General features: G+C 45.7%; 1 protein-coding gene across 1 annotated transcript; it reads left to right on the forward strand.

Annotated features, from left to right (window-relative positions):
* The first annotated feature begins 8,356 nt into the window (after window positions 1-8,356).
* LOC147727664 (nicotinamide N-methyltransferase-like) lies at window positions 8,357-33,407 on the forward strand. Its single transcript, XM_086963153.1, has 3 exons — window positions 8,357-8,547; window positions 13,130-13,337; window positions 31,591-33,407. Exons 1-3 carry the CDS (start codon window positions 8,394-8,396, stop codon window positions 32,027-32,029), a joined length of 801 nt encoding a protein of 266 aa, XP_086819279.1. The 5' UTR covers window positions 8,357-8,393; the 3' UTR covers window positions 32,030-33,407.
* Window positions 33,408-72,089: the final 38,682 nt, after the last annotated feature.

A 72,089-nucleotide genomic window follows, 5' to 3' on the forward strand; every position in this document is an offset into this window, starting at 1 on the left:
CTCGGTTGCAAGTGAGCCGCAAACGAATCAGCAGGGCTCGAGAGTTCTTAAGGTAGCGATGGAGCCGCGACAGCGTCAGCAGGGCTCGGTGATCTGCTCGGTTGCAAGGTACCGCGAACAAATCAGCAGGGCTCAAGAGTTCTTAAGGTAGTGATGGAGCCGCAACAGCGTCAGCAGGGCTCGGTGATCTTCTTGGTTGCAAGGGAGCCACGAACGAATCAGCAGGGCTCAAGAGTTCTTTAGGTAGTGATGGAGCCGCGACAGCGTCAGCAGGGCTCGGTGATCTTCTCGGTTGCAAGGGAGCCGCGAACAAATCAGCAGGGCTCAAGTAGTCCAGGATACAACTGCCTGATCAGTCCAGGGCCGCCCTTGATATAGGACTTCCTTCCTTTGTTGTCCGGACTCAGTCCTCGCAGGTGGAGGTCTTAGTACCTGGGACTGGTTGTTGGGGGTTCTGCCTCGGCGGCTCCTTTCATCCCTTCAAGTTGGGTCTGGAGGGATCCCAGACGCTCATCAGGCCTGGAGCCAGCCCTCAGGGAGGCCGGATGGGTGATCGAAACTCATCTCTCGAGGGGAGGTGGGAGGTGTGACCAGGCTACTCCTCCCTCTCTTGCTCACAGGGAGCACTTTACCCCTTGGCTGGGGATAGCGCCGTCGGCCGAGGTCGGGCTAGGGCCGGGGCAGCCATCTTAGGTGCAGGGACATGGGCCTCGGTCTCGGATGTCAGGGAAATGGGGGACGAGGACAGGAAGCACAGGGCCGGGGATGTATATCATGTCGGGAAGGGTCGGGTGGTTCAGGGTCTTGGGAAGCTATCTGGTTCAGAGGTGACCACGCCACGAGGCCGGGTCCAACACGCGTCCCCCCCAGCTGAAGGTCGGGGAGAACTACCCATTCTCTTGGGGATTCTCCTCGCTGAGGCGGAAGAACCTGGAGAGGCCGTCAGCGTTGGCGTGGTCGGTACCAGGGCGGTGTTCTACTGTGAAGTCCATCCCCTGGAGGGAGATCGACCATCGCAGCAGTTTGGGGTTCTCCCCTCATCTGCATGAGCCACCGTAAGGGGCGATGATCTGTCTGCACTCGGAAGTGGGTTCCGAATAGGTAGGGTCGGAGTTTCTTGAGGGCCCAGACTTCTGCGAACGCTTCTCGTTCGATGGTGCTCCATCTCTGTTCTCCGGGCAGTAACCTTCGGCTGATGAAAGATACGGGCTGATCTATACCTTCCTCATTGAACTGGGACAGTACGGCCCCGATGCCATGTTCGGAGGCGTCGGTCTGAACCACAAACTCTTTGGAGTGGTCCGGGGCTTGAAGTATGGGGGCAGTACACATTGCGGTCTTCAAGGCGTCGAACGCCTTTTGGCAGGAGGAGGTCCAGTGCACGCGCTTGGGCTGCCTCTTGGATGTCAATTCTGTGAGGGGACCCACTATGCTGCCGTAGTCCTTTATGAACCTCCGGTAGTAGCCGGTGAGGCCCAGGAAGGCTCGAACCTCAGTTTGGGTGGTGGGTGCTTCCCAGGACAAGATGGCGTCGATCTTCGGTTGGAGCGAGGCGACTTGCCCGCTTCCGACCTGGTGGCCTAGGTAGGTCACTGACCCCTGCCCAATCTGGCACTTGCTGGCTTTCACCTTCAAGCCTGCCTGGCGCAGGGCTAGCAACACCCTACGGAGGTGCCGAAGGTGGTCACTCCATTGGGAACTGAACACCGCAATATCGTCCAGATATGCGGCGCTGAACTCTTCCAGCCCGGCCAGGACTCGGTTCACTAGTCTTTGCAAGGTGGCCGGGGCGTTTTTCATCCTGAACAGCATCACTCGAAAGTGATAGTGCCCGTCCGGGGTGGAGAAGGCGGACCGCTCCTTGGCTCCCTCTGTGAGTGCAATTTGCCAGTAGCCGCAGGTCAGGTCAAAGGTACTCAGGTAGCGAGCAGACCCCAGGCGGTCAATGAGCTCGTCCGCACGGGGAATGGGGTGGGCGTCTGCTCGGGTGACTGCGTTGAGCCCCCGGTAGTCCATGCAGAACCGAAGTTTGGGGACAGCTCCAGGGGCCGCAGCTTTCGGGACCAGCACCACGGGACTAGCCCAGGGGCTGTCGGAGGGCTCGACCTCTCCTAGGGCGAGCATTTTTGAGACTTCGGCCTGGATGCAGGTCCGGACTCGGGCAGGCACTCGGTAGGCTCGGTGTCGCACCGGCGGGCTGTCTCCGGTGTCCACGTCGTGGACACACCAGTCGGTGATTCTGGGGACTAAGGAGAACAAATCTGAGAACTGCCCAAAGAGCTGGCGGCAGTCCTCACGCTTCTGGGGGGTGAGGGAGGAAGAGAGGTTCACTCCATCTATGGAGCCATCTTTCTCTTTGGCACACAGGAGGTCAGGGAGAGGCTCCGTTTCCTCTTCTGCTCCGTCGTCGGTGGCCAAGAGCAAGCTCAACTCCGTCCGCACGAAGTGAGGCTTGAGGCGATTTACGTGGAGGACCCGAAGGGGGTTCCGAGGGGACTGGACGTCCACCAAGTAGGTCACTTGGCTCTTCCTCTCCACAACCTTAAAGGGGCCTGTCCATTTGTCCTGGAGGGCGCAGGGTTTCACCGGGGACTTCACCTAGACCTGCTGGCCCGGTTGAAACTCGACCAGAGTGGCATTCTGGTCGTACCAGTGCTTCATTTCCTCCTGACTTGCTTCGAGGTTGGCTTCAGCCAGCGCTCGGAATTTCCGCGTCTGGTTTCGGAGGGTGAGAATGTAGCGGAACACATCGGGGGGAGGTTCCCGGGGGGCTGCTTCCCATCCCTCCTTGACTAGGCTAAGGGGCCCACGACGGGATGCCCGTACAGCAGTTCAAATGGGCTAAACCCCAGGGACTTCTGGGGGACCTCTCGGTACACGAACAGGAGGCAGGGAAGGAGGACATCCCATTTGCACCGGATGGGTTATTCTAGGCTCATGATCATCCCCTTCAAGGTCCGGTTAAACCGTTCCACTAGGCCATTGCCCTGGGGATGATACGGGGTGGTGAATTTGTAGGACACTCCACATTGTTGCCACAGGGACATCATGTACTTTGAGATGAAGTTTGTGCCGCGGTCACTCACGACCTTGCGGGGGAAGCCTACCCGGGAGAAAATCCCCATCAGCGCCCGGCCCACCACGGGGGCCGTCACGGTGCGGAGGGGAATGGCTTCGGGGTATCTGGTGGCGTGGTCGACTAGGATAAATCGTGACCTTGGGAGGTACTGGGGTCCAGGGGGTCCTACTATGTCGATCCTGAGCCGCTCAAAGGGGGTGCTGACGACCAGAAAGGGTTGGAGGGGAGCCTTGCGCGCACCTCCACTTTTTCCACTAGCCTGGCACGTGGGGCAGGACTTACAGTGGGTTTCCACATTCGTACGCATTTTGGGCCAATAGAAGTGAGTGACTAGGCGATCGTAGGTCTTATCCTGGCCCAAGTGTCCCGCCAGGGGTACATCGTGGGCCAGACCCAGGAGGAAGTCTCGGAAGCGTAGGGGGACCACGAGTACCCGACCCGATCCTAACTCCGCAGACTTTTGTTCACTATACAGGGGGCCATTTTCCCAGTACAGGGAATGAGTTCCAGTCTGGTCGCCTGCAGCTTGGGCCGCGGCTTGTCGTCGGAGTCCTACCAGGGACGGGCAAGTGGCTTGCTCCCGGCAAAACTCCTCTCGGGAGGGACCCCCCTCGTGACGCCACTGCGCCATCTCGGGCAGATCATCTATCTCCGGGAGCTGGGCGGCCCCTGGATGCAAGGCCTCGCTGTCGAGGACGGGCTCTCCTCCTGGGGAGAGGCCGGGGGGCTCAGCTCGATCTTCCCTATCTTCTTCTACAGGGAGGTGGTTGGGAGGCTCGGCGTCGACTGCCCCGATGGGGGGTATTCGGGCGGACATGGAGCGGGTGGTGGCACACACCCACTCGGGTAGGCCCATCATGCCCAGGTGTGTCTTACGTTCTACTTGTCTCCATGGAGAACTTTCGAGGTCGTTGCCCAGGAGACAGTCTACGGGTTGGGAGGCCCTGAGAGCGACTCGTAACTCTCCTGTCACTCCCCCCCATTCAAACGGTACTAGGGCCATCCTGCAAAGACTCTAAGTGTTGTCAGCGGACAATACGGGGCATAGGACATTCGGAATGATCTGGTCCTCCCTGACTAGGTGTGACTGAGGATACCTGTGATACTTGCCCCGGTGTCACGAAGAGCCTCCACTTGGTGGCCGTTCACCTTCACTAGTTGTCGGTACTTCTTGGTATTATCGGGTAAGGGGGCCCCAGGGATTATCTCTCGGTCTCCTAGGGAGACTAGGGCCATGGCGGCGGGTTCCCACTCTTCAGTGTCCTCCATCTCCTCCCCCAGAGCTACATTTGCTACCTGTCTGGCTGGGGGAGCTGTTGCAGAGGGTCGTGGGGCCATGGGACACAGGGGGTCACTGGCGTAATGCCCGGTTTGTTGGCATCGGTAACAGGAAATCGTGACCCGTTGCCCGGGGGAGCGGAAGTGGTCGGTGCGGTGGCTGGTATGGTCTGGGTTTGGCCTCTGGGGTGGACTACGCTGGGGTCCTGATTGGGAATCCCTCTGTCTACCTTGGTTCCCCCCACCCCTCTGGCGGGGAGATCCCAGACTGTTCTTGGGGAAGTCTACTACGGGACCCCGGGGGACCCGGGTATTCACCCAGCGATCGTCCTCCATGGCCAGCTTCCTTGGGTCGGCAAGCTTGCTGTCGAGCAGATGCTGGCGGAGTTCCACAAAACAGTTCACGGACAGATGTTGCCATAGCATGAGGTGAGTTAGCTCTTCTATGGTGGTCACTTTGCTGCCCTTGACCCACCCGTCGAATGCTCTGCTGAAAGATTTGACGTACTCCACCCAGGTAGTACCAGGAATCTTCTTGCAGTCCCGGAACCGCTGGCGGTACATTTCTGGCGTGAGGCCGTATCTCGTCATGAGGGCCTCCTTCATGTGGCTGTAGGAAGTCTGCATAGAGGATGGTAGGTCGAGCAAGGTGTCTCTCCCCTCGCTCAGGAATCGGCCCCACAGCCCGGCTCCCCAATATTTCTGCGGAACTCGGTGGGAGGTCATGGCAACTTCGTAGGCCTTAAACCATAGCTGGATATCATCGTTCTTATAATATTCTTTCACCACATCCTTGGGGATGTGGACTTTTGGCTCTATCGGGGGGGCCGCTTCTCGGCTCCCTAAGGTGCGATTCTCTTCACTTCAGGCCTTGAGCTCGATCTCCTTCAGGCCGCGCTCGTGCTCCAGCTGGAGTCTCTTGTCTTCATGTTCTCGTTGGAGCTTTTTTTCCTCCAACTCTCCTTGGACTCTTGGACTCGTAGTTGTTCCACCACTAGTCTTTTTTCTGCTAGCTTCAGTTCACACTCAATTTTGAGTTTGGCCAATTCAAGTTCATGATTGCGGGTCCTTTCTCGGTCCGCTAGTTCTCCGGGGGAGAGGCCCCCGTCCGGGATGCTGCTCCATACCGGAGTGCTGCTGCCTCCTCTTGGGTTGGGTTCGGGGTCGATTGGCTGTTCTGTTCCTCCTCCTGACGGGGGAAGGTTGTCTTCGGACTCAACCCAAGTTTGTAGAGCTTTTTGCATATCTTCTTTCGTATTCAGGCCTGTGGTAGCGATTCCTCGTTCTTTGCAAAATTCCTTCAATTCTCTGTGTGTGTAATCTTCCAATCGTTCCGGAAGGAACACAGTGCTTGCATCACTCTCAGTGGCACCCTTGGTATTCTTCTCTGCCATCTCTGTTTGGAAGTGCGTCAGCCGCTTACTGTACGATATCTAGATTTACGGACTCGGATACCGTCGCTTGCCACCAATGTTAGAGGGCTGATCTCAGGGGAGGACAGATTTCGTACCTGACCACCCTGGGACCCACCTCTCATAGGAATACAGCCGAGCACTGGCGGGAGACCCTTAGGTTAAGGATCTCGAATATAGAATCGTACGCGCTGCGCTAGCACCACTTCACAAGAGAGACACCACACTGGAGATTTTAAGAGAACGTATTCTTTATCTCTTTGAATAAAAATGGATCTTTATGATCCGCAACTTCTTAAGTACAGAGGAGCCGGGGCTCAAAGAGTCTTGGTAGGGATAGGGTAGCGGGACAGTCTCAAAGTTCAAGGTATCTGGCGCACAGCTCTCAATCCTTGAGCTGGGGGATACGGAGTGATCTTGGGTCCAGCCGGACCAGAGTAGTCTCTCAAGCCGGATTCGAATCAGCAGGGCTCACGATGGTCTTCTCGGTTGCAAGGGAGCCGCGAACGAATCAGCAGGGCTCAAGAGTTCTTAACGTAGTGATGGAGCCGCAACAGCGTCAGCAGGGCTCAGTGATCTTCTCGGTTGCAAGGGAGCCGCGAACGAATCAGCAGGGATCAAGAGTTCTTAAGGTAGTGATGGAGCCGCAACAGCGTCAGCAGGGCTCAGTGATCTTCTCGGTTGCAAGGGAGCCGCGAACGAATCAGCAGGGCTCAAGAGTTCTTAAGGTAGTGATGGAGCCGCAACAGCGTCAGCAGGGCTCGGTGATCTTCTCGGTTGCAAGGGAGCCGCGAACAAATCAGCAGGGCTCAAGTAGTCCAGGATACAACTGCCTGATCAGTCCAGGGCCACCCTTGATATAGGACTTCCTTCCTTTGATGTTCGGAGTCCTCGCCGGCGGAGGTCTTAGCACCTGGGGCTGGTTGTTGGGGGTTCCGCCTCAGCGGCTCCTTTCATCCCTTCAAGTTGGGTCTGGAGGGATCCCAGACGCTCATCAGGCCTGGAGCCAGCCCTCAGGGAGGCCGGATGGGGAAACTCATCTCTCGAGGGGAGGTGGGAGGTGTGACCAGGCTACTCCTCCCTCTCTTGCTCACAGGGAGCGCTTTACCCCCTGGCAGGGGATGGCGCTGTCGGCCGAGGTCGGGCTGGGGCAGCCATCTTAAGTGCAGGGATATGGACCTCGGTTTCGGATGTCAGGGAAATGGGGGACGAGGACAGGAAGCCCAGGGTCGGGGATGTATATCATGTCGGGAAGGGTCGGGTGATTCAGGGTCTTGGGAAGCTATCTGGTTCGGAGGGGACCACGCCACGAGGCCGGGTCCAACACCTGGTGGTTAGCGTTTGTAAGTATGTGTTAGCTCTAAAATTGTCATAGTTATCATTGTAACAGATGGAGCAATCAAAGGAACCATAACTGATTTAATAAGTTGTTCTCATTTTCACTGTTCTTAGTCCAGCATTGTTTAATCTTTGAAACAAGTAAATGCTACTGGCAGGATCAACCAGGTAGCGGACCTTGCTGTAGGAGGAGTTGTGCGCCTGTACCAGACAAAGCTTCACATTCCTTGGCAGCTTGTATGAATGTGGAGGCAATGTTACCTGCTAGAGCTGTGTTGACAGACTGATCCTGCGCGCAAAGGTGGCTCTGTCTGCTCTGTGATGATGGAATGGAGCAGCAAGTCCAAATCAAGGAGCAGCCTGGCTGAGATGGGGACACCATACGGAACAATCATTTCGAGCTGCTACAGAAATACATTGGATGGAGAAAGGGCAACGGTGTGGCACACTGGGCTTGGGCTGCTATGCATGCATTTAGCATGACAGTGGGTGACAATCAATCTCCTGAAGTCCGGACTGGGCTTCAAGCTGCTAATGAGCCCCTTGTGGGCATTAGGGCAGCTCAGCTTTCTGGTCACATCATTCCCTCCTATTCAGTGCAGCACCAGACGACTGGGCCCAGAAGATGGAGATCTGGTCTGACCATGCCTTCTGCACAGCAATCGTCGTGGCACTGAGGCCCGGCCAGGCGCAATCACCTCCCACAGAGTCCCTATCTGTACCCAACTCACAGCTTTTCACCGCACTGAAACAGGGAAATCCCCCTAGGTGTGTAAAATCCTATCCTGTTTTCTCTGACACATCGTAGTCTGATGCCTGTACTCCAGTTCCTTGGGCCTTCTCATGTTACCCGTCGAAGCTCTGACCCTGGGCCCAATCAGGGCTTTTCACCCGGCCTGTGGGACTCTGCCCTGGGTTCTTTGCGACACAGCAGGTTTGAGATTGGAAGCCTATGCCAGGGTCTTGCAGATTTGATGCGTTTTGTTTATTTGTTTCAAATACAAAACTTAAGCGGTTACATTGGTGTGGCAATAACTCCAAACACCCCTAATTATACTCTTGCATACCCCTAGGTTCCAGGCTGGATTGTTTACCATGTTTCTCATTGCACTGATTCGTACATTTGTTAGTTGTTTCAGTGCTGGTGGGTTGGGAGTGGAATGCTAATTAGCTGTTGCGTGACTTGTTTGACAGCCTAAACAAACAGTCCGCTACATGAGGCGTATATATTATAAATAAGGCGAGGCACAGGTCTCAGAGCTCAGCACACAACGAAAGGTAGTAGAATGGAATCTGCGGACAGAAGCACGAAAAACCTTCACGATGAGTTTGACCCCGAAGACTATTTGAAAGCCTACTACCCTTTTGATCCTAAGGCACCTTTGAAGGACGAAAGTTTTAAACAGATGCTAATAAAGCTGCACGATATATTCTCTTCAGGTAAGATGCTTTTACCAACTTTGAAATGTAAACCCATGTTCAACATACTGATACATTTTTGCTGTCATTTCCTGCCAGCATTAAAGGAAATAACAATGCAGTGGCGTATCATTAAGAGATACACTTCAAATATTACAGACAGCACAAGTCAAAAATAGTGAGCAGAGTCTGCCTGTCTCTGTTGCCGACTTGTGCTGTCTAAAGATCTAAATTATATGTATAAACTTCAGACATCTTAAATGCAGTAAAATATGCATGTACATATGCATGTTGTGAGCCAGCGCAGGACTTCATGATATGGCCCCATGATGGTTTTGTGTGAAATATTTCCAAATCGTCAGTCAAAGAAATACTTTAGCCCCATTCCAAAGGCTACACGTTTTATTATGTATGATCCTCCATACCATTGTCTCTAATGGAGGTCCAGCATGTCCAATGCCCTAGCATCAGTTTAAGATAATGTAGAAGTTGGACAGATTTATCAACAGTTTACATCGCTGTTATGTCACAAAAAGCTGCAGAAAGTGGTGCAAAGTCTTGATAAAGTATATACTTAATTTTGCCATTTATTTACTTTAAGGATAACTTTCCAGCAGCAAAAACTTTTGCACTAAGAAGTTGTCCTTTAGGTAAGACAAATATAAATGTGTGCCCCTTTGTGCTATTATGTGTCGAGGGGTTATTCAATGGGTTTTACTAGCCTGTTACAACGCTAATATCTATTTTGCTTCCTTGAAACGAGCTAAAAAGGAGACATTTTTAATTTCTGTAAATATTCACATTCAGTACGTGAAGTGTGAAAAAAAAGTCTAAGCACAGTATTTTATGAGGGAAGGGCATCCTTCCAGTACAAAACGTATGCTAGACATCACACAGACAGTCATGCAATATAATTCACAGATGTGTGTGTGGGGCTAAGCAGCCTTTAAGAGCATTAGTCCAGGGAAAGACAGCCACAGTAGGTCATATTTAAAAAATATGACTGCAATGCTCTCTCCCTTTCTCGTAAGTAACCCATCACCGTACTTTGGTGTCACAAGTAAAATATGCTGGCATGGTACCTGTAACTGTTATATGAGAGCGATACAAGTTAGAAAGGTCAGGGGGCAGCTGTTTGATACAAAAGCTTACCCTAAAGGGACACATCTGATAAATGTTGTTTTGACCGTGCCCTATGCAGTATTAGTTGTTCGGTAGACTGAACAGCAAATGTGGTCTTTGTGAATATGAAATTGACCTAAAAGACACAAACTGAAAGGAACACGCTACGAGGCTGGGGTGAAATAGGAGGGTGTTAAATACGGCTACGAAAACATGAGGGTAAATATGCCCGAAACAACTCACCCACTTAGCTACCCCTTGACCATTGTGACAAAAGAATGGAATGGTATGGACTTATAAAAGTCTACTAGAAAGAGAACTTCATGTACTTCCATCCTTCTATAACTACGAAAGGACAGCAAAATGAAGGTGCAACTATTAAGGCAACTATTATAAGCAATAACAGAACATTTTGTTAGCTAGACCAAGGACTGAATGGTACATAGTATTTGACTCCAGTGGTCAGTGCTTAATTTGAGCCAGTTGTTGCTGGTATGTGCGCTACAACTGCCTTTTCACTTATGGGACCAATTCAAAGAGGGGTAATTTCACAATAAAGAGTTTGAAATTTCGGGGCCAATTCACAAATGCATTTTGTGTACTTGAAGGAGTACTACTGTAGTACTACTTCACATGCTTATAAATGTCTTTATGAATTGATCCTGACAGGCAGAATTCTCAAACACAAGTGTGAAGGTCTCTGCACATATAGATATATGTTCTTGATGCAAATGTGGGAGGAGCAAAGGAGAGTTGTAGGAAAATGGGCAATATCTACTATGAAATGGGAGGAGTAAGGGAGAAATAAGGAGGAGCTCTGGAAGTAGCACTTGCATCTTCGTCATAAGTACTATCAGCAAAACAGGCTCAACTCTACTCCAACCAAGTCTCGGAGTAAAGTCACTCACACTACAGTGTCAATCACAAGTACCTTAAGGCACCCTCACAGAGATCAGTGGAGGCAGGGAATAAGCTTCTCAACATGTCAAAGTCACTTGCGAACAGGCAACAGGTGACAAGTGAATTCTATTCCATTGCCCCCTTCACTTGGGTACTAGGTGCCATCAATTGAACCCATCTGGCACTTCAGCCATTCTGCCGGAGCAAACACTATTTCCACGAAAGACACTACAGGCACTTCATCAATGTGCAATCTGTGCGCTTGCTTGGCAATTTGTGGCTGGGTACTTCAGTGGCACACGGCTAATGGATTAGGTTTGGGTAGCTCACTCTGGAACAGCATGTATCCCAGGGGTATGGATTGACAAATCTATTCACACAAAACTTCACCCCATCATGCAAGCCTATATCAAATGTTTGCAACAATGTGAGATTTAAACAAATATGACATGTTTTTTTTGCAGGTAATGCTGTGTATGCCCTTACTCCCTAATGCCTGACCCCCTTCTGACGTTCACCCGCTCAAACTAAATACGGCACACACATGTGTGCAAGCCATCAAGGAACACACTTTTCTCATCCCTAAGTTCTACTTCAGATATTTTGAGGATAAAGAGGGTGCTCCAGTATTCCCAGAAGAAGCATACAAGATCATTCTACCTGTTGCATGTTACACAACATTATCATTCAGTAGGCTTAAAGTACACCTTACCCTTGAACTGCAGCTCAATCTAGAATCCAGAGGTAAGGCACAGAACAGAGGTCAGGGGCTGCAGGTGCCTTCTAGTGACCTCACATTTCACTTGAGCTGCTGGTTTTGTTGCTGCATCACAGTGATTCACCAGTGTTAAATCAGTGGCTAAACATCCACATGTCATCCTGAGAGCTGTGCTGGTAGTGCAGGCTCGACTGCTTCGATTGCACCATGGCAAAGGCTGATTTGCACATGGCTGGCTCCTGATTGACTTGGCACAGTGGGAAAAATGGATGGACTAGATTCCTGGCCAGAGTAATTCACAGTGAATGAGATTAATTCAAGCATTCCAACATCTTGTTTATATTTTGATTCATGCTATGCCCTAATTGCGATGGGTAGGCCCAGACGTGGGTCCAATGGTCAATGTACATAAGACTCAAGCTGCACCCTACTGATGTGTCCCAAGTAGGCTGAGGACGATCTGAGATTGCTTATGTTCTAGTTCTGAGGGTGCCCACGCTGGCAGAGTGGTTCAGGCTGAGCTTTTCCTACTCCGGGATCCTTGACTGAAACAGGATGACGGCTGACTTGCATTTGGTTGGTTCCTGTCTGAGTTGGGTCGGTTGGGATAAAAACAATGGATCAGATTATGGCTCATGGTAATTGCCAGTGGTTGTGATAATTAAAAAACCCAGCCATCACAATGTTGTTATCGTCAGTGCTATCCCCTTAGTAGAAGGGGTTTGCCCAGAGATGATCCGGTGCTCACTGTGCCATAGGATTCAAGTTGCACCCTAAATGAGTTTTTAAATTAAATAATATATTAGTGTTGGTCTGTTTCAATTGGGAATGTTTTTTCAACATCTATGCTTTTTTTGTATGTCAATCTGGAAACTCATTCAAAATAGGAACTCTATTGTTTGCAATGTTTTTTTATGTTGTTCTGTTCTACATCCTGATGAATAAGGCCCAACCTGATGTTGATCCCCTGAAACATGAGTTGACATTTTTTAAATTGGTCATCTGAAATGAAAAGACAGGCATGGCTGTCGGCTGTCCCTTGCAGGTCACTAACCCTGTCTTTGCAGCTGATCACAGGGAGTTGCAATTTTGCGATCTGCTTAGTGTATATTAAGGCGGGTCGTTGTCCAATTCTCTGTGATTCCTTATTTTGCAAACTGACCTTTAAGTACATAGGTTGATTGGTAGAATAAAATGCTTGTCAGAAAATAACCGGGGAACTATTTGCGACAGATTTTTTAACCAGCATATTAGTAAATTTAGCCCTGTGTTCAGCAAAAGCTGAGATTGTTAAAATGTTAAAGGTGTGAGCACCTGTTGTTTTCCAAAAACGTTTACACTTACCTTGCCGCATTTAAAACAGTAAATGTAAATTGACCGACTTTCTTCCAGGATGGGCCAATGAAAACTGAGTTAATCTTCATCACAAGGACACACAGTGAATGTCCAGTTATCATGCCTTGGCCCAGCGATATATTCTCTCATGCTACTGAATACTCTACAATTTCCACATTTGTCCTAACATTGCATAATGAACTCCCTTGAAAAACGTGTTTTTTAGAGTATTCGTTTTTTTCTGTTGCCTTTTGCTATCGTAGTATTTTAATTTTAAGTTAGTCAGAAGGTCCATGTTATTGGCTGGAGGTGTTTTAGTGCTATCAATTCGCTTTGTACGCTGCCAGTCTTTAGTGCACAATGTTGATCCATCACAGAATCACCTATTGTAGTTTTCTTTTGCAAATTGTACAAACCCGCACAATTGTAAAATAAAAATCTAAAGTTGTGCAGATGGTATATTCCAATGTCCCACATGAGTAACTTGACGCAAGTTATGCTGATCTATCATATTACTCTTTCTCCAAGGACGTGTGAAAGGAAATCTTCTGCTAGAAATAGGCTGCGGACCAATCATCTATCAGCATTTATCTGCTTGCGAGGCCTTCACAGAGATCATCGTATCAGACTACTGTGCAGCCAATCTGCGCTATTTTGAGAGAACCCTGAACAATGAACCAGGAACTAAAGACTGGACTCCATTCATCAAGTTTGTCTGTGAACTAGAAGGCAACAGGTACGAGCTAAATAATACTGATTTGTGTTTTAATGTCTCTATTTGTTTATGTATTCATTCAGTACTTGTATCTATCACTCAAGCGCCTCTATGTCCTCACTTTACAGTACAACCGTAAGAAGTGCCTTTCAAATGGAAGAACAGAGTTTGAAGGCACTTTCTATGGCTGCTGAACAAGTATATTTCAATGAATAGAAGATGAAATGAGCAGACGTGAATGTGAGAGAAGAAAATAAGTTCGAATGGCTAATTCAGTAGGTTCAAGAAAGGAGCATTGCTTGGTAATTCAATAGGCAAATAGAAGGGGTAGCTCCCTCCCGCACACTAAAAAAATTGGACATATGGATCAGAGTTCAGTGTCACATGGACAAACAGGGGTCAGCAACTATTGATTGTGGTTAAAAATGGAAAAGGAGCAGAGAGGAAAGAAAATAATCAGAGTTTTTGAAACTATTAAATCCTGTAAAGGCCTGGGTAAAATTCAAATTACACAGGAGTAATTAACGTAATTAGGGAAATCAGTTCACATGTTTCACCATTCCCTGTCCTTCCCCATCCCTGGCCCTACTTCTGCCACTACAGTGGATTGTGCACATTTCATTGGACATTGCTCTGGCAGGGGGCCTGTTCCATTAATTCCCCAGGACCTCCAGTTGCTCACCCAACTAAAGATATGCTTGAAGTACCAGCCTTCCTTCTCATTTGGCCTTCTTATCTGAGGACCCTGGCTGAGTACGACAACCACCTACCCCAGTATTACGTTTTAATGCCAATAGTAACAGGAGCACATTGAAGTCACTGCAGTTTGGACATTACTCCCTATCCATAGTACTACAGGAAATACCTTCTTAGCTAACATCCTACCTGTATGAATTACTGATGTCGTCCGTCATAAAGCATGAATCCTACCAATGGCCTAGTGGTAGTATCCCTAAATACGATTACAATAAAAGGAAGGAAACACTCACATAGCTTAAATCTCTCTCTCTCCAGACAAAGTCCTCTTTCAATAAACCCACCTTAGATCTGTAGAAACCCAAAAATTACAAAGAGACTGGGTGGGGACAATATATTTCTCCTGTAAACCTCCCTCCTGTGCTATCCTTGACAAAGAAGAATGGATTTAGTAGAAAAAGCAAAGTAGCAATAGCTATCTGCAAGGGTCTCCCTATCTGGTTAACACAGTCCCGGTTGGACCCTGACGTTCATTACATTTTCATAAAACTCCAGGTACATCATCAAACCCTGACTCCAGGATCTGTACATGCCCCAACTGGAAACAAAATCCCATCCTTTAAGTAGATAAACAAAATGCTCTTTTCTCTTCCCCATAATAAGTTCTTAGTGTGAGTGATTGGAACCTAGTGCCCGGTTCCTATTTGGACAAAGCTCAACATTAAACAATACCCCACCCCAAGGACTGGCACCTTTTATGAGACCTGATACAGGATTTTTCCTTTAAAGACATATGGTGACTATAACATCCTGTGGAGAGAGAGTACATCTTTACTTCCTGCGTCCATGGCACTCATATGTGAATCGACTTTTACTTGGTATCTCTTACTCTTCTGCCCAAAGTTATGCATGGTGACATTGTACGCCGCAGTATATCTGACCACAACATTATCACAACGTGTATTGATCCACCCACTGGGACTCAATGTATGTTATTACAAACTATGATAAGAAGCGTCTCCAGTCCCACTTAGCATCATACCTGACAACCAATGAAGTCACTGTATCTTCAACACACATATTGTGGACAGTTGGGAAGACCAGTGTCAGGGGAAGCATGACTAGGGACTCAGCCCAGCAAAGAAAAAATAAAATGACCAAAAGCAAATTCTATGGCAGGACCGGAGGCTCAGATTATGCTTTTCTTTCTCCGCAATTTATTACAATAGGGAAAACACAGCAGCCTCAGAAAAGCTCATAACGTAGAAAAAATGCTCATATCACAACAATGAAGCATTATCAATACACAATCCAAGAAAAAATGTCTCTGGGACTACAACTCCCATCCTGGTAACATAAACAGTCTGCCCGGAGTCCTTCTTCTATGACCACAGTCCATAGATAGGAAGTCCCTTCTTCATGTTCTTCCTCTTTCTTCGCTGCTTCCGCAGCCAGATAAGTGTTTTTCCTTCGTCGCAGTGTTTTGATGCTGTTTGGGGGGAATTCTGATGTATTTGTACTGTGTTTTTGGGCTACGGGTCTCTGATGTCATTGTGTCCTTACAGAGCCCCGTACAAGTCGCGGGAGCGCCGTTTCGCTTCCTTCGCGTCTTTCACTTTTGTGCATATTGCGGTGCGCTAGCACCCGCTAGAGGGCGCTGCTGCGTCTCGTTGGTCTCCGGCGCAGGTTTTCTCCTCACAGAGGAGCCGCGCTGAGGAGACCAACTGCCGCGGAGCCGAGCCCTCAAGCTGCCTCACAAACGCCCGTATTTTCGGGTCTGTACTCCTTTTGCTCCGTGTTTGAACGCCCCTGTGGGGGTCTGTACTGTGGTGTTCTGCCGCGTTTGACGCCTTAAGGCAAGATTGCACTTGTGTGATACTGGTGTATGTCATACGACCAGATGGTTCCCCTCTCGGAAGAAGTCAAGGACGAGATGTCGTGGTGGCTGACTCACATGGAGGCGTGGAATGGCCGAGCGATTTTCGGGTCTACCCCGGATCTTGTTGTCGAGTCCGATGCCAGCAAAGTCGGTTGGGGAGCGCGCTGTGGAGATTTTTCCACACTCGGCACCTGGTCATTGGATGAACAGAAGTTGCATATCAACTGTCTAGAACTTCTGGCGGGTTCGTTCGCGGTACGCTGCTGGACCGGGGTCTCGGTGAAATCGTGTGTCCTGCTAAAGATGGACAATGTGTCAGCAGTGCGATACGTGAACCACCTAGGAGGCTCGAGGTCCTGTGCACTGGCGAATTTGGCAAAGCAGTTCTGGGATTACTGTCTAGACCATCACGTATCGGTAACGGCGGAGTATCTGCCGGGTCAAGCCAACCAGGTGGCAGACTGGCACTCCAGATACCTTCGGGACTCCAGTCTGTGGATGTTGGATGCTCGGGTCTTTCGCTGGCTCAACGAGCTGTGGGGTCCTTTCTCAGTGGACCTGTTTGCGTCCCGCTTGGACCATCAACTCCAGAGGTTCTTCAGTTGGAGGCCGGATCCGCTGGCAGAGGCCACGGACGCGTTTCTCCAGGATTGGAGCAAGGAGAGGCCCTTTGCGTTTCCACCTTTTTCGATGGTGATGCGGACGGCAGCTCAGGTTCGCCGGCAGGCCGTGGAGCTGGTTCTGGTGACGCCGCTATGGAGGTATCAAGTCTGGTTTCCAGTTCTTCTGGAACTTTCCTGGGATTCTCCAATCCTACTCCCCCAGTTTCCTCGCCTGCTCCTCAATCCGGATCAAGATCCGCATCATCTCATCGTTCAGGGCTCTCTCCGCCTCATGGCATGGAGGCTTTCAGGCGACGTTGGTCGCTCCCTGGCCTTACGAGATCAGCTGAAGGTCTGTCGTCCAAAGCCTGGGCTGTCAGTACGTTGAAGCGCTACAAATCCGCTTGGTCTAAGTGGGTTCGTTGGTGTCTTCGACGGAACTTGGATCCCTTGGGTAGGGGAGTCGTTCACGTGTTGAATTATTTGGCGGAACTGGCTGTGGATGGGTTTGCCTACCGCACAATTAATGCTGTGCGTTCGGCTATTTCAGCGGTGCATCATCCAGTTGACGGTTCTCCGGTTGGAGTTCATCCTTTTGTGTGCCGGCTTTTGCGGGGCATCCGATTGTCGTTGCCCCCGGAGCCCCGCTACTCTGTCCTTCGGGATGTCAATGTAGTTTTGAACCTTTTTTTATCTTGGCAACCTAATAGGTACCTGTCTGTCAAGGAACTCTCGGCGAAACTGGCTATGCTTTTATGCTTAGTGTCCTGCCGGAGAGTGTCGGATGTGCATGCTCTGGATGTCTCGGCACGCGTATTTTCACCGGATGGTGTCACTTTCACGATTGGTCGCCGCACAAAGTCGGCTTCTAGAACAATTTCGTATCCGGCCTTCGTGGATGTCCCGAAGCTGTGTGTTGTTCAGTGTCTGAAAGCTTATGAGGATGTGACTTGGGACATTTGCCCTCCGGGCGAGAGACAATTGCTAATTGCCTTGCGAAAACCACACCATGCAGTCTCTTCCCCCACCATAGCCAGGTGGGAGCGCTGGGTCATGCAAGAGGCCGGTATTGATACCAAACGTTTCGGAGCTCACTCTGCCAGGGGGGCCATGGCCTCTAAGGCTTTCTCGTTGGGAGCTCGTTTAGAAGATTTGATGCGGGCCGCGGACTGGTCCTCTGATTCCACCTTTAAGAGGTTTTACTTTAAGCCTGTAGTGGATATTGCGAATTTGGTGGTGGGTAAGCTTTAAACTAGCATAATCTGAGCCTCCGGTCCTGCCATAGAATATAAATTTGCCTAGCTTATGTAACGGTAAGTTTCAATTCTATTAAGGACAGGGAGGCGAGGATTGTCCCACCCAGGACGTTGTCGAGCGACATGCCGCCCGTATGACAGTAAGTAACCAGGTTTTCATGGTTTATTCCTCATGGTTAAATTTTGGTCATGTGATTGTTTTAATTCGGCTGTAAGCATCTGTGCCTTCCGTTACAACGCTTACGCTGTTCTATTTTTTCTATTAGGAAATGACGGTTCCAAATCAGACCAATGACCGGAGTGATCTGAGCGCGTAATTCGCGCGAAGAAAGAGGAAGTACATGAAGAAGGGACTTCCTATCTATGGACTGTGGTCATAGAAGAAGGACTCTGGGCAGACTGTTTATGTTACCAGGATGGGAGTTGTAGTCCCAGAGAAATTTTTTCTTGGATTGTGTATTGATAAGGCTTCATTGTTGTGATATGAGCATTTTTTCTACGTCATGAGTTTTTTTGAGGCTGCTGTGTTTTCCCTATTGTAATAAATTGCGGAGAAAGAAAAGCATAATCCTCGCCTCCGTGTCCTTAATAGAATTGAAACTTACAGTTACATAAGCTAGGCAAATTTCGATTCTCCGTGAAGGACAAAAGCAAAACCTTACAAACGCACATGAGCAAAACACCACACCACACCTTAGACACTTCAGTTCCTTCTGCAAGCAAAATATGACCATAACGCCATACTGACATCAGAGGTGGAAAAAGCATTATTTCACTTCTGCAAACATCACTATGAGAGGAGGGGAACCGGACAATTCTTAGCCCAACAGCTCAGGGAAAGAGTGGCACAACGCGCCATCCCAGTTATGCTCACTAGCCATGGTGTCCTCGTGATGCACTCGATCTGCATACTAGGGAAATTTCACAAGTTCTATCAGTCATTATACAGAGCATATTGACTCTTGAGAGTAAGAGGACTGGCTCATCTCACATGTTTATCTGCATACTCTGCCTCCAGACCTAGCCCAAACTCTTAAGATGGAAATTACAGCCAATGAAATAGCCGAAGCCATAAATGCCCTACCTACTGTGCCATGCCTGGATGACTACCCCACTGAATACTACATAATGGAATGGTACAGCGTGTTTTGAGTGTTGGAGAAGGAAGCTTTCCTAACCAAACTCAAATGGCTATATTTAAATAGCAGTAGTATGCCATGTTTTTTTGTCTCAGACTATTACTATTAGTCGAGGAACCAGACAGGCTGCTCCTTGTGTCTACTCCGATTCATACTGGCATTGGAACTGCTAGCAGCAGTGATGGAGAACTTCATATTAGGGGAGCACAAACTCCAGGAGGAGAGCAAAAGGCTCTCTACTGTGCCGGGGATATATTAGTCATGTTCTCAAACTCAGGCAGATGAACCTTGGCATTGACAGCTTGAATATCAGACGACTCTACATTCTCTTGTTATTTCGTAAATTTAGATAAGTGTGAGGTGCTTCCTCTCACCCCATGTATTACTCAAGACTTTCTTAGAGGCTCCCCAATCAGCTTTCTCTCTCACAACCTCCAATACTGATGAATCCACATAAACAGGGGGCTTCAGAACATAATGCAAGACAACTTTGGTCCCATTCTTGACAGAATACAGATGGATATCACTCAGTGGTTCGCAAACTAATTTGTCTCCTTGGGAAAAAGTACAAACGATAAAGATAAATATTATGCCCCACCTGAATTGTGTATTTGCAATGCTCCTGCTTCGAATACTGGCTACTCTACAAAAACAGTCACAACTTTGAAAAACATACTTATGGCATGGCAGGAAGCCTTCTCTTAAACTGACTAATCTATACGTGGCCACTTAACATGAGGCTCTTCGACTGCCTCATGTGGAATCATGTTGGCTAGCCTTGCACTAGCACAAATACAGTTTCACACTCATACATCTCTTGACACCACCTTCTCGGTAGTGATAGAAAATGCGATTGGGGGAAAAAACAAAGGTCTAGGCATGGTGTACACCAAGGGTCAGTGAAAGACTGAGCAAATAAACCCAATACTATATTAAACAGCATATGCAGAGCCAACAAGAGTTCATTGATATATTAATTGTAATATGTTGATGTGCTGATCTAATTTGTATTTGTATTGTTTATAGTCAGTTGTGATTCTACAAGGTAACGATATTTGACAGTAATATATACATGAACATTTGAACTATGTTGATGAAATGCATCACCAATTCTTTTTATGTCACAAAGAATACTGTTAACAGGATGCAGGGCACTTTCAATATATGAGATGTCTAAAAGGATGCATCAATATTTTTACAACAGAATATGGCATTGATAATGCATATTTGTATACTTGATAAGGGAGCCTCAGTCAGAACATCTATCCAGAATGTATCCAGATTGTCAACACTTTCTCTTTAACACTTCAAGGCAAAGACCACAGATGTTTGCAGAATGCTTCAACAATAGATCTCATGACATATGTTTCACCATGGAGAGAAGGAAACAATTCTCATTGAGGATGATAAAATGGTTATGAGCCTACATACCAAGTCTACAGACCACACAACCCTTTTACATTTTCAAAGCTTTCATCCACATAAAGTGAGGGAGAACCTTGTATATGGGGGACTGTGCTAGACATCATGATTATTTTGACAACATATACAACTTACCCTAAAATTCTAGTTAGAAAGGCCTTCAAAAGTGCATGGTTCTGCTCCCAGATAAACTCTTTAAACTGCTAAAGAGCGGTTACATATATTACATTTATTACATTTGGCATGCGTCATTATAGTTAGTCCTGTTGGAAACTGGATTCGCAGCACCAGAAAGAAGCTTTGGAATTTACTGGATCCATTAGTAATAGATGGATCCTTGTTCTCCTTTAAGGAAACCAAAGAGAAACACAGTTCAGAGCAGATGTAGCACAGAAAAACCAACTCTAAGAGCACCTAGGAATCATCCAGAGGTAGTAGGACACTACATGTATGCTGATTGCTCTGTTTGTCTGCTTATATGTATGTGACTGCTCTGTTTGTCTGCTTACTTCTAATACAAAATAAATCACTATTAATGGGAGTAAACACTAAAACTATTTTCCATCTGCGGCAGTGAAGGCAGAATATATGCCAGCTTCTGACCAACACTTATATAGATTGACGACCAGATAAATTAGAAAATGTATAGGACAAGATAAGTCCCACTTAAACAGCAGTATGATGACTGCCTCCCTGGTCAGTCACTTCAAAGACATGGGTCACACTGCAACTGATCTCAGATAGACCATCTTTGCTAAAATTGAAAACGATCAATGAGGTGGCAACATGAAAAGACCACCCCAGTCCCTTAGGTCCAAGCTCACACTGTGAGCAGCACTTTGATCACCTTAGATACAATATTTAATTTCATGCCTGTGTCATTAATTACCCCAACATGGTCAATATAATATATGGAGACTGCACTGTGCTATCGGAAATATGTTTGACATTTTGCACAAACACTATAATAGTTCGATACATTGACCGTGCTATGATTGGACGTTCGGCACATTGGCTGTTCTATGATTGGACATCTGTATAATGTCCTGTTTTCAAAAATTGTACTTATTTTCATTATTGAGCCAATGTAAATTGAGCCTTTGTGTGGGTGTATGGTCATCATGGTACTAGACCCATGATGACCTTACACTCGCACAAAGTCTTACATTTGTTTCAGTTATGGTACAGGCCTCCTTTCTCATATATTTTCTTCGGCTCCCGCGAAGGCCAAAGTTTTGCAAAGTCCATATGGGCAGTTTTCTATCCAGCAGCCAGTTTATGTTTAGCCTTCTTGAGCATTCCTGCCCCATGACATTCTTTTTTCTATTGCAACTGTGATGCTCTGCCACCCCCCAGAGCCACTGTGCATCTGTTTTAGTCAATTTACAAGTCTTTCTATTGTATTATATTTTATTGTATTTTATTGGGACATCTAGTGTTCATGCCCTTAGAATGTCCATATAGCATCTGCAATGGCCGATATGGCAGATCCATTTAGTACGATCTTCACCTGGTTGATTAGTTGCACACCCTTACCTGCCTCCAGAGGCACCCTACGTCAGCTAAGTCAAGGTTTCGGCCTCTACCATTGATTCTTTTCATGCACTTCTTGACTGGCCCCTTAGAGTTGACTGAATCCTTGCACCTATGGCAGATCCATTAAGTTGAACCCCTGACCTAGGTGTATTCCTGGTCTTCTACATCCTACAGCATGGTTTGAATTTAAACAGACACAGATGCCCTCCATCTGCCTATTTGTGTAAAAGGGCAGATGTTTGCGTAATGTCAGAGGTACTGTTGGATTTTACTATATGGATATTTTCCACTCTTTTGCCCATTTTCTATGTCAATACGTTCAGTTTATGGCAAATTTTTGTGTGACTATGGTTTTATTTGAAAGGTCCTGGTGATCATCCCAATGAGGTATACTGAGCGCTGAACAGTTCAACAACACCCGTAAGGCCAACTGGCTCTAAGAAAACAAGGACATTATTAAGGACTTTTAGTTTGTATTGTTAAGCTGCTGGACGAACAATATTATTTGTGCAAAGTGTGGACCTTGTTTCAACAAATAAGCTTGGATGCTGAGCAGTAGCTTGTTAAAAGATTGCCTCAAGTAGTATTTGGTTTTAAGCTTTCTTTCCATGCATTTTCTAATGAATTTTTACGCAACTTTTTTTCATTTTTGCAAAATATTTGTTTGTTTTTTTAAAAATATTTTTTATTTTTCACCATCAGTTTTCCATCAGATTTACACAAAGAAAAAAGATGAACGGAAAGAATTCTTACGTTAAAATACACAATTAATCTAACCAAGACAGAGCATTACAGAGAGCATAAGTGCAACATTACAGCATGTCATAAACAGTTTTTATACAGTACATATCCATAACCGAAAATTATGGTCGGGATTGCTCCATCCTAGCCTTCCAGTCTGTGATCTGAGCCCAGATACGTTTCCCCAGTTTCATAGCCTTCCACCCTTTCTTCTCATAAAGGCTTTTTTCCAGGCTGTAGGTGGCTAATAGCCGTGAAACCCTATGTTAAAAAGTGTGGGGGGGGTTAAGGATCTTTCCAAACTGTTGCTACACAAATCCTGGCGACCGACATGGCAATAACTAAGAACTCCATGTGCGCTATTACAACTCCTTCCCTGCAGGTACCTAGAATCACTAATTCATTAGATAGGTTTACTATAATCTTCAGGGATTGACCCATGAAATGCTCTATTGCCCTTTTCAGTTGATCTAGTTTTGGGCAGGCTGCGAACATATGCACCACATCAGCCTGGGTGCTGCCACATCGCAGACAGTAGCTTCCCGTTCGTCCTCCCCACTGAGCTCTTTTAGCTGGAGTATAGTAAAGATTAAAAATTGTTTTAAAATGTTGGGCTTGTAAGTTCGCTACTTTCAATATAGTGCGTCCCAGCTTAAGAGATGTTACCAGCTCATTACCTTTGATACCCAACTTCTCCCGCCATTTCTCAGAGTGTTTATTAATATCACCATTTTGCTTTTGGTTTAGCTCAGAATATATCTTGGTGATGGAACAGCCTTCAGGATTTTGCAACCTATCCATTACAACATCTCTGTCAAAAGCTTTTGCTCCCCCACTTTTTTTAATAAGGGCCAATTGTACCTGTAAAAACTTTAAAAACTCCCAACGCTCCAAATTAAACCGACATTGTGCCATTTTAAATGTAATTATGCCATCAAAATCTATAATGTCACCAATAGTCTTGCCCCCTTCCCGTCCCATCGCCTCATTATATTGTCATGAAACGTCTCTGGCAAAGATGGGTTCCCAAACAAGGGAGTATAGTGATTCATTCTGCCCAATCCCAACCATCTCCTAACGGATAACCAGACTGATACTGCCGCCCCTAAGGTCTTAAATTTAACTTTTTTACGATAGCTGGCCTCATGAAACCTGAGTAGCCAATTGCGAGCTTCACCCTTTAAAAGAAGCTCATATACATCTGGTACTGTTTCGTCCTCCCTCCAGTTATCATTCACAGTTCCCCCTGGCAATCCAAGCATGTACTGTAGTACTGCGGCCCAATAATATAACTTTAGATCGGGGACTGCCCAACCTCCTCTCTCCCTAGGGGGAGTCATGAGCTTGAAACCTCTTCTCGTTTTCCCTTGACCCCTTATAAATATGTTGATCATTCTCTCCATTTCCTGAAACCAGCTATTATCAAATTTCAAAGGTATGGTTCTAAATAAATATAAAACCTTAGAAAGTAATAACATTTTAATAATATTGCATCTTCCCACGATTGTTAGGTGCAGCTTAATCATCCGATCGAGATCCCTCCTTGACGTCTAAATTATGGGTGAAAGATTTGTTTCGACAACCTTTATTAAATCTGATGAAATTACAACCCCTAAATAGGTAGCTGATTCGGTCACTCGTGAGTCTATCAGATTAGTCTTCTCATTGATAACAATCTCAGTCTTCCCCCTGTTAAGACTATGGCCGGAGACTGCCCCAAAGTGATTTGCTTCATGTTTGATTTCAACCAATGCCTCAGTGGGGTTAGCGGTCGTAATGGCCAGATCAACCGCGTATCCCAGGATCTTTGTTTTGAATACGTTAAGTTGTATTGGAACAATGCCTCTATTTGATTTTATTTTCCTAATGAATGGGTCAATATAAAAAGCGAAGAGGAGGGGTGAACACGAGCACCCCTGCCCGGTTCCTTGTTTAATGTCTATTATATTATATATATATATATATATATATATATATAGGCAAAATAAATTGTAACTATTACAAGAACAGTTTTGAGAAAGAATCATTGTTTATAATTTAGAGTATGATTAATTCACAACTTAACTTCATACTCCGGAGTTGTCCCTGATGCATTGTAGCTAGATTGCAACTGCCATGTTACTATTCAATGACTTAGATTTATTTCCAGAAAAGTAGGTTTGCTCAGTTATCATTGAACTACAAGCATTGCATGTGCCAACCACTCCTCTCGCACTGAAAGGATGTGCACATGGTAGAACAGGATGCAACAACACATGCTTCACAAAGGCATCAGCTCCCACTCCATTCCAATGCATCAGACTGCACTTCAGACCAAAGCACAGGAAAGATCTTGAACCAATCATACCGGATAACGGTGCATATCTTGACAGCACACATGTCCGCATTGTCAACATCCGCTAACACTGGTAGAGATTCAGGTTAGGACCACTCCAGAGTGATAAGATTGGCAAAACTAGGATGCATTTGTGCGCTTTTGAGTGAGTACTGACCCATTTCCATCAATCCCTCGTGCGACCTGCTTCTTCTTCCCGTAAAAGGTCAATCACTCAGAAACATGTGTCCAGGATTTCACAGCAATATAACACTTATTGCTCCAAAAGAGGGTGAAAACTTTCTTAATAGATGTTTATAGAATGTATTGTGAGCTGCATTTACCAGAATGTTTTGGAGAGCTTTTGCTGAGATGCCACCACTCCTTCACTACACAATGCATGAATTCCAGATGCCATATTTCCTATTGCCAAGATACACCAAAAATAGTTGGCATTCATTATCTGTCAAACAAGTGTTTTTCCATGTATCTGAAAAGCACAGTTCATGGCCTCCTACCCTGCACTGTCTGTCCACATAGTTACACCAAACATGGGCTAACGCTTTTGAGCACAGGCCATGTTTAAGTGCATGTGTACAATACAAACAGGAATGGACTTATAAATACCTTGTGCCGGCTCAAGTGACTGAAAGGGGCAAACATTTTTTAAAGGGAGTTCACTTTCCAGCGCAAAAGATATTTGCACTAGAAAAGTGGCCTTTTTCGCTGGGCAAATACTAGCTGGAGTTGTTTTGCTCCAATTTGCGTCACGGGGGTATTACATGGTTGTAACTTGGGTGAATTTGCTGAAGCACCCATAGAGTGTGACACAAAGCAAAATCTACCAAGATAGGCAGACCCCGCTTTGCGTGAAAAATAAATTTCTCCTTGATTAAAGAGTAATACTTTAATTTTTCCAAACATTCCTCACATTGCATATGTGCTGCGCTATAGCACAATACAATGTATGGAAAGTTTTAGAATGTATATGGGCATAGGAGTTTGTCCTGGAAGCCTAAGCTTCCAGTACAAATCCTATTCTAGACAGGTTGCACACGCCTCATAACCTTGGTGCAAGGGTGGTGGCTTGCACCAACGCAACCTAAAAGAGTGACAGTGCAGTGGAGGACAGAAGCAGAAGCCTTTTTGAATAAAGTTGTCCCTGGGCGGATTTCTTCCCCTTGTTCAATGCAGCAAAGCAGCTTTGTTTACTGCTCTGCATTGCGTCAAATTTTAAGAAACCTGTCCAGAGTGCCTAATCTATAACTAAGCAATGTGTATATTGACCTATCAAACACGTCCCTTTACTTTGACAGTAGAACATGTTGTTTGCATGGGCCTGGTGAACACAATACCTGTCCTACAGCATATGCTCGTGTTTGCTCATCATCATGAACTATTTACATATCTGTGACACACCTAGATCATCTCACAGTGCCTGCCCGCCTGCTCCCCGCTTCTCGCCGCCGTCCAAGCGGAAACGCCCCCTTTTTGTTTTGTGCCCTCCCCGCTCCCGCCTCCCAGCTGCTCCTCCCTCCCTCCCACTTCGCCATAAATGGCGACCGCGCGTACGCGCAGCGGTCACGCGCAGCGGGCGCGCCGATTGTGCGCCAAAGGCAAGCCTGTCTGCGCCCGTCCGTGCCTGGACCGCGCCCAGTGCCAGGACTCCTGGCCCCCACCGACGCAAGACGATCCGACAAACCAACGCCGCCGCCCAAAACGCACTCAATACCGGCCTGATGCCCACCTGCTGCACGGCCGCCCCAAAACATTTCCACGGACCCTTCACCTGCACAACCTGCAAATACACCTGCCTCCGACCAGGCACCACACCCGCCAAGCCAAACTCCAGCAGCGACCTCAAGTGCATCCTGCTCAACAACACCCGCTCCGTCCACAGACACGCCGTCGAACTCTGGAACCTGCTCGACACAACCTCACCAGACATCGCCTTCCTCACTGAAACATGGATGAACGCCTCATCAGCCCCCGACATCGCCATCGCCATCCCGGATGGATACAAGATCATCAGGAGGGACCGTGTCAACCAGACCAGAGGAGGAATCGCCATCGTCCACAAGAACACCATCCGCATCACGACCGACGCCGACGACACCTTCACCGCCGCCGAACACCTCCACTTCCAGATTCACACCAACCCAAAGACGACCCGCAGAGGCACCCTCATCTACAGACCCCCGGGACCACGCGCACAATTCAGCGAAGACATCACGGACTTCATCAGCCCACACCCCCTCCCTTCCGCCGACTACATCCTCCTAGGGGACCTCAACTTCCACCTGGAGAACAGCAAGGACCGCAACACCATCACCCTGCTGGACAACCTTGCCAACCTCGGACTCAAGCAACTGGTCAACACCCCCACCCACTACGCCGGCCACACACTTGGTCCCGTCTTCTCATCCAGCAAGCACATCGCCTTCAGCCACTCCACAGGACTCCACTGGACGACCACAGCTGCGTCCACTTCAGCTTCAGAAGAACCACAACCCACCACCACCCGCAACAGGCTCCTCACAGAAGCTGGAGCAAGGTCACCGCCGACCAGCTCACCACCTCCCTCAGCCAAAACCCACCGGCCAGCACACCGGACCCCAACAAAGCGGCCTCGAACTTCACGCAGTGGCTCACCGCCTGCGCCGACGACCTCGCACCACTGAAGAACCCTCCCAGCAGACCCAGAAGCAAGAAGGCCCCCTGGTTCACCGACAAACTCAAGGACTCCAAGAAGACCTGCTGCACCCTCGAGAAAGCCTGGCTCCTTGACCGGACCACTGACAACATGACCGCCCTCAAACTCGCGACCCGCAAGCACCACCAGCTCATCCGCACCACCAAGAAGAAATCACTTAAGGACCGACTGGACAACAACGCCCACGACAGCAAGGAACTCTTCAGCATCGTCAAGGAGTTCTCCAACCCCAACCCCAGCACCGGCAACATCGACATCACCCCTTCACAAGATCTCTGCGACTCCCTCGCTTCATTCTTCCACCGCAAGATTGCCGACATCCACAACAGCTGCGGCGCACCATCCACGCTCCCAACCGTCGAACCAACGCACCCCACCGTCATCCTCCGCACCTGGACCACGGTGACCACCGAAGACGCAGCCCGCGCGATGAACACCATCCACTCCGGATCCCCGACGGACCCCTGCCCCCACCACATCTTCAACAAGGCCAACACCACCATCGCACCCCAACTCCGAGACGTCATCAACACCTCCTTCGACACCGCCACCTTCCCGGAGAGCTGGAAGCACGCGCCGAGCTCAGCGCCCTACTGAAGAAACCAACAGCGGACCCCACCGACCTCAAAAACTTCTGCCCCATCTCGCTCCTCCCTTTTCCTGCCAAAGTCATAGAGAAGATCGCCAACAGACAACTTGCCGCCTTCCTCGAGACGAATGGATCCCTTGACCCCTCGCAGTCCGGTTTCAGAGCCAACCACAGCACCGAGACCGCCCTCATCGCAGCCACCGACGACATCCGAGCCCTGCGCGACAACGGGGAAACAGCAGCACTCATCCTCCAGGACCTCTCCGCAGCGTTCGACACGGTCTGCTACCGCACCCTAGTCCAACGCCTCAGCAACACCGGCATCCAAGGGAAGGCACTGAAGTGGATCATCTCGTTCCTCGCCGGGAGAACACAGAGAGTCCGCCTCCCCCCATTTCGATCCGAGGCCACTGAAGTCATCTGCGGCGTCCCGCAAGGATCATCACTCAGCCCCACCCTCTTCAACGTCTACATGAGACCTCTCGCCACCAACACAACCTCAATATCATCTCCTACGCCGACGACACCCAGCTGATCCTCTTCCTCACCAGAGAACCCAACACCGCCAGAACCAGCCTCCACGAAGGGATGAAAGACGTCCCCGAGTGGATGAAGAACAGCCGCCTGAAACTGAACTCAGACAAGACGGAAGTCCTCATCCTGGGACCATCACCCTCCGCCTGGGATGACTCCTTGTGGCCCCCAGCCCTGGGCACCGCCCCCAAGCCTACAGACCACGCACGCAACATGGGCTTCATCCTGGACTCCTCCCTTTCGATGACCAGACAAGTCAACGCAGTCTCCTCTTCATGCTTTCACATCCTCAGCATGCTCCGCAAGATCTTCCGATGGATCCCGACCGAAACCAGGAAGACAGTCACCCAGGCCCTCGTCAGCAGCCGACTGGACTACAGAAACACCCTCTAAGCCGGAACCACAGCCAAGCTACAGAAAAGACTCCAACGCATCCAGAACGCCTCCGCCCGACTCATCCTGGACATCCCCTGACGCAACCACATGTCTGGCCACCTGAGGGACCTGCACTGGCTCCCCGTCAGCAAGAGGATCACATTCAGGCTCCTCACCCACGCACACAAGTCTCTCCACGACCTGGGCCCCAAGTACCTCAACGACCGCCTGACCTTCCACACACCCACCCGCCAGCTACGGTCTGCCAGCCTCGCCCTCGCCACCGTGCCACGCATCCGAAGAGCCACCGCCGGAGGCAGATCCTTCTCCTACCTGGCGGCCAAGACATGGAACTCCCTCCCCATCCACCTTCGGCTGACCCAGGACCACCTCTCCTTCAGGAAGCAACTGAAGACCTGGCTGTTCGAGCAGTAGCGGACCCCTTTCCCAAGCGCCTTGAGACCCTTCCGGGTGAGTAGCGCGCTATACAAATGTCATGATTGATTGATTGATTGATCACAGTCAAACCCAAAACCTGTGAACTGAGTTTAGACATATACTTAATTGAGTGCACCTCTCTGACACTTGAAATACGACCCTCAGAAATCAGTGTCAGGCTGTGTGTATGACTGAAATACACCAGGCATGCGACTGCGTGTTTAGAGCACAGCCATAGTCAATAGGGTTTGTGCATTTCCAATTTTCAAAATCCCCTGAGTATCTCTTACCTTCTCTCTGTGTCTTTCTTTCTTTCTTTCTTTCTTTCTTTCTTTCTTTCTTTCTTTCTTTCTTTCTTTCTTTCTTTCTTTCTTTCTTTCTTTCTTTCTTTCTTTCTTTCTTTCTTTCTCATATAGTATTCATGCCACATAGACACACACACAGTCTCTTTCGGTCTATGAGAGCCACAGTGATGACACTGGACAGGGAAGATGGATGTCAGTCAGTCCTGGGAACTAAGAAAAACCAAAGGAAATGATGGACGGAGCTTTGAAAATACAAGCACTCACCCCCAGTCAACTGATCTGGGTTTAATCCATCACCGTTCTTTAGCCCACTCTGCCACCCCAGTTCAGACATGGCCATATGCAAATCAGTCTGACCCTGTGCCTCATGGGAACAGTCCAGCCCGAACTGCCAAGCCATGCCTTCCCTGGACTGGAAACAAGCTACAGAGGATCGGTTTCTGGCATTTCAGCCTTCTTCAGCCCGGCTTGCTTGAATCCAGTGGCAAAGTGAGCAGGGGACTCACGTCTGAGCATACCCTGCCAACTTATGGCGAACAAAGAAAAACCAAAGGAAATGATGGACGGAGCGTTGACAATACAAGCACTCACCCCCAGTCAACTGATCTGGGTTTAATCCATCACCGTTCTTTAGCCCACTATGCCACCCCAGTTCAGACATGGCCATATGCAAATCAGTCTGACCCTGTGCCTCATGGGAACAGTCCAGCCGGAACTGCCAAGCCATGCCATCCCTGGACTGGAAACAAGCTACCGAGGACCGGTTTCTGGCATTTCAGCAGGGTATGCTCAGACGTGAGTCCCTTGCTCACTTTGCCACTGGATTCAAGCAAGCCGGGCTGAAGAAGGCTGAAATGCCAGAAACCGGTCCTTGGTAGCTTGTTTCCGGTCCAGGGAAGGCTTGGCTTGGCAGTTCGGGCTGGACTGTTCTCATGAGGCACAGGGTCAGAATGATTTGCATATGGCCATGTCTGAACTGGGGTGGCAGAGTGGGCTAAAAAATGGTGCTGGATTAAACCCAGATCAGTTGACTGGGGGTGAGTGCTTGTATTGTCAACGCTCCGTCCATCATTTCCTTTGGTTTTTCTTTGTTCACCATAGGTTGGCAGGGTATGCTCAGACGTGAGTCCCTTGCTCACTTTGCCACTGGATTCAAGCAAGCGGGGCTGAAGAAGGCTGAAATGCCAGAAACGGGTCCTTGGTAGCATGTTTCCGGTCCAGGGAAGGCTTGGCAGTTCGGGCTGGACTGTTCCCATGAGGCACAGGGTCAGACTGATTTGCATATGGCCATGTATGAACTGGGGTGGCAGAGTGGACTAAAGAACGGTGATGGATTAAACCCAGATCAGTTGACTGGGGGTGAGTGCTTGTATTGTCAACACCCCGTCCATCATTTCCTTTGGTTTTTCTTAGTCCTGGGAACTAGACAGGTTATTTTGTGAGGTGCCAGGGTTTTAGGGCAGTGAAACAATTCTGTTCACATATGTGATACTATCAGTGATTTTACCAAAGATGTCCTTTGTGATTTCAAGTGAATGTCATGTTTAAGTCTTGACCAATGATTATACTTCACAGTAACATAGTTACTTTTCCTGCTAAATGGTAGTCTTAGCTAATCCTCAATTCAAGCTGCGCTTTTTTATGAAAATGAATATTAACAAAATCATGGGAGAGAACTAAACATGTTTTTTTCTTCTTATGTTTTTTGACAAGTCCTTTTTAATTTCCTCCGCAGTGGCAAGCTTGATGAGAAACGAAAGAAACTAAGAAGTGTAGTCAAACAAGGATTGAAATGCGACATCACTAAATGCAACCCATTCGATCCAGTTGTGGTGCCCCAGGCTGACTGTGTGATCAGTTTTGAGACTCTGACATGTGCAAGCAAAGATGTGGAGAGCTTCCGGCAGAGTGTAAAAAAGGTCTCTTCCCTTTTGAAAATAGGCGGGTTTCTAATATTAGAAGAGAGTTTAGGATTAACAAAATACTTGTGCGGCGGCATTTGGATTCCAGTACTGAATTTGAATGATCAATTGATTAGAGAAATTGTAACCGATTCCGGCTTTTTAATCGAGGAACATGAGTTGTTTTCATTAGATGATTATGAATTTGAACGTGAACGCTGCAACTATAATGCTGTTTTATTTTTATTAGCCCGAAAAGACAGAGATATCTAATTCAAGGGGTCGACAGAGAAGGACAGAGGACTAGGATCCCTGTTACATAAACAGCAGATACATTTGCAACAATCTGAGTCTTCTTTTTTCTTTTATCCATTGTTTTGTTGGTGTTAAATTGGTATTAGAGTGGGTAGTTTTGCTCCATCCTTTTATAATGATAAGGCTACATATATATGTGTACTTTTGACTTCATGTATTCTAAAATGTAATCAGACTCAAAAATACGTGGTGCACTGGGATAGAAAGTGCGACAATAGAGTGTTCTAATGAGTGTGTGCGCATTAACTGTTTTCCTTTGAGGAACAGCTGTAACGTCAACAACATTTCATCTGCAGGCAAATATCTTACTGGAGTTGTGCTAAAAAGCATTTAATGCAGTGCGTTCTCCAAAGGTTAGAAAAGAATGAACTTCAAGGAGAGTCAGTGTTGTACTTATAACACGGTAAGTCCTTGTTCTGATTGATAAAAGTGTATATATAAATATATATATATATATATATGTATCAATGTACTTACCAGATTATTTGTGTTTTTTGCAATTATATACTTTTGCGAGTAACATGCTAAATTAGCTTGACTGTGGGACTTAAGCTCACAGTTAGAGCATTTTACATTGCACGTGAACGTTGTTTTCGATATATTTTTCTTTTGAAGGTGCAGACCAAAGCATTCTTAGCTAGTGAAAGAAGAGTATGTTTAGACATAGTGAGGCAAGGATGAACTGCCAAGGTCAATTAAATTTAATGAGAAGAACAAGGGAGTGCTTCCAGTTGGTGATATCTGTCAAAGGGAGGACTACAAGGATGCTTCATAAGTGAAGATTGGAAGATGGGAGTGATGTACCGGCGCTGGAACTCTTCTTGAGAATGGAAATAATGAGGTTGAATAATGTGAGGTCATGTGTTTTTCGACCTTTCTGTGTGTTTCTTGTTAGTGAACTTATTTTGTAGTCAGATCAGATGACTCTAGGCTCCGAGAGACACAAATCTCTCCTGACATTTGATTGTGTGGCTTTATGTTATACATGATCCTTTCTTTCCAGAACTTCTACAGAAGTTCTGATGCTGACACCTTTCTTTGCGTTTGCATTAATAGAGCTTCCTTAACTCTTAGCTTAGTGCAGGGATAGTCATATTATGAACTCTTTCCCATGTATGGGGAGAAGGATCAAAACCATTCATGCACTCATCAGATGTTATTCCTATTTTTCTGTATTGCAATACGGACACCCTATATTGCTCTTCGTTGATAAGGACCAATATTGTACATCAATTTGGTCCTCCTTTAATAATTCTTTCTATCTACAGTATGTTTTTGCATTTGATTTATATTACTTTGACCTTGAGCTTATAATAAATCCTTTATTTAACTTCAAGATGCAGACTCTGAATCTCAATGTGTGATCACATTGTCTACAGAATTTAAATTTGTCGCTAACCCCTTTCATTCACAGGCTACAACAAAGATTGTTGATTAAAAGAATTGTAAAGGTTGGCCCAGAGCTTCAGCAGATAGTAGCACATCACACTGGTTTGCAACTGAGGTGTAAGGGTCCAGAATTGTCCCACTCTAAAGTAGCTTAGGTTCAACTGGACTTAAACATCCATGTGGTATTCTGACAAATTGGTGCTGTTCAGGAGGCTTGAGAGCGAGTTATAACAGTGGAGGAGTGAGTATCAATTGTGTGTAAATGCTTTATGCCTAGCTTGCGGTGTTGTGGTAATTGTGTGGTGTCTTGCGGAGATTGAGCGTAATCGTTGGTTGGTGCTGTGAGCGTATTGTTTATTGTGTTACAAATGTTATTGGGTCCAACGTGCCTAAGACTCCGGGATGATATTAAGGTGTAAGAGATACCGCATTGTTTTGCCTTCTGAAGTTTGTGAGGTTTGTCATGAGATATAATTGACAAGCCCAATTGAGATAGGGACATTTTTCTTGGTATGAAAGTGAGATATGATCAGTGTGAAAAAACTATGCGCAGGGGAAAGCTGCACTGATCAAGGTGACATCCCACCAATTGAGGTTTCATTCATTTGTGTGTTGGCATAGACTGGGAAGTATTCTTTTGGTCACTTTTGTGTGAATGTGTTTTGTTGGTTTCTTTTAGAGAAGCAGACAATTGCTATTTGTTGTTGTTTGGTTTGATGAGAGAGTGCTTGCATAAATTTGTGAAGGAGGGTGAGCTGCTGTAAGGAGCAAGGATGTCATCTTAGTGTTCCATGCTGGGATAGGTTGGTTGGTTTGAAACCACGGTGTCAATGGTTGTTCACATTGGAGGTGCAGCACTGCTATTGCTTGATGATCCGGAGTGTAATTTGAAAGCAACACATTACATTTGGGTCAAGAAATAATTGCATGCTTGTTTAAAAATGAAATGTTTTAAAGTTGTGCAAGATTATTTTAGAGGAGATTTGCAAATATCTCTCAGAGGGGGGAAGAGGCCCCACCGGAAGATACCACTCGTCAATATATGGCGACAAAGGTAGGGTTACATACTTGTGTTTGGTTTGAACAATGGCACAAGATCACAGAGAAAGAAGATGCATGAGCATTTCCATGTTATGGTACATTTATATTGAGGATGATTGAATATTTGAGGATAATATTATGTGAAATGAGACCACAACCAAGACCCACACAATTTGAAGCAATTAACACTTGGGAACAGAGAGAGAGGGAAAATATCAAGGTTGAGTGAGAAAGGCAGTATGCACCTATGTGGATGCAAGGTGGGATGCAGAGCAGGAGCATTTGATGATGGTCAAAATAGAAGGATTGAAATTATATTCACTATTAGAAGGTGGAGAAGGGACTGGAAAGAAGAAAGACAATAATACTAAGGAAACAGGGGAGAAGGCTGAAAATAGTTTTTTAGAGATATTGATGTCTGAACAACCACCTCCATATAATGAAACTCGAACTGGCGAAGGTGAGAAGGAGATTATTAGAGGGAATAAGGGAATGTCCACTGCACTGAGTATGATTTCTAATGTCATAGGGGTTTCTCCTAAGCCAAAAGAAATGAGTGAGGGGAACTGTTACAGTAATTCAAAGAAGAATGGGAGGAAACTCAGAGATAAGTTTTCGAGGCTTCCATGAATTGTGCTATACCTAATGCACTTATGGTTTCTGTTATGATAGGACCTGTGGTTTCTATGTATGAGTCTGCTTCAGCAAGACACAGAATTCAGGTACCTCTATTCAACCACAGATGCCAGAAGTTGTAACGGAGAGACAGAAAGTTGAAGAATTTGCCCAGTTATATCCAATTGATGTAAGTTCTCCTTGTGCCGCTAGTACAGCTCTATCTGTACAGCAGGGTGGATTTGGACCTTTGAGGACTTCCATTGGGTTACTAGACTTAAGTCTACTTACATTGGAACAGTGCTTAGATTTACAGACTAACATGCCAAAGGTGGTATCTAAATCCCCAGATAAATGCGCTGGTTTAGAGGTCAGGAATTGGAAGATTTTTTGAAAATTCTTAATGACATCGAATGTGAGTACTGACGTGAGTCAGGGAATCATACAGTCTACATTGAAGGTGAATCTAGTTGATGTTGGGAAGATACAATTGGAATTAAATGAGACGATTAGTGGGTGTTTTACATTGGATCAAATACAAACATACCAACAGGATGAACCTTTATTTATGAGTAAGGATGTGACTAGGAGAGCAAGAGAAGCACATGATACATTATTTGATTTGGCCCAAAAATATTAACTTAATTTGGAACAAATAAAGGCTTTGCAGAAGAGCCATCTGCATGCCTTTGGTGATTAGGACATGGAGCATATGAGAACCCAGAAATGAAAATTCATATTCAAGAGTTGATTCACAATATTAGAGTTTGGAGTGAATTAGAAAAATGGGAGACCTAATGGCCCAAAAGGGTGACTCCTAAGAGGGTAGTCGGCGAGACTCCTCCTCCAGGAGGTAGAGAAAAGGGAGCTGAAAGTTTCCATTCATTAGAAGTACCTAGTAAAGGTTATGTCTATGTACCTTGGAGTAGGAGTGAACTTGTGGCATTTGAAAATGAATTTCTAAAATTAAGAGAGAAGCCTGTGGAGTGGCATAAACAGGTTGAGCAATTTGTGAAAATATCAAAGGTTTTATCGATGGATTTGAACACTATGTTTGATATTGCGGTCCCGAGCGATTTGTGGACAGCATGCAAGATAGCTGTGGAGTGTCCAGAAAAAAGAGCCACCAAGGGATGCTGCAACTCATTATCCTTTGGTTATGGTAATGACAAAGTATGAACAGGTAATTTCATGGTTGAAGTCTAAGTGCCTTCTTAAGATATTGACTGAGTTAAGATTGACTTTCCAACCAATTAACCAAAAGAGACAAATCATGCTTGTTATGAGAGATTGTTGCAGGCTATTAAACATTGTAGGGGGTGGATACATTGTAGCAAAAATATATGGGACATAATGTGGCCGGATTTGAGACCTGAGACTAGTATGATGATACAGCAGCATTTGATATTCTGGCAAAATAAGTCTGTTGTTAAAATTATGTGGTATTCTAAATTCTGTAATGATGAAATTGAGATGAGGCAGAAAAAGTTGAAGGAGAAACTGATAGTAGTGCAGATGAGGGCTGTTCAGTGGTGAATACAAAAAATACTATTTAATGGAAATACCCATCTGATGCAAGGAGCATATCCACAGAACTCCGGCGATGCAGGGTGGAGGTGGATTTCAGGCACAAGGTAGAGGAGGAGATGTTTCTATAGATTTGAGCACTAGGATTGTTTTGGCTACATTGAAGAAGTCAAATCTGTGTCACTATTGTAACAGGTTGGGGCATTGGAAGCGCCAGTGTTGTTTTAATCAGGTTAGAGGGACTAGTACACTTCAGAATAATTGTATGCAACAACAGAATGTACCCAGACCGAGATCACATCATTTTACTGGATCATTGGCTCCAGTGATGCAGATTCCCCAACCTCCAATGCCACAGCAGGCTACAGGTGGTCCTAGATTTTCTACAAATAAGGTCCTACATAAGACTCGGAATATAGGACAGAATGTAAATTCATATCAGCAATTTCCCTTGTTTGAAATGAACGGAATTAGAGGCATAGATCAATTTGAGTGATGGTGCCTGACGGTGGAGGCGGATAACGTACTTGGTGCACTCTTGGAAGCAGATCAGAGTGGTCCATATGCAGATGGTGAGGCAACTGGGGTTGATGTCATGTTTTTGGTCAACACTGGTGCTATTCTTTCTACTGTAAGAACAGCAGAAGTTCCAAACCTACCCCTCTCAGGTAAGACTATCCAAGTTGTAGGCATTGCAAATCAACACATGAGAATTTCAATTTCTGAAGAGGTACCTGTAAGGATAGGGAGTTTTGAGGATAATCACTAAAATGAACTTTGTGATTCCAGTCCTGTGAGCTTATGTGGACATGATTTGTTGTACAAATTACATTGCACTATTTATTGCACCCTGGAAGGGATAGAATTACAAACACAAGGTGAAGACAGTGCCTTTAATTTGGCAGCTCTAAATTTGACTGTTGGAATGTATCCAATGATAACTAAGAGAAAATCTACCTTTGGACCTCAGAGACATAGTAAGACCAGTGGTTTGGGATTTCACTGTAAAGGACATATGGCTTATTATAGTGTTGGACCTGTTCAAATTCAGATTGGAACAAATGCAGACTACCCGAGAACTCTACAATACAATTTGATCCCTGAAACAATTGCTTGAATCACTCAAGTAATTGAGACAATGATCTAACAAGGTATATTGAAAGAAATAATGGGAAGTCACAGTAACTCAACTATTATGGGCCTGCAGAAACCTAGCTGCTAGTGCTGCATAGTGCAGGACCTTAAAAAAATAAATAATATTGTGATTCCTTGTTTTCCCGCGGAACAGAATCCGGCTGTAATATTATTTCAAATTTCATATGAGACTGAGTGGTTTGCTGTTACTGATATGTGTACCATTGCATGAAGAAAGCCAGGGTTTTTTTGCATTTCCGTTTGGCAATCAAATCAAATCACATCAAATCAACTTCATTCTGTTTCACATACAAAAAACCATAAAAGTTTCACAACATCCAAATTTCATTTAAAACATGATACAATAAATTACATACAAAATGCAGTTTATATCAATAAAAGAGGGGAAAAAAGGCCCCATTAGTATGACTCATCCACTAAACATTAAAACAGATAGTACCTTCTACCAAAAAGGGTTGCTAATTGTCCAGACAGGCCCTGGTTCTCACCGAAGATCTCAAATAAGCCACGATGAAGAAGATACAGTCAGCCTTCAACAATTGCAGAGACAGAAGAGCAGGGTGAACCTGGTTAAAATTCAGCTTCTTTAAAAGGGGGAATAAAAAATCTCTGCGGTACCTCATAAAATTTACAAAAGAACAAGAAGTGTGGCAGATCCTGTGGAGGCACTCTGTCACAGCCACAGGGTGCTAACACCGGTCCTCTACTGCACCCTTTCGGAACAGCAAGTAACAATGGAAAAAATCCAGATGAAACCTGGACAATAAAAACCTCTCCTATGTAGACAGTGACCCCAGGAGATAAGGCTCTGTGGATGGGTTTGTTTTTAGCAACCGAAATTTGCAAACACTAGGTTTTCGCACTTCTAGCTCATCTCTTTCTAGTTTCCTTAGACTGCTAATAGCTCTCTTGACAAACTCCACATCCTTTTGTGCAATAGAATCAGGCTTTGAGAAAAGTTCAGGGTGCCCCAACTCTTCAAAACAACTTTTAATATATTTCAGCCATGGTATACAGGACATGTGGTCAAGGCTCATACATTCGGTTATAATCTGCTGGCTGAGGGCTAAATCCTTATTCAGCCAACACTTGATCCAGAACACTAGGGGGTGCAAAGCCAAGGTGTCACATAAAAAAGGCACCCCCAATTCTGCATGAGCCACCAAGTTCGATAAACCGCTTGACATGCCCAACAAGCGCTTTAAAAAAGTGTTCTCAACTACCTGCCATGCATCTGTGGCAGTGTGCCCCCAAATTTTCCTACCATAGCAAGCTATAGCTACACTTTTGGCCTGATAAACTTTCAGCATGGCTGCAATTGGGTGCTTGCCCAACTTTGCAGCAAAGTTGAAAATAGCTGCATTTACCCTTGTAAGCTCCCCCTTTTTCTTTTGGATAAGAGGCCCCCCACTTCAAAGGATCATCCAATAAAACCCCCAAATATGAAAAGACAGTCGTCAGAGAGACCTTCTTGGGACCTACTGTAATGAGAAACTTTTTCTGAGGCCGCATCCCTACCTGCAGTATATAGGATTTAGTGTTATTTATTGCTAAATCTCGGGCCCCCATTATATTTAATAAGGTTTCAAGCAGGGATTGAAGGCCCCTAGCGGTTCTGGCTATAAGAACTGCATCATCCGCCCATAGTAGGATGGGGAGACCCCGTCACCCTACAAACAGAAAATCTGCCCCTGTATCAGCCAATACTCTATCCAGATCATTTATATAGAGGTTAAACAAAAAAGGGGGCAAAATGCAGCCTTGCTGTACCCGCCTCCCGATGTTAAAATCCCTAGAGACACGAAGATCCTGGGCGTATCTAACGTTGGCCTTGGTAGCCCTGGCAGATCCTCTAGGAAGTTAATGATGTTGCCCTCCACCCCCATGGCCCTCATGGACTGCCACAGTTTGACCCGGTTGGCACAATCAAACGGGGATGAAAGGTCCATGAAGGCCATGTAGATCGTACCTGGGCGAGCAATTGTGTACTTACCAAGGATCATGTAAAAATTGAGGCATTGAGCCGCAGTTGACCGCCCTGGGTGAAACCCATATTGAATATCAGAGATTATCTTGTGCTCCTCTGCCCAGGAAGATAATCTTTCTAATAACACCCACCCACAACCTTTACCACTGATTCAAGAAAGGAGATCGGCCTGTAGCAAAAGGTGCTATTGCGGTCCCCCTTCTTAAACACTGGCTCGATAGTTGAAGTAGGCCAGGAATCAGGGCAGCCGTCCCTAGCTGCAGCATTAAGCACAGCCACAAGAACCGGTGCCCAAAAGAGTGGATACGATTTGAAGAAGTTAGGTGGGATGCCGTCTGTGCCTGGTGCCTTGTTACTTGACAGGCCGGCAATCCCATCCTCAACCTCTTTCTGCTCGAAAACCACAGCAGCGATATTAATGACCCTGTCTACCTGAAGAGATTGATCCGTAGGGCCCTTAAACATAGATTGAAAATGGGACACCCATTCTTCCTCAGTGATGTGGGAGCCTTAGTCACCCCCTGTAGCTTTCTCAAAAAGTAGTCTATTGATAATACCCTAGAACCTTGAGCAGTTCCCAAGGGTGCTCATCTCTAACAACTCCCTCCATACCTCCTCCTTCAAGACACCCTTGTGTATGGCCAGTACCTTTTTATATTCCTTACGACAGGCACGTATCTGTAGATGGTTTGGCAGTCATGTTTTGGCAAGGAGCGGAGTTCATCAAGGGTATACGGAGAGTACGTTTATTTTTAATCAGATTCTTTAAAAGAATCTGGAGTCTTTAGTTATGCTTCAAAATACAGTGCTGATGCATTGTGTTGATGATTTGCTGAATGTGTCAAATACACAAGAGTCTTGCAAAGTTGACGCTATTGCTCTGTTAAATGACTTGCCTAAGAATTAACATAAGGTGTCCCCAAACAAGTTGCAGTACTGTTTGAAACGGGTTGTTGATCTTTGTCATCATATTGAGAAAGGTGCAAGAAAGGTGTTGCAAGAGAGTATTTTTGCAATCATGAAAATGAATCTGCCAACAACTTAAAGTGAAGTAAGAATGTGTTATGTACGAATCTAGGACCCTAGTGTAATTTTCCCGATTCATGCCCATATATATATATAGGTATAAATTACCCGATCCTTATATAGGCCTAGAAATCATACCAATATTTAGACTGAGCCTATGCAGCCCAAATACGGCATGGATACTTCCACTAAGTTCCGAGAATCCACAAGGATTTCTTAGAGAAACCTGCCTTCAGCAGCTAGGGACTTCCCCTTGCCTGAATACTAATTTATCTAGGAAATCATGGAGTTTTCAAAGAACTGAGTCTTTGATGACGTTATTATGTCCAATCATACGTCAAACCCGGCACCTTCAAGGTATAAATATGCCTAGATTTGCCTAGACAAATACACAGTGGTTTGGAGCTGTTCGACTATCTACTTGCCCGACGCAGCTGCAGCAGCAAGTGCCGAAGGAAGCTGACCCTCCAGCTGACGCACTGAGAGACGCTGTCTTTTCTCCTCCCGAGAAATCCAGCTCCAGTGTTTCCAGGCTACCCTTGCGGGTTGCTGGGAAATTGAGTCCTGAGAGAGAGATACAAGACCTCCTTCATTCTAAAACCAAGGTACGGAGCTGATTAGACCCTTAGAGAATTCTTGGATAGATTCTTGGCAGAGAAATACGAAACTTAAGCTACACCTCACTTACTTCTTCCCTTGTACTAGACCTAGGTTAAGTACACCAGGGTAGGCGTATTTTAGAAGCACCAGTTGAGTACTTTTAGTCATTATTTATAACTGTATGTATTATATGTTATTTTATATGGCTTAGAAACCATACCATGCTTTTACAGTACTACTTTATAATACTTTTCGTATTATATGCCTTATGCTTTATAACCAGTATTACGATTGTAGCAGTTAATTTCTTATGCTCGAGAAAGAAGACTGTTCAATAAATACTTTTAATTGAAAATGCCCGTCTCTCTATTTCTCAGCACCTCTGGTGAAACGAAGCATGCACGATTGACTGAGTGAAATAACTATCTATTGTTTCCGCGACTCTAGAGATTGATTTTTTTTTCTTGGGAAACAAAGTTGTCATGTTTATGCGGTTGTCAGAAACTAATACCTTCTTGTGAATTCGATAAAGTTTCTAGTGACCTCTGAGCTAGCTGGCACTCACAATTAAGCCTAATATATGCAATAGAGACCTAGTCGACCTTAATCCTATGTCTAAACAGAGAAACAGGGGGGCATGGCCAACAGCATGGCCGACTGAGATATGTCTCCCGGCAGCTCCGGTGAGCTAATCCAAATCTAACTTAATAACGGCGCCTGATCGTCCCATACTTGACACCCGGGACTGCATGAGTGTACTGTGAGCACTTGGAGAGTGAACCCGCACCTCTGGCAGTCATCGGAGGGGAGTGCGGCCGCAGTGATCCTGATGGCGAGCGAGGCGGTATCCAAGATGTCAGCGCCCTGCTGTGAGAAGGCACTGCACAGAGAGGAGCACCCTGAGCTGCTGGCCACCTGGGAAAACTGAAAACAGAGGTACCCGATCCCAATATAGCGGAGGGATCGAGGCCGACTCTGAGCGGGACACAGCTGGGCACGCGGAGGCGGCCAATGAGAGACCGCTGGAGACGCGTTAGAAACTGCAAAGGCGACCCGCGAGAAGTGCGACCTGTAGTGCAGAGCGCGGGAAGCGGCGCTGGGGACGCCCATGCCCGGAGGTCTTGACGGGCCCGCAGCGGAGCACCGATAGAAGCAGCCGCTGATGGTTCCCCAAAATTGGCAGAAAAGCGATCAGAGGCTGGTGCACCACAGGTGATATTCACAGCAGCCGCACAGAAGAGCCTTTACCAGCGGGTACTGGAGGAGCCGGCTGCCCACACCCTCCCACAAGTGCGGGCCGGCGGGCGACTCCGGAGCAAGCCCACTGCAGGCAATTAACGAAGGGCACGGAGGGCGCGGAAGACACCACGGGGACAACTGACTGCAGGGAGCTGTGGCATAGCCTGGAGGGCACGACACTGAGGCCCCCGCCATTGACCCGGAGACACTGCCCACATTGGCTGACCCCCTTCGCGCCCTCTTCCCTCCACCTCCCCGGCACCTGGGAACCACCGTGGACTAGCTGGTACCAAAGATTGAAGGTCCAGGTGGGCACGGGGGCTCGGAGAAACGTCTATTGGCAAAGGGAGAGGGGGACAGCCAGCTCTGCGTCAGCGAGCGCTGGATATGTGCCCCACAGAGCCTCATAGCCCCGGACATCAGCAACCATACGGTCAGACTCCGGCTGGTGCAAGGTGAGACCGGGGGACACGAGCGACAGGGGCCATACACCAGGGCCACCTCAAGAAGATATCGAGCATGTGGAAGAAGGATACGGCCCCCAAACCTCCGCGCCAGGGATAAATACATGTCAGTCCCTCCGGCCATGGAGACCGACCCAGGTGGGACACGCTCAGACACGGCCCTTCTCATGGGGGCTATACAGGCATCACAAGAGGACATGCAAGCATCAAGAGTGGCCCTGGAAGTGAAAATTGGAGAGATAGGCTCAGAGGTAAACCTGTTGCGTCAGGACTTCCGTAACCTGACGGAAAGGATGACCACGGCAGAAACTAGGCAGGGTGATGCGGAAGACGTCATTCACACACCAAAGAAGGATGTAACGGAGCTCCAGGCCTCCCACAAACAACTCCAGTGGAAGGTGGATGACGCCGAAAACAGGGCACGCCGCAACAACCTCCGCTTTGTAGGTTTCCAGGAAGGAATCGAGGGAAACGATATGGCGGAGTTCCTCCATACCTGGTTGCGGGAGACCTTCCCGACGGCGCGCTTCTCAAACTGTTTCATAATAGAACGAGCGCACCGAGCACTGATGGCAAGACCGCTGCTCTATTCCTGAACTTTGCGGACCGCAACACGATATTGCAAGAAGCTAGAAAGATGGGGGAGATTCGCCTTGAAAACACACACATTATGATCTTCCCAGACTACAGCCAAGAGGTCCAAAAGCAGAGGCGCTCCTTTGATCAAGTGAAAGCGAAACTGAGAGACTTGCACATCCAATACATGTTGCTCTTCCCGGCGAAACTGAAAGTGGTATTCCAGGAGAAAACGCACTTCTTCACTCACCCGGAAGATGCATGGCAATGGCTCGAGGAGCGCCCACTTTTGCGGAGAGTGACTGACAGGAGACAGGAGACCGAGTCAGGAACGTCGGCAACGGAACACAGAGAGGAACAATCGAAGACGCAGAGAACCAGAGGGTCACGAGGCATCAGGAGGCAGAACACGACACCGTATACGACACACAACACGAATCAGAGACGGAGGAGACACTCGTCATCACTGGTGCCGGAAGATTGCACGGGGTCTAGGTTCCGCTGCCTAGCGGAGAAGACTCGCTCAGAAGAAGAAGATGACACTGGTGGTCATTCCTCAGAGGACGACGACTTGGAGGCTCCATCCATGCATCCTCTGGTGGTAGAGATAAACGAGATGGAACAGGAGAAAGACAAAGAGACCGGGGCTTCCCAGGGGGACCTCCAGGACTCGCATTTTTGAAATCGGGACGATTGGGACGATGGAGAGACTGGCTCTTACACGGTCTGCAAGCAAGTAGACATTCCCCCTCCCTCTTATCCCCTTTGGGTTACTGTTTTCTGGGATAGTTTGTTCTCCCATAGACAGCTACAGCTGGGGGATAGAGGCATGCCCTTGGACGATTTTGTCCTGGGAATAGTTAGCTAGGGGGGGGTTCTTTGGGGGGCGACAGACCTTCTCAGCCCGAAAGTCCTATAGGTAGCCAATGGCTGGGATGGGGCAGCCAGGGTGAGGAGGTGGGAAGGGGCGAGTTGGGGTAAGGGACAACAGTTTGAAGTTGGGGGTTCAGCGGAGAGAAGCAGGAGAAGTTTTCCATTTTGATGTGGGAGGGGGGAGCTGGGGGAGAGGGATTGTTTGCAGCATGTCACACTACTCACACACAGCTACGAACTGAAAGCCCGAAACATCCACCCCGTACACACCACTGACCTCGAAATAGGAGATATTGATGACTAGCTCAGTGGGGGAGGAGATGACTACAGAGAGGGTTAGGATTCTCACATGGAACGTCAACGGCCTTGGCTGTAAGATTAGGCGGGGGAATGTACACAATGCGGTAAGGAGGACTGGGGCAGATGTTATACTACTGCAAGAAACACACATGCAGGGCGCCAAATGTCCCTTCCTTGTGCAATGACAATACAGAGTCCTCGCGCACGCAGTGTTCACATAAGGGTCAAGGGGAGTGGCGATCCTGATTAGGAAACACCCACCCTTTCAGGTAACCCAGACATGGCTGGATCCTCAGGGGACGTATGTAGGGGTTAGGGGACGCTGGAGAAGACGGGACTACATGTTCCTGTCGGTTTATGAATCACCCACACTGCAGGCGGCCACACTCAGAGCTGTCACGGACATCCTCCTACAAACAGCAGATACGGTTCAAGTATTAGGAGGTGACTTTAACGATGTCATGGAACCGGCGATAGACAGGTCGGGAGATAGAGATAGGGCCTCAACACCCACATTGCTAGCGAGGACGATGGTTGCCGTGGGACTGGTAGGTACCTGGAGGTGGCTCCATCCGGTGGCTCAAGGTTACTCATTGTTCTCGGGGGCGCATAAGGTGTACTCCCGGATAGACTATATATTCATGTCCCGGCAAGAAATGCGAACCACCGACACGGCGGAATATCAGGCGAGGGGCATCTCAGACCACTCGGCGCTCCTGATTACGATAGGGGGAGATAGGGGAACCACAAAGCGGGCCACATGGCGTCTAGCGGCATGGGATCTGCAAAATGCAGACATCCTACGTCTCCGGGCAGACGTGAAAGTGTATATAGCGGAAATGAGGGCACAGTCTCCTCCCGGGTGATGTTCAGGGAAGCATTAAAACCAGTCCTGAGGGACAGAACTCAGAATAGGATAGCTGCGGAACGGAGGAAGGAGGGGGAAGAGGCCCATCAGATGGAAACTCAGACCCTAGCCCTAGAGCAGAAACACCAGACCGAGAGCAATCAGGGGGTCCTCAGAAAGCTCCTAGACGTCCAACGTCAATATAAGCACCTGGTGACAGGTGAGGCGTGGACACAGGCACTGGCGACGCTCCACCGTCTCTATGACGTGGGGGATAAATCCGGGAGGCTGTTGGCTTAGTAGAAAAGAAAGGGATGCGAGGTGGGTGGAGAAATTAGAGGACGGACAGGGAGGATGGGTACGGACTGATGAACATATAGCGGAGACTTTTGCGAAATACTACCGAGCGTTCTATGAAGCTCGGGACCTAGGGTCGCAGGAAGATGAGTCGTATAGAGCTCCTGAGCCTCGCGGACACTGACCAACATGAGTTGGACACGGACATTACGGTGGATAAAGTTCAGGAAGCACTGGGTAAACTTCGGTCGGGGAAATCCCCGGGCCCCAATGGTTACCGGCGGAATTTTTCAAGAAAACGGCGGATCTGCTCTCTCACCATCTGTTGGGACTCTTCGAAGACGCGGCGGCGGAAGGTGAGCTGCCGTTCGATCTGCGTCAAGTGATTATTGTCCCAATACACAAGGAGGGTAAGCCCCCTGAGGAGTGCGCATCGTATAGGCCCATCTCGCTTTTAAATGTGGAGGCAAAACTCCTTGCAACGATCTTGGCCACCCGCCTCCGGGGAGTGATATCGGGCCTAGTACCCTGTTCCCATGATGCACTGGGCCAGGGACAGACTAATTTGCATGTAGCCAGGTTCTGAGCTGGGATGGTGCAGTGAGCTAAAAAACGGTGATGGATCAAGCCCTGATCTTTGGACTGGGTAAGAGTGGTCTGCTTAATTCAGACACTCTGTTCATCACCAGCCCCTTTTCTGAATCGTTTTTGTCCACCATAAGCGTGGAAGGGTATACTCATATGTGAGTCCCTTGCTCATTGCACCATCAGGATTCAAGCAAGCCGGGCCGAAGACGGCTGAAATGCCAGAAACCGGTCCCCGGAAGCTTGTTTCCTTCCCAGTATAAGAATTGGCTTGGTAGTTTGGTCTGCCCTGTTCCCATGATGCACTGGGCCAGGGACAGACTAATTTGCATGTAGCCAGGTTCTGAGCTGGGATGGTGCAGTGAGCTAAAAAATGGTGATGGATCAAGCCCTGATCTTTGGACTGGGTAAGAGTGGTCTGCTTAATTCAGACACTCTGTTCATCACCACCCCCTTTTCTGAATCCCAATGGTTTCCCGGCGGAATTTTTCAAGAAAACGGCGGATCTGCTCTCTCACCATCTGTTGGGACTCTTCGAAGACGCGGCGGCGGAAGGTGAGCTGCCGTTCGATCTGCGTCAAGCGATTATTGTCCCAATACACAAGGAGGGTAAGCCCTCTGAGGAGTGCGCATCGTATAGTCCCATCTCGCTTTTAAATGTGGAGGCAAAACTCCTTGCAACGATCTTGGCCACCAGCCTCCGAGGATTTATATCGGGCCTAGTGCACTTGGGCCAAACCGTTTTTTTACCGGACAGGGCGACTAGATTCAACCTTAGAAGGACACATAATTGGCTAATGGACGTGTGCCATAGGGAGGAACCACACCTGTTTTTATCGCTTGACGCAGAAAAAGCGTTCGGCGGCGTCCATTAGCCCTTCTTTGAAGGGGTATTGACCCAATTCGGCTTTGGTCCCAAGTATAGACAGTGGGTAAGACTACTTTATACCGACCCCAGGGCAAGGGCGAGGGTCAATGGAGTGCTGTTGGAGGACTTCCCTATATGGCGGGGCACCAGACAGGGGTGCCCCTTGTCTCCGCTGCTATGTGCACTGACCATAGAGGTGATGGCTTGCGCAGTCCGACAAAATGTGGAAATCAGGGGGTTCCGACTATGTCAGGGAAGCACTGTGGAGGAAAAGATCTCCTTATATGCAGATGATGTCCTTCTGTATGTCTCTTACCTGGCTATCACGATCCCAGCGCTATTTTCAGAATTAGCACAGTATGGTGCTAGAGCGGGATACCAGATAAATTGGCATAAATCGATTCTTTATGATCCACAAGGGGAAGGAAGATGGCCCACTCTCCCGGGGAGACTTAGGAAGACCGGGGAGGGTTTTCTGTATCTAGGGATTTTTATAACGGGGGATAACGCCCTGTCCTACGCCAGGAACGTCAAACGTATCATGAATAACTTCGTGGAGGACGCGGCGAGGTGGCGACTGCTCCCACTTACATTGCTGGGCCGTGCAGCCATGTTTAAAATGATATCGCTACCTAGATTTCTCTATGCTCTCCAGAATGAGTATTTCCCCCTTAAGCAACGGGTCTTCCAAGACATTCACGCGGAACTGAGGACCTTCCTGTGGCTGGGAAAGCAGTCCCGGGTAGCATTAAAGATACTACAGAGACATCAATATAACGGGGGAAACTCACTGCCCAACATAGAATCGTATTATTGGGCGGAACACCTGGCACCCATAAATGAATGGATACACGCCCCGGCCTCCCATCCCACATATGCGTTAGAACGACAAACAATGGAGAAACACATGTGCCTACACTACTTATACGGCAGCAAGGGAAGCAACAGATTGCTTCCGGCGACAAGAGTCACGCTGGGATCTTGGATAAAGGCGACAAAGGCCACAGGCTGGGATCGTAAACCAACGGAGCAAACCCCCTTATGGAAATGTGTCTGGCTGAAAGAACTGAATAAGTTGAAGGGCTTTCGAAATTGGAACGCTATTGACATCTCCAACTTAGGTGATATGATGAAGAAGGGGGAATTGCAGTCATTTGCAGCACTACGACAGGAGTACGGGCTCCATCACACACAACAATACAAATATATGCAATTGAAACACGCCTGGAGGGCAGAGGGGACATTATCGAAGGCTCTCCCTGAATATGCACCCTTAGAGGGACGCCTCCTACAAGAACGCATCCGTAATAAGGCAGTGTCTCAGACTTAAAAAACGCTGATGAATAACCTCTCAGATGGCTTGGTGAAACTTAGAGACATATGGGAAAGAGAGGTGGGGGAAATGGATGAAGTAGATTGGGGTACGGTCCTGATGCACCCGAGAGAAGTAGCCATTAAATCACTCTTACAGCTCATCCAATTCAAGGTCCTCCACAGAACATACTTTGACAGAGCCCGACTACATAAAATAGGACGAGCAACTGACCCATGCTGCTTACGATGTGGTCACGAGGAGGGAAACTTCTTCCATACCCTTTGGTCCTGCACGAGCATACAAGCCTACTGGGAGAACTGGGAGAAGTTCTGGGAGTTACCCTGCAGGCTGACCCTAAGCTGGTCTTCCTTGGGATGACAAACGACGTGGACTTGCCACGCCCGCAGCTGATATTCCTAGTGCTGGCCTTGGTGGTTGCTAAGAGAGACGTGGCCAGGAAATGGGGAGCCCCAGAGTTACCTCAGCTGGAGGAATGGAGGAGGGGTCTAGATCTATACATGGCGGCGGAGAGAGTCACATACAAGGCGAGGGGGTGCCCTAAAATATTTAAGAGAATATGGGGCAAATGGCGTCAGTACCATGGCCTGGATGGTGGTCTCTGACCTGATTGGCAGGGGTGTGATCCTGATTGAAAAAGCTAGGTTGAAGGCAATGCATTGCAGAAATGACCCCTACCGCTCTAGGGTAGGAGAGTGGAGGATAGCAAGGGTTTTAGAAGATTATACTGGATATGAGCGGGTGGTGGGGGGGGTTAAAAAGTGGAATGTGATGTGTGGTACTGACATGCTTGTTCTGTGGCTGCAATATGAAAAGTTAATAAAAATGTTTTTAAAAAAATAAAAATCCTACGTCTAAACTATAGTATATATTATTCCAATGTGCAGTGCCTATTGGGAATATAGGAACTACACTACATGGCGCACAACGTTTGGTAAGGTGATAATCTAACGCTAGATACTAGAGTAACTCAGTCGTGCTTTCCACACAGACCCCTTTTTCCCGTAAAATACTCCAATAGACGTCTGGAGTGGGTAAAAGGGTAATATCCACCAAAACTGAGTAGGACTAAGTTTGTTCAAGGTTGAAGGATACAGTGTTCCAAAATATTGTGCACCTAATCTTTGTTCCCTTGAAACTTGCTCTGCAAACTTTCAACCGACAGAATGTCAGAAAGTGACGAGGAAAGAGAAAGAGCTGCAGCAGCAGCACAAGCAATTTTAGACGATACTAATATCAATGAAATTGACCCGGATGCTGTGATCATTCCGGTAAATGTAAGAAAAACAATAACCTACAAACTCATAAACAATGGAGTATCACCTAGAGGTGGTAAAGTAATCTTTGTTATAGAGGCACATGAATATCGGCAGACAGAGGTATTCTATTCATGGATTCAGTTTCCGGCAGCAAATGCAGGAATACGTGAGTTACACTACTACAAAGTAGAGGATCCTCCAGCGGAATACGTTCCTTACGAGGACGTTGAAATTCCATTAACTTACCAAGAGCATCAGCTCTGGTTTAAAGGCGCCCTACAACATCAAAATCACATTACCAGGCTCGGTCCACTAGGTAGACCAGGAGCTACATGGGCGGTAATAGCTAGCTACACACCACATCCTGACATTGAAAGAATGACAGGTCCAGAACTGTTAGCCCAGCTAAAACAGTTAATTAAAATACATAGACAATTGGTTCAACATGTCATGAGGACTTTAACAGTCCAACCTGCTGTAAGGATTCCACAGCACACCCCTTACCAGGGGAACACAAACAAAATCATACCACAGACTATACAATCAGTCATCGGTAAATTACTCGCATAAAGGGAACAAATTCCGTTCTGGTCAGCTCAAAAAATTACTCAAATTGAGGTAGTATTCCCTGATAGTACACCTCATGAGAAACACAGAATTCTGACAATCTGTTTACCAATGGGGATAGCACCACATGTGGAGGACTGTGACACTTGGGGTACAGTCTTTGCTTCAATCTACACAAAAACACATGGTGTTCCGTCTATGGCGGTAATACCAGACGTCCTAAGACAGATTCAAGATGAATACGGACCAGAACCTGCTTTTAATCTTAATATGAAACTACTAAAAGATTTCAAACAGGTCTCGGCTATACTATTAGCCAACATTAGAGGTGAAGCAGCATAAGTGGCAATCCGCCAAAAATTAAAAGAAACAGATGTTACAGACCAACCATATGAGCTTGCAAGAATTATTGAAAAATCCTATGTAGAACTAGGTAGAGATAGTTTGGGTGGGAAACCATTAAAACCACAACTAACAGAAAATCCTGAAAAAGTTTTTATTAAAAATAATCTCACTACTCCTAAGAAGAAGTGGGAAAACACTAAACAGACACTTCCTATAGAGAAGCGTTCTCAGTCCAGAGGAAGATCTCCCCAACGGGGAGGTAGATCTCACCAACGGGAGCCCTCTGAAAAGAGGTATAACCTCAGGAATAGGAATACTTTGTAAAAACTTGATAGATATCAAGATACTGATACATATTCCTCTCGTACCTTTTAGACTTCCTCACAGAAATCCGAAAGAAGAGGACGATCAGAACAAAAAGAAGAACGTGTGAAGTCCAAGGACGAACAGCACGTTCCTAAACATAAGAAAACTCAATTCACCAAAAAGAAGGTAGCAAGCGTAAAGATCAGACATGCCGAGGATCTTGATGACAGAACTCAAGAAAGGAAAGTGGGCCCAAACAATGCTAGACAGCGCAGAAGTAACCATAGCTCACAAGATCCTGAAGGATCATCTGGAGACAGTGGACTTGAATGAATGCATTCAAGTTGAAACTGCCGACATCTGGGTTAGTGTGCCCAATAAGTTATATGAAGTAACACTACGGATGGAGAGGGACATACCTAGAAAAATAAAAGCACTCTTTTGGGATAAGCTTTCTAAGGGTTAAGAATTTCAGCGAAGGGTTATGGAAGTCTTCAGAAATATGATAGCGCTCTACAGGTAGTGGTCAAATGGTAGTTGCGAGGTGTAGGTGGTTGGTGCTTCTTGATCAGAGATAACCCTGGTCTCTGAGAAAAGAAGGGGGAGAGGAACTCTACCTTCTGTGAAAATGCAAAGAAAGTCAAGCGCACACATCCTAAATTAGTTAATAGGTAATGTTTTGTGTTATTCAAGGAAAGGATAAGATCAAACTCCAATGTTATTGTCTTATTCGTTTTTTATTCATCTGGTGAGAAGCTCGCCTAACCAAAAGGGGAGATTTTCTTTCACAAGAAACCAGCCGACACGTGTTTCGTCAATAACGGAGTAGACCCGTGACTCTTCAGGGCTGGGGAGATAAAGTAAAGTGTGAGGAAAAAAGGGGTAGGGGGGGTGGATAAGGGCAAATTGCTAATGGGGAAGGCTAGAAGGGCCAGTGTAGAAGGGTGTGAAGGAACAAGGTGATTGGCTGCAGGGCCGATTGAAGAAAGGTGGAAACCAGAGAAGGTGAGCGGGGGTAGAAATGGTATGTGCCTAAAGGGGAGAGAACACCCGAGTGAGACATCAATCCAAAGTGAGTGTTTTAAGTGTCGTGGTGAGCTGCTAAGATTTAAAATATTACAATTCAAACTAATGCAGCGACGCAAGAGAAAACCACATGGTGTGTGTCATGTGGGGAGAGAAATAACTTGCTGAAAATCACGCAGAATCAAATATGCAATTACAAGGTAAAATTTGTCCTGGGGAAAAAAAGGAAGGAAAAGGAGATGAATCACAAATCCATAAGTCAACTGTACAAATGGTGGTGAGTGATGTGTGGTGCCCCTAAACATATTAACATGAAAAAGTCATTTAAGTAGCCCCAATCTCTTTTTTAGAAACATTATGTTGAGTAAAGACCAATACTACTAGTCTCAAAGTACAGCGATTGGTGGGGTACCTTGGGAGACAAAAGAACCTAGATATGCATCTCTTAGTAACATTTAAGGCCAGCAGTCACATATGTTGATTCATTGTCTCCGTAACATAGAAGTTTATAATTTTAACAAGCACAAATGATTAGAGTGTGGGTTGATATCAATGTATCAAAATGCACCGTGATGGGATAAAATATGTGAAGAAATAGGGTACCTTGGGAGACAAAATACATGTCCTAGCAAATCTCTTTGAGGATAAGCGTATAATGAAAAAGTAATTTAGTTCCTAATGAAAACAACATTCTCAACATAATGTCCAGCAGTATTCAAGTTAAGTTTAGATTATCTGAGTTGAAAGTCAAAATGCAATGAGAGTGTGACGAGATGAGTAAGAGACGGAAAAAAGAAGAAAAAGAATGAACGAGCTGTAAGGGTCACAAAGAGGGGTTTGCAGCAGAGGCAGGGAAGGAATTGAAAACGTAAAAATTAAGTGTTATCCACGGTGGTCGGACCATCGAAAAGCATGCATGCTGAGAGAAAAAGAGACTAAAATGCCCAGTATGATGGGTAGACAACAGGAGTATCGACAATGTAAAAAAGGCAGAAAAGCGATTTTCGTAGGTGGTAGTGAGTACTGAAAAGGAAAGTGTGTTCATTGCAGCACTGGATCATGAAATGAAAGAAAATGACATAGACAGCGTAGTGCAAGGCATACCTGTATAAATAGGCTGAGGGCAGTATCTGTGGGAGGGGGAAAAGAGGAAGGGAATAGTTAAATGCTAAACAAGAGACACGTATTTTAAAAGAAGGCATAGGTAACTATGAACAAATAAGAATTTGTTCAAGATGCAGATAGCTCGACTCACCGGAGGACCGGTGATAATTCCAACCCGGTCCTGATTGGGTAAAATTAACAGTGGACGCGAGAAGAAGGTGCTTCAAAATGCGCCAGGAAGCAGGTGTAAGGGATAGAGAGATCCGCCGCTGGGTATGCGGTCGGACAGCGTAGGGAAGCAAATCCGCTTGACCTTAATCGTTGGCTGTGGAAAAGGGATAACAATTGGGCAGTTAAAGAGCCCCCCGAGGCATAAGAGTGAAGACGAGAAAATAAAGAGATACAGAAACGTCCTGGGGACACCATTACTGTAAGTCTTACCTTGTTGCCGTGATAGGGAACTGAAGTAAAATACGTTGGTTCTCCGGGTGTGTGAGACACCAAATGAGTTGTTACTCCGCCTAATAAAGGTGATTGCTTAATGACGTGTCAGCCCGGCGCATGAGGCCAGCCCATATCAACTAGAGCGTACGTCTGAGAGGGGAAGTTAGTTGGGAAAAATAAACAATGGACTAAAATTTTATCAGATGTCAGAAATTAGAATATATTGGGTAAAAAACCGAGGTGAGCGTCAATTTTGTAAAAAATGGGAAGTCTACATGAATGTTTAAAGAAAGTAGGGTGCTGGTGATGGTCCATGGTCTGTAGACAAACAACCGTAAATTGATTGAGTATGCCTTGCAATGGAAAAATGCCGTATTTGTTAAAGGGAAAATCTAACTAAACTTTACCAACATGCTGCCAATTCGAAGGTAAAGTGCTTCATGAATGAACTCACAAAATCAGTTGGTTAATCGCAGCCGGTAAATAGGGGGCCCGTTAGGTAGGCAACAGTAAGCCCTGTAGTGTATTGGGCCAGAAGGTAGAAACTGTATTGCTAATTTAAAAACGGTGGAAAATACCCACAAGATCGATTGCGATCAAGGTATTGGAGGAGTGTCAAGTGGTGCGAGTGGTAGAGCCAGAGAAATCAGAGGCAAAAGTGTGCATTCAATGAGGCTAAGCAGCAATGGACGGGGGGCAGTAATGAGACGAAAAAATTCAGGTTTGGGCGATGTTTACGCAACAAGATGGTGAATGGCTAGAGTCAGAAATGAGATGTGTAGGTAGGGTAGAGTGACTGGTGAGAAGGGACCTGATGTGTGTGAAGTACATAGATGTCGATATACGTATAAGGAGTTTGTGTCTCCAGGAGAGATAACATTAGCAGCATTTATACAGTACTAACCCAATTCACAATTATACAAAAATTATAAATTTATAGGCAGTTCAAGTTCACAAGAAGTAATGAAGTTCATCATCCGTGTTCTGGCCGTGCTTAAGACTGTGTGTTCGCATGATCCAGATTGCTTCCTGGCGTTTTAGTTTTCATTCACGATTGCCGCCCCTCGAATGGGCTTCAATCACATCTATGCCATAAAGGTGAATTTTTTGCTGGGACCCTGTGAAGGGCATGTGGCCATGGGGATGGCCATAGAGTAACGTGCATCTTGTGTAAAAATGGCACGCGCATGTTCTCTGATACGTTCTCTCAGAGGTCTGATGGAGCTGCCTACATATTGACTTTGGTAGAGACATTCAATGATGTACACTGTATATCTGGTGTCACAGGTTATGTTTGTATCAATTTTAAACTCATGTTTGTAGTAACCTTTGAAGGTCTTGGTGCCATGTTTAGCCCAGCGGCACATGCTACAAAAACCACATTTGTAGAAGCCTTTTGATTTCTTTGTAAGCCATGAAGTAGGTTTTGCTGTGCGTGGTATGGTAGGGCATAGTCTATTTCTGAGGTTTTTTCCTTTACGGTAGGTGATTTGAGGCCTGTTAGTAATTGCATTTCTCAAGGCTCTGTCGGGAAGTAGAATCTCCCAATGCTTGTTGAGGCTTTTCCTGACCGTCAGGCTAATCTCATTGTAGTCCATAATCATTCTCACTGGTTGTTTATTCTCCTTGGGCTTTGTCTTCTTTATTAGTGTTGTTGTCCTGTCAATTTGTTGTATTTTTCTCTTTGCTCCTTTCAAAATGTTTTGTTTGTAACCTCTTCACGAGAAGCGTTGAGTCATGTCCTCAATACATCGTTCAAATTCAGTGTTTTCGCTACAATTTCTTCTTGCGCGTACAAACTCCCCATATAGAATGGTGTTGATTTGGTGAGCGGGATGTGAGCTCTCTGCATGCAGTATGGCGTAACAGGCTGTTTCTTTCCGGAACAAGCGGCTCTGCAGGGCGTTGTCTTTGATATACAGTTCTACATCTAGAAATGTCCCATTAGTCGTGCTGATGTTGCTGGTGAACTTCATATCCATTTGGTTGTTGTTGAGGTACTCACAGAATTCCAAAAGAGAGACGTGAGACCCTGACCAGATTAGTAGACAATCATCTATATATCTTCCCCAATATATTATGTGATCAATGTTGTCCCTTGTTGCCCCAGATGTATTAAGCTTCAAGTGCGCCCATGTATAAGTTTGCAAAAGAAGAGGAGAATCAAAACCCCATGGCCACTCCTTTTGTTTGTCTGTACCAGATTCGGTCATATACAAAGAAATTATTCGGCAGGATAATGTGCATCATAGTAGAGAGCATTTTAGTATGTTCAAAAAGAGTGATGGGTCTGTTTCTCAGGCAGTTGTTAACTGCTGTTAGCCCCATTTCTGGATTTATGGAAGTATAAAGTGAGACAACGTCTAGTGTGGCCATGATTAGATCTGGTTGCCATTCAATGTCCGTCAAGATGCTGAGGATATGCTTTGTATCTTGAATAAAAGAAGGGAGGTTTCTAACCATTGGATTCAGGAAGACGTCCACATATTGGGCTAGTTTTTCTGTAGGTCCGCCAATACCGGACACGATGGGTCTGCCCGGGGGAAAAGCCCCTGTTTTGTGAATTTTAGGTAGAGTATAGAGGTAAGAGTATGTTGGTCTGGTTACTCTCATGTATAGTGCCTCTTCTTCACTGATCATGCCCTGTTCCCTCCAGTCATTAAGATGTCTGTTAATTAGTATAGTCAGGGGTCCTGTAGGATTATACTCCAGTGGAACATAGCAGGAGGTATCAGAGAGTTGTGTGATAATTTCATTGTGGTAGTCCGCTTTGTTCATGATAACCACGTTACCACCCTTGTCTGCTTCTTTAATTACTAGTTCTTGATCTTCACTAAGTGCTTTCAAGGCTAATCTCTCATCTCTGGTAAGATTGTCATAGTGTCTTCTTTTATTATTATAAAGTTTTTTCTCCTCTTTCTCAATGTCCGCCAGTACTAGGTTGTAAAAAGTGTCCACCGGGTTGCCACCGGGGAGAGTTGGGGTCCATTTAGATTTGTTCTTTAGGCCACTGTCTAAACTTTGATTAGTGTCCAATTCTAAGTCATTAAGAAGGTTCTCAAAGGAGTTGGGAGGGTCATCAAAGTCGGTGAGGGACAGGAGAAGGTGCGTAGCTTGCACATCCTTAATGCTCAGGCTCTTAGGAAAAACCTCTGCTTGTGCATGTGTAGGAGTGTCATGAGGGTCATGTATGCATGCAAAATGTCATTTGAGCTTGAGATTACGGACGAATTTGAAGAGATCTATTCTAGCTCTACAGGGATCTCTTATTTCATGGGGATTAAAACTCAGGCCCCTGCTCAAAAGTGAGATGGTATTGGTATCAAGTTGTTTGTTAGAAAGATTTACAACTTGGACCTCCTTGTTGTTGGGTCCTTCTACTTCTTGTTTCCTAATCGTAATTTCTCTTTGTAGCCGTCTCTGGCCGGCTCTGTTGCCTCTCCTTGTTTTCTTTCTTTTGTATTTGGTCGGAAGCGATTCTTTCGCCTGATGGTTTGTATTTCCCGTAAAAAAATTATTCGTAGAGGAACTGGTTTTTGTCATTCTGGACTCAGCTGTGTTCATCGCTGAAGCTTGCTCTTCTAGTTTGCTGTCTCTTGGGGGGATGCTATTGAGTGAGGTTGAACTGGTGGAAATAGAAGAGGTGTTAATTCTGGAGGTTTGGATGTTGCGTGCAGTTTTGTTCGCATGCTGGTTGTATTTTCTGGCGAATGTGAAAACTCGACCCTCTCTGTAGTCTGCTTCATCCCATCTCAGTTGTCTCGTTTTGCGGTCTTTGATGTCGTTCTGGTGTCTCAACAGTACATCATCCAGTATTTTGTCATTTTTCTCCGTTGCATCTTTTAGATTCATGTCTAAGATTTATTTTTCTAGTATGGTGATTTCAGCTTTCAATTTATCAACCTTGCGTTCTGCATTTTCGATTAGAATTAGTATCAGTGTCTTTGAGCCTGATGTGAGCGTATCCTCCCATTTGTTTAGAAGGTCATCAACGAGGTCCTCGAAGGTGGGAAAAGTTTGGGAACGTAGTCCTCTTGGCACTCTATTGAGTCTCAGATATTGCTTTAGTGTTGCACTATCCCACCATCGGGAGTTCTCTGTTTTTTTAAGTTTCTCAAGTCTAATGAATTTCTCTTTTAATCCTTGTATTGGCGGGTTGCTTCCACTGGTGCTTGGTGTGCTTCGTGTAGCGCCACTGGCCAGGTTATCAAATAGATCAGAGGCGATCTTATCCCTATCCATGTTGGAAACATAGTATAAAGTCTTGTACAAACCACTGTGGCTGCCTTTCTGAGTCTTATGAGTAATAAGTTCAGCGAAGGGTTATGGAAGTGTTCAGAAATATGATGGCGCTCTACAGGTAGTGGTCAAATGGTAGTTGCGAGGTCTAGGTGGTTGGTGCTTCTTGATCAGAGATAACCCTGGTCTCTGAGAAAAGAAGGGGGAGAGGAGCTCTACCTTCTGTGAAAATGCAAACAAAGTCAAGCGCACACAACCTAAATTAGTTAATAGGTAATGTTTTGTGTTATTCAAGGAAAGGATAAGATCAAACTCCAATGTTATGGTCTTATTTGTTTTTTATTCATCTGGTGAGAAGCGCCCCTAACCAAAAGGGGAGTTTTTCTTTCACAAGAAACCAGCCAACACGTGTTTCGTCAGTAACGGGGTAGACCCGTGACTCTTCAGGGCTGGGGAGATAAAGTAAAGTGTGAGGAAAAAGGGGGCGGGGGGTGGATAAGGGCAAATTGCTAATGGGGAAGGCTAGAAGGGCCAGTGTAGAAGGGTGTGACGGAACGAGGTGACTGGCTGCAGGGCCGAATGAAGAAACGTGGAAACCAGAGAAGGTGAGCGGGGGTAGAAATGGTATGTGCCTAAAGGGGAGAGAACACCCGAGTGAGACATCAATCCAAAGTGAGCGTTTTCAGTGTTGTGGTGAGCTGCTAAGATTTAAAATATTACAATTCAAACTAATGCAGCGATGCAAGAGAAAACCACATGGTGTGTGTCATGTGGGGAGAGAAATAACATGCTGAAAATCACGCAAAATCAAATATGCATTTACAAGGTAAAATTTGTCCTGGGAAAAAAAATAGGAAGGAAAAGGAGACGAATCACAAATCCATAAGTCAACTGTACAAATGGTGGTGAGTGATGTGTGGTGCCCCTAAACATATTAACATGAAAAAGTCATTCAAGTAGCCCCAATCTCTTTTTTAGAAACATTATGTTGAGTAAAGACCAATACTACTAGTCTCAAAGTACAGCGATTGGTGGGGTACCTTGGGAGACAAAAGAACCTAGATATGCATCTCTTAGTAACGTCTAAAGCCAGCAGTCACATATTTTGGTTCATTGTCTCCGTAACATAGAAGTTTATAATTTAAACAGGCACAAATGATTAGCGTCTTGGTTGATATCAATGTATCAAAATGCACCGTGATGGGATAAAAAATGTGAAGAAAGAGGGTACCTTGGGAGACAAAATACATGTCCTAGCAAATCTCTTTGAGGATAAGCGTATAATCAAAAAGTAATTTAGTTCCTAATGAAAACATTCTCAACACAATGTGCAGCAGTATTCAACGTTAAGTTTAGGTTATCTGAGTTGAAAGTCAAAATGCAATGAGAGTGTGACGAGACGAGTAAGAGACGGAAAAAAGAAGAAAAAGAATGAACGAGCTGTAAGGGTCACAAAGAGGGGTTTGCAGCAGAGGCAGGGAAGGAATTGAAAACGTAAAAATTAAGTTATAATCCACTGTGGTCAGACCATCGAGAAGCATGCATGCTGAAAGAAAAAGAGACTTAAATGCCCAGTATGATGGGTAGACAACAGGAGTATCGACAATGTAAAAAAGGCAGAAAAGCGACTTTCGTAGGTGGTAGTGAGTACTGAAAAGGAAAGTGTGTTCATTGCAGCACTGGATCATGAAATGAAAGAAAATGACATAGACAGCGTAGTGCAAGGCATACCTGTATAAATAGGCTGAGGGCAGTATCTGTGGGAGGGGGAAAAGAGGAAGGGAATAGATAAATGCTAAACAAGAGACACGTATTTTAAAAGAAGGCAAAGGTAATTATGAACAAATAAGAATTTGTTCAAGATGCAAATAGCTGGACTCACCGGGGGATTGGTGATAATTCCAACCCGGTCCTGATCGGGTAAAATTAACAGTGGACGCGAGAAGAAGGTGCTTCAATAATGCGTCAGGAAGCGGGTGTAAGGGATCGAGAGATCCGCCGCTGGGTATGCGGTCGGACAGCGTAGGGAAGCAAATCCGCTTGCCCTTACTCGTTGGCTGTGGAAAAGGGATAACAATTGGGCATTCAAATAGAGTCCCACGACATAGACAGCGTAGTGCAAGGCATACCTGTATAAATAGGCTGAGGGCAGTATCTGTGGGAGGGGGAAAAGAGGAAGGGAATAGATAAATGCTAAACAAGAGACACGTATTTTAAAAGAAGGCAAAGGTAATTATGAACAAATAAGAATTTGTTCAAGATGCAGATAGCTGGACTCACCGGGGGATCGGTGATAATTCCAACCCGGTCCTGATCGGGTAAAATTAACAGTGGACGCGAGAAGAAGGTGCTTCAAAATGCGTCAGGAAGCGGGTGTAAGGATCGAGAGATCCGCCGCTGGGTATGCGGTCAGACAGCGTAGGGAAGCAAATCCGCTTGCCCTTACTCGTTGGCTGTGGAAAAGGGATAACAATTGGGCAGTCAAATAGAGTCCCACGAGGCATAAGAGTGAAGACGAGAAAATAAAGAGATACAGAAATGTCCTGGGGACACCGTTACTGTAAGTCTTACCTTGTTGCCGTGATAGGGAACTGAAGTAAAGTACGTTGGTTCTCCGGGTGTGGAGACACCAAATGAGTTGTTACTCCGCCTAATAAATGCGATTGCTTAATGACGTGTCAGCCCGGCGCATTAGGCCAGCCCCTATCAACTAGAGCGTACGTCTGAGAGGGGAAGTTAGTTGGGAAAAATAAACGATGGACTAAAATTTTATCGGATGTTAGAAATTAGAATATATTGGGTAAAAAAACCGAGGTGAGCGTCAATTTTGTAAAAAATGGGAAGTCAACATGAATGTTTAAAAAAAGTAGGGTGCTGGTGACGGTCCGCGGTCTGTAGACAAACAAACGTAAAATGATTGAGTATGCCTTGCAATGGAAAAATGCCGTATTTGTTAAAGGGAAAATCTAACTAAACTTTACCAACAGGCTGCCAATTCGAAGGTAAAATGCTTCATGAATGAACTCACAAAATAAGTTGGTTAATCGCAGCCGGTAAATAGGGGGCCCATTAGGTAGGCAACAGTAAGCCCTGTAGTGTAATGGGCCAGAAGGTAGAAACTGTATTGCTAATTTAAAAACGGTGGGAAATACCCACAAGATCGATTGCGATCAAGGTATTGGAGGAGTGTCAAGTGGTGCGAGTGGTAGAGCCAGAGAAATCAGAGGCAAACGTGTGCATTCAATGAGGCTAAGCAGCAATGGACGGGGGGCAATAATGAGACGAAAAAATTCAGGTTTGGACGATGTTTACGCAACAAGATGGTGAATGGCTAGAGTCAGAATTAAGATGTATAGGTAGGGTAGAGTGACTGGTGAGAAGGGCCCTGATGTGTGTGAAGTACATAGATGTCGATATACGTATAAGGAGTTTGTGTCTCCAGGAGAGATAACATTAGCAGCATTTATACAGTACTAACCCAATTCACAATTATACAAAAATTATAAATGTATAGGCAGTTCAAGTTCACAAGAAGTAATGAAGTTCATCATCCGTGTTCTGGCCGTGCTTAAGACTGTGTGTTCGCATGATCCAGATTGCTTCCTGGCGTCTTAGTTTTAATTCACGATTGCCGCCTCTCGAATGGGCTTCAATCACATCTATGCCATAGAAGGTGAATTTTTTGCTGGGACCCTGTGAAGGGCATGTGGCCATGTGGATGGCCATAGGGTAACGTGCATCTTGTGTAAAAATGGCACGCGCATGTTCTCTGATATGTTCTCTCAGAGGTCTGATGGAGCTGCCTACATATTGGCTTTGGCAGAGACATTCAATGATGTACACTGTATATCTGGTGTCACAGGTTATGTTTGTATCAATTTTAAACTCATGTTTGTAGTAACCTTTGAAGGTCTTGGTGCCATGTTTTGCCCAGCGGCACATGCTACAAAAACCACATTTGTAGAAAACTTTTGATTTCTTTGTAAGCCATGAAGTAGGTTATGCTGTGCGTGGTATGGTAGGGCATAGTCTATTTCTGAGGTTTTTTCCTTTACTGTAGGTGATTTGAGGCCTGTTAGTAATTGCATCTCTCAAGGCTCTGTCGGCAAGTAGAATCTCCCAATGCTTGTTGAGGCTTTTCCTGACCGTCAGGCTAATCTCATTGTAGTCCATAATCAGTCTCACTGGTTGTTTATTCTCCTTGGGCTTTGTCTTCTTTATTAGTGTCGTTGTCCTGTCAATTTGTTGTATTTTTCTCTTTGCTCCTTTCAAAGTGTTTTGTTTGTAACCTCTTCTCGAGAAGCATTGAGTAATGTCCTCAATACATCGTTCAAATTCAGTGTTTTCGCTACAATTTCTTCTTGCGCGCACAAACTCCCCATATGGAATGGTGTTGATTTGGTGAGCGGGATGTGAGCTCTCTGCATGCAGTATGGCGTTACCGGCTGTTTCTTTCCAGAACAAGCGGCTATGCAGGGCGTTGTCTTTGATATACAGTTCTACATCTAGACATGTCACATTAGTTGTGCTGATGTTGCTGGTGAACTTCATATCCATTTTGGTTGTTGTTGAGGTACTCACAGAATTCCAAAAGAGAGACGCGAGACCCTGACCAGATTAGTAGACAGTCATCTATATATCTTCCCCAATATATTATGTGATCAATCCATGGTTGTCCCTTGTTGCCCCAGATGTATTCAGCTTCAAGTGCGCCCATGTATAAGTTTGCAAAAGAAGGGGAGAATTTAGACCCCATGGCCACTCCTCTTGTGTGTCTGTACCAGATTCGGTCATATACAAAGAAATTATTCATCAGGATAATGTGCATCATAGTAGAGAGCATTTTGGTATGTTCAAAAAGAGTGATGGGTCTCTTTCTCAGGCAGTTGTTAACTGCTGTTAGCCCCATTTCCGGATTTATGGAAGTATAAAGTGAGACAACGTCTAGTGTGGCCATGATTGGATCTGGTTGCCATTCAATGTCCGTCAAGATGCTGAGGATATGCTTTGTATCTTGAATAAAAGGGAGGTTTCTAACCATTGGATTCAGGAAGACGTCCACATATTGGGCTAGTTTTTCCGTAGGTCCGCCAATACCGGACACAATGGGTCTGCGTTGGGAAAAAGCCCTGTTTTGTGAATTTTAGGTAGAGTATAGAGGTAAGGGTAGGTTGGTCAGGTTACTCTCATGTATAGTGCCTCTTCTTCACTGATCATGCCCTGTTCCCTCCTGCCATTAAGATGTCTGTTAATTAGTATAGTCAGGGGTCCTGTAGGATTATACTCCAGTGGAACAAAGCAGGAGGTATCAGAGAGTTGTGTGATAATTTCATTGTGGTAGTCCGCTTTGTTCATGATAACCACGTTACCACCCTTGTCTGCTTCTTTAATTACTAGTTCTTGATCTTCACTAGGTGCTTTCAAGGCTAGTCTCTCATCTCTGGTAAGATTGTCATAGTGTCTTCTTTTATTATTATAAAGTTTTTTCTCCTCTTTCTCAATGTCTGCCAGTATTAGGTTGTAAAAGGTGTCCAACGGGTTGCCACCAGGGAGAGTGGGGGTCCATTTAGATTTGTTCTTTAGGCCACTGTCTAAACTTTGATTAGTGTCCAATTCTAAGTCATTAAGAAGGTTCTCAAAGTAGTTGGGAGGGTCATCAAAGTCAGTGAGGGACAGGAGAAGGTGCGTAGCTTGCACATCCTTAATGCTCAGGCTGTTAGGCAAAACCTCTGCTTGTGCATGTGTAGGAGTGTCATGAGGGTCATGTCTGCATGCAAAATGTCGTTTGAGCTTGAGATTACGGACGATTTTGAAGAGATCTATTCTAGCTCTACAGGGATCTCCTATTTCATTGGGGTTTAAAACTTAGGCCCCTGCTCAAAAGTGAGATGTTATTGGTATCAAGTTGTTTGTTAGAAAGATTTACAACTTGGACCTCCTTGTTGTTTGGTCCTTCTACTTCTTGTTTCCTGATCGTAATTTCTCTTTGTAGCCGTCTCTGACCGGCACTTTTGCCTCTCCTTGTTTTCTTTCTGTTGTATTTGGTCGGGAGCGATTCTCTCGCCTGATGGTTTGTATTTCCCGTAAAAAATTATTCGTAGAGGAGCTGGTTGTTGCCGTTCTGGGCTCAGCTGTGTTCGTCGCTGAAGCTTGTTCTTCTGGTTCGCTGTCACTTGGGGGGATGCTATTGAGTGAGGTTGAACTGGTGGAAATAGAAGAGGTGTTAATTCTGGAGGTTTGGATGTTGCGTGCAGTTTTGTACACAAGCTGGCCGTATTTTCTGGCAAATGTGAAAACCCGACCCTCTCGGTAGTCTGCTTCATCCAGTCTCAGTTGTCTCGTTTTGCGGTCTTTGATGTCGTTCTGGTGTCTCAACAGTACATCATCCAGCATTTTGTAATTTTTCTCCGTTGCATCTTGTAGATTCATGTCTAAGATTTATTTTTCTAGTATGGTGATTTCAGCTTGTAATTTATCAACCTTGCGCTCTGCATTTTCGATTAGAATTAGTATCAGTGTCTTTGAGCCCGATGTGAGCGTATCCTCCCATTTGTTTAGAAGGTCGTCATCGAGGTCCTCGAAGGTGGGAAAAGTTTGGGAATGTAGTCCTCTTGGCACTCTATTGAGTCTCAGACATTGCTTTAGTGTTGCACTATCCCACCATCGGGAGTTCTCTGTTTTTTAAGTTTCTCAAGTCTAATGAATTTCTCTTTTAATCCTTGTATTGGTGGGTTGCTTCCACTGGTGCTTGGTGTGCTTCGTGTAGCGCCACTGGCCAGGTTATCAAATAGATCAGAGGCGATCTTATCCCTATCCATGTTGGAAATGTAGTATAAAGTCTTGTACAAACCACTGTGGCTGCCTTTCTGAGTCTTATGAGTAAGAAGTTCAGCGAAGGGTTATGGAAGTGTTCAGAAATATGATGGCGCTCTACAGGTAGTGGTCAAATGGTAGTTGCGAGGTCTAGGTGGTTGGTGCTTCTTGATCAGAGATAACCCTGGTCTCTGAGAAAAGAAGGGGGAGAGGAGCTCTACCTTCTGTGAAAATGCAATCAAAGTCAAGCGCACAGAACCAAAATTAGTTAATAGGTAATGTTTTGTGTTATTCAAGGAAAGGATAAGATCAAACTCCAATGTTATTGTCTTATTTGTTTTTTATTCATCTGGTGAGAAGCTCCCCTAACCAAAAGGGGAGTTTTTCTTTCACAAGAAACCAGCCGACACGTGTTTCGTCAATAAAGGGGTAGACCCGTGACTCTTCAGGCCTGGGGAGATAGAGTAAAGTGTGAGGAAAAAAGGGGTTGGGGGGTGGATAAGGGCAAATTGCTAATGGGGAAGGCTAGAAGGGCCAGTGTAGAAGGGTGTAACGGAACAAGGTGATAGGCTGCAGGGCCGATTGAAGAAACGTGGAAACCAGAGAAGGTGAGCGGGGGTAGAAATGGTATGTGCCTAAAGGGGAGAGAACACCCGAGTGAGACATCAATCCAAAGTGAGCGTTTTCAGTGTTGTGGTGAGCTGCTAAGATTTAAAATATTACAATTCAAACTAATGCAGCGACGCAAGAGAAAACCACATGGTGTGTGTCATGTGGGGAGAGAAATAACATGCTGAAAATCACGCAAAATCATACATGCAATTACAAGGTAAAATTTGTCCTGGGAAAAAAAAGGAAGGAAAAGGAGACGAATCACGAATCCATAAATCAACTGTACAAATGGTGGTGAGTGATGTGTGGTGCCCCTAAACATATTAACATTAAAAAGTCATTTAAGTAGCCCCAATCGCTTTTTTAGAAACATTATGTTGAGTAAAGACCAATACTACTAGTCTCAAAGTACGGCGATTGGTGGGGTACCTTGGGAGACAAAAGGACCTAGATATGCATCTCTTAGTTACGTTTAAGGCCAGCAGTCACATATGTTGATTCATTGTCTCCGTAACATAGAAGTTTATAATTTAAACAAGCACAAATGATTAGCGTCTGGGTTGATATCAATGTATCAAAATGCACCATGATGGGATAAAATATGTGAAGAAAGAGGGTACCTTGGGAGACAAAATACATGTCCTAGCAAATCTCTTTGAGGATAAGCGTATAATCAAAAAGTAATTGAGTTCCTAATGAAAACATTCTCAACATAATGTGGAGCAGTATTCAAAGTTAAGTTTAGGTTATCTGAGTTGAAAGTCAAAATGCAATGAAAGTGTGACGAGATGAGGAAGAGACGGAAAAAAGAAGAAAAAGAATGAACGAGCTGTAAGGGTCACAAAGAGGGGTTTGCAGCAGAGGCAGGGAAGGAATTGAAAACGTAAAAATTAAGTGGAATCCACGGTGGTCGGAACATCGAGAAGCATGCATGCTGAGAGAAAAAGAGACTAAAATGCCCAGTATGATGGGTATACAACAGGAGTATCGACAATGTAAAAAAGGCAGAAAAGCGACTTTCGTAGGTGGTAGTCAGTACTGAAAAGGAAAGTGAGTTCATTGCAGCACTGGATCATGAAATGAAAGAAAATGACAAAGACAGCGTAGTGCAAGGCATACCTGTATAAATAGGCTGAGGGCAGTATCTGTGGGAGGGGGAAAAGAGGAAGGGAATAGTTAAATGCTAAACAAGAAACGGGTATTTTAAAAGAAGGCAAAGGTAATTATGAACAAATAAGAATTTGTTCAAGATGCAGATAGCTGGACTCACCGGGGGACCGGTGATAATTCCAACCCGGTCCTGATCGGGTAAAATTAACAGTGGACGCGAGAAGAAGGTGCTTCAAAATGCGTCAGGAAGCGGGTATAAGGGATCGAGAGATCCGCCGCTGGGTATGCGGTCGGACAGCGTAGGGAAGCAAATCCGCTTGCCCTTACTCGTTGGCTGTGGAAAAGGGATAACAATTGGGCAGTCAAATAGAGTCCCACGAGGCATAAGAGTGAAGACGAGAAAATAAAGAGATACAGAAATGTCCTGGGGACACCGTTACTGTAAGTCTTACCTTGTTGCCGTGATAGGGAACAGAAGTAAAGTACGTTGGTTCTCCGGGTGTGGAGACAACAAATGAGTTGTTACTCTGCCTAATAAAGGCGATTGCTTAATGACGTGTCAGCCCAGCGCATTAGGCCAGCCCATATCAACTAGAGCGTACGTCTGAGAGGGGAAGTTAGTTGGGAAAAAAAACAATGGACTAAAATTTTATCGGATGTCAGAAATTAGAATATATTGGGTAAATAAACCGAGGTGAGCGTCAATTTTGTAAAAATGTTTTGTGAATGTTTAAAGAAAGTAGGGTGCTGATGATGGTCCGCGGTCTGTAGACAAACAACCGTAAAATTATTGAGTATGCCTTGCAATGGAAAAATGCCGTATTTGTTAAAGGGAAAATCTAACTAAACTTTACCAACAGGCTGCCAATTCGAAGGTAAAGTGCTTCATGAATGAACTCACAAAATCAGTTGGTTAATCGCAGCCGGTAAATAGGGGGCCCGTTAGGTAGGCAACAGTAAGCCCTGTAGTGTAATGGGCCAGAAGGTAGAAACTGTATTGCTAATTTAAAAACGGTGGGAAATACCCACAAGATCGTTTGCGATCAAGGTATTGGAGGAGTGTCAAGTGGTGCGAGTGGTAGAGCCAGAGAAATCAGAGGCAAAAGTGTTCATTCAATGAGGCTAAGCAGCAATGGACGGGGGGCAGTAATGAGATGGAAAAATTCAGGTTTGGGCGATGTTTACGCAACAAGATAGTGAATGGCTAGAGTCAGAAATGAGATGTATAGGTAGGGTAGATTGACTGGTGAGAAGGGCCCTGATGTGTGTGAAGTACATAGATGTCGATATACGTATAAGGAGTTTGTGTCTCCTGGAGAGATAACATTAGCAGCATTTATACAGTACTAACCCAATTCACAATTATAAAAAAATTATAAATTTATAGGCAGTTCAAGTTCACAAGAAGTAATGAAGTTCATCATCCGTGTTCTGGCTGTGCTTAAGACTGTGTGTTCGCATGATCCAGATTGCTTCCTGGCATCTTAGTTTTAATTCACGATTGCTGCCTCTCGAATGGGCTTCAATCACATCTAAGGGTTAAGGGTTAAGACTGGTCACCTTAATGTGTCAGGGAGTGCCCGCATGGCGAAGAGATAATTATGCCAGGCTTCTCAAATCACATTCCAATTCACAAAAAGCACACATATGCCAGAAAATGGGCAGTGGCCCAAGCTCTAGCATTATATAAAAATCATGTAGGATGGGATGAGGACTCTCCTCACCATAAAATACAGTTAAAAACTCAACCTACAATGCAAAGGCAGTATCCTGTTAAACAGGAAGCTAAAAAACAAGTCAGGGAGATTTTAAATCAACTTAAATACCAAGGGGTGATTGAAACATGCACCTTGTCAATGAACAATCCTTTGTTTCCTGTCTCCAAACCAGACAATTCATATCGTCTAGTTTTGGACTACAGACATTTAAACTCTTGTTGCAAAACATTTGCAGTACAAAATGCACACAGTGCAGCACTGATGAATAACATCGAGCGGAAAAAATATTAAACGACATTAGTTATTTCAAATGGTTTCTTTTGTCAAAACATTGCACCAGAAAGCAGGCATTTGACCGCTTTCTCAATTATGGGGACACAGCGACAATTTTGCCGTCCCCCCGGGGATTCAAGAATAGTCCAGGGTTATTTTCAGCCAGAGTAACAGAGTTACTACAAACCTTTGATGATGAGGCATTATCTTATGTCGATGACATCTATCTTACTGACGATGATTTGGACAGGCACTTGAAAAGAGTGAACACCATAATACTTCGGTTTGCTTCTGAAGGGTACAAATTCAATTTTAAGAAATCACGAATTGCCCACCACAACGTCCTATTCTTAGGATACGAACTTTCAAGTGAGGGCAAAAGCCTGGCAGCAAACTTTCTAGAGAAATGTGCGCTGCTCCAACCTCCAAAAACGCTGAAAAACTTGCAGTCAATTCTAGGTTTCCTGAATTTTGGAAGAACTTATGTTCTAAATTACGCAGAAAGGGTTAAACCTCTCTAGGAACTAATCAAACCTGATTTCAAACCAACTAATTGGACTCAAAAATACACAGAAAGTTTGCGTTCAGTGCAAACAGACATGTTAGCAAAAACACAATTAGAGACACGCGACAATGTGCATAACCTTGTGACCTGAATCATCCCAGGGAGATGCAGATTCACATACCTAACCTTTAATGAAGGTGAAAAGGTACCAATAGCTTACAAATCACACTTGTACACACAGGCTGAAATAAAATTCACTTCTACAGAAAAAATTCTGACAGCGGTTCAAACTGCAGTAGCAAAGGAGAGAGCCCTAGCACAAGGTAAAGGCATTATTATCATTACACCTGTACCTGCTTTAGAAGCAGTGACGAAAGCGAGCATTCCCAATGCTAAAGCTTTACATCCGAGATGGATACAATGGGTTAATTCTCTTGCTGCAACAGACGTTGAATACGTGTTTGCCCTCTACTTGAAAACACAAGAATTCCTACAATATGAACACGAATTTCCTCTGCCTGCTGAAATTCTGCCTCTAGAACATTACGGATGTATAATCTATACAGACGGATCAGCACAGCCCGCGATTGGCGTTAAACAAGCCTATAGTGCTGCTTGCGCAATTGTTAAAGGTCACTGGTGCGAAGGTAAATTCAGACCTATGGTCACAAAAACTCAATCACTCGGAGACTGTACAGCTTAGCGAGCTGAACTACAGGCTTTCAAGATGGTGCTTGAAAATACCGATCGCGAATTCCCCACACTCATAGTGGGCGATTCGTATTACTGCGTCCAGTCTTACAATTAATATCTGCAGAACTGGGTTCAAAACTTTTTCAAAGACGCATAAGTTGGCACAATCAAGCATAAAATGCTTTGGGAACAAGTAGTTCTTTTGCAGAAAGAACTACAAAAGACTCACGTGATTTATACACTGAGCCATCAGCGTGATGGCGTTCACGTTGCAGGGAATTCATTGGCTGATGAGGTCGCGAAGGCAACTGTGCAAACGGCTTCCGTAGCTACAATCAATCGTTCAAAAACAACAATAGACGGGGAAACAATGCTAGCAGTTAATGCCTCAATGAAAGGCAGCTATGCAACGTTACTACTAAATTATCCACTCGGATATACATACATAATTGATGCAAACTCCATTCCTTTTGCTCGAATCCCTGGAGTGGGGAACAGAGTAATTCCAAACATGAACTGGAGAGCTGCTTTGGTACACGAAGCACATATGGGAGAGGGTCTGACACATCAAGGGATCTTAAAATCTCTAATAGAATTAGAAGAGATGTACTGGTGGCCAGGTATGAGCGTTCAAGTTTACGAATTTGGAATTAATTGCAATGTCTGTTACAGAGATCACAGCTTTGAAGACCACCAGATACCTGACTACAGTGTAGCCAGCCGGATACCATTGTTAGACAGCATTAGACTATCTACACGCAAACGTCACCATGGACGAATGCGGTCCCACAACTACTAGGACAAGATTCAATTGGATGTGGCCCCAGCGCTCGGCTGATGCTAGAACTGTTATAAATGTTTTGCGAGTCTTTATCGGCACTTACGCAATCGGCACGCTACATTCTGACCAGGGTCCTGCGTTTAGCTCTTGGGCTTACAAAGAGGCCATGGTCAGCTTGGGCGTTGCATTGCAGTATTCTAGTCCCTTCCATCCTGAGGGTAATGCAGTAGTGGAAAGAAAAAAACGTGACATAAAGCAATCTATAACAGCTAGGGTATTAGGTTTGGGTGATGGGTGGGTCAAACATCTAATAAGTGTCCAACGAATTCTTAACAATCTGCCAAGAAATTCTCTGGGTGGAATCACTCCATTTGAATTACTGTTTGGTACTAGAATGATAATCGAAGACCTCGATTGTCAAACTTCAGTGGTGAAACAAAAAACCTTTGATGTCAAAGATCGTTTGGCTGTTTTACAGGACTTGAATGAAACAAGAAGAAGTCTGAGTAACACAACACAAAAGCCTACAGCCACTGAAGAAAAAACATCTGTCCCAGTAAGAACTGTCTGGATTCCAAAGATTGGGGATCTAGTCAGGGAAAAAAGTTGCGGTGAAGAAGAAATTTGGGCCTTCTTACAGAAAATAAGTACCTGTCTTAGCAATCCACGGAACTAGATCAGTGTTACTACCGCCCCTTGCTGGTAAAAAGGAGAACAGAGTTGTATCAATCGACCTGGTCAAACCACAACATGTGGCCGATAATAAGTAGTGGGCTCAGTGGACTCCCAAGATGTAGCAGACAACCAAATTTTGCTACAATCCAAGAGGTTCAAACTGAAAGACTTATCACCTTTGATGAACCTACAGTAAGAAAAGAAGGACTATGCAACAAATCCATGGAACTTGTGCCTCTTGAGACCCAAATAACAGTTTGTCAAGAAACTCGTGTCTACAATGATGTAGCATCTGAATATACAAATATGACAAAGGAAGAAGCAGCTCCAACGATTCCAAACAATCCTGATGCTATTCCAACAATTGACAGAACTGCCTCTGGCTATTTCATCAACGTTGATTCATTTTCTGAGGATCCCAGTGAACCTGAAACAATGCCAGCAAATAAAACCTTCAAAGAAAAAAATAACAGAACTCTTTTATAAACTTGAGAAAACATATATGGTTTTACCATGGGTTGAATTTTGGATTGTGTTAGGTGTACTTTTCCTCCTGCTTTGGCTCATTCTTGTTTTAAGTTTGGGAAAAATGATAGATGGAAAATACAGTACAATGGACACAGCAAGTAAGAAAATCAACTTGCTCCTGAAACCTCACAAATCATCTCATCGTGAACGAAGAGACCTGTCATAAGTGAACATCACAGCCATTCCTATACCTGGTGGTATAGCATGGGACAGAACTGATTATGACATCTATGGCCCGGTGGAACTGCTGAAGATTCCACACCAGTTCAAGGTTTCTTTGAGTGACTTTGTATCACCC

The sequence above is a fragment of the Lissotriton vulgaris genome, chromosome 3_1 (genome assembly GCF_964263255.1).
Source record: "Lissotriton vulgaris chromosome 3_1, aLisVul1.2, whole genome shotgun sequence".
Taxonomy (NCBI): domain Eukaryota; kingdom Metazoa; phylum Chordata; class Amphibia; order Caudata; family Salamandridae; genus Lissotriton; species Lissotriton vulgaris.

What these genes read in the sequence shown, in the direction of transcription:
- LOC147727664 (XM_086963153.1), top strand. Translation starts at nt 8,394, where the DNA reads ATGGAATCTGCGGACAGAAGCACGAAAAACCTTCACGATGAGTTTGAC. An exon ending in GCACGATATATTCTCTTCAG is followed by an intron (nt 8,548 to 13,129) that starts GTAAGATGCTTT and finishes TCTTTCTCCAAG; the next exon opens with GACGTGTGAAAGGAAATCTT. An exon ending in TGTGAACTAGAAGGCAACAG is followed by an intron (nt 13,338 to 31,590) that starts GTACGAGCTAAA and finishes TTTCCTCCGCAG; the next exon opens with TGGCAAGCTTGATGAGAAAC.